At 45.1% G+C, this 71,941-nt stretch overlaps 1 protein-coding gene across 1 annotated transcript; it reads right to left on the bottom strand.

The window, feature by feature from the left end:
• Nucleotides 1–16,821: 16,821 nt before the first annotated feature.
• MARCO (macrophage receptor with collagenous structure) lies at nucleotides 16,822–67,715 on the bottom strand. The gene is made up of 17 exons (XM_003275186.2): nucleotides 67,487–67,715; nucleotides 43,461–43,562; nucleotides 42,389–42,613; nucleotides 41,191–41,226; nucleotides 37,160–37,267; nucleotides 37,035–37,079; nucleotides 33,733–33,777; nucleotides 33,312–33,419; nucleotides 29,754–29,852; nucleotides 29,609–29,644; nucleotides 29,009–29,107; nucleotides 28,853–28,915; nucleotides 20,808–20,852; nucleotides 19,611–19,709; nucleotides 19,012–19,056; nucleotides 18,193–18,369; nucleotides 16,822–17,095 (listed from the first exon to the last, which is right to left on the bottom strand). The coding sequence occupies exons 1-17, from the start codon at nucleotides 67,506–67,508 to the stop codon at nucleotides 16,962–16,964; spliced, it is 1,488 nt and encodes a 495-aa protein (XP_003275234.2). The 5' UTR covers nucleotides 67,509–67,715; the 3' UTR covers nucleotides 16,822–16,961.
• Nucleotides 67,716–71,941: the final 4,226 nt, after the last annotated feature.

The following is a 71,941-nucleotide window of genomic DNA, read 5'->3' as shown; positions in this document are numbered from 1 at the left end:
TGAAAGCTTGGAGGAAAAATTCTCATCTCAACTCATAATTAAAGAAATGTAATTCAAAACAACAATGAAACTTCGTTAGTCACATCTCAGATTGGCAAATATTAAAATGCAAATTATTACCAAAGGTGTGGGGAAATAGCCACCCTCTTATTGCTGCTGGAAGTCAATGAGCACAACCTTATTGAAAGACAATTTAGGAATATGTCAGCGTTTCAAGTGCATATACTATTTAATCCAGCAATTCCGCTGCAGCTGCCTCTGCAGAGATTCACCAAGAGGCACTGGGCAGGGTCTCCCGGCAGCACTGTTTGCGATAGCCCTGACTGCAAACAACTAACACCACCCACTGAGGACCACGCAAGTGAGTTATGCAGCATCTCTACTGTGGAATATGCCGTAGCCATAAGGAAGGATAAAAATCGGCTGGGCAGAGAACAGTGTGTTCAGCATCATGCTATTTGTGTTAATAAAATCCCTATATACTGTATATGGATTATAGTAAATTACTTTGAAGGGAGAATACATGTGAACTAATAACCACTTCTGGCTTGACACACTGTGTGAATGTTGCTCCATCAAGTGAGATAAGAAATGTAGGAGCAGATTCCTAAGAAAAAATGTGTAAAAAAAAAAAGAAAAGACATGCCCCTTTGGTGTAAACCATGAGTCTGACTTTTGACTATGGAGTTTAAATTACATCTGGGAGGAGAACTGAGTGGGGGTCGGTGTAGAAAGGAAGGCTAAGGCTGGTATTGTGTATTTTATGTTTTCAAGAACTGTTTTGGGAGGGGAACAACAAACACTGGGGCATGGCGGGAGGTGGGGTGTGAGGAGGGAGAGCAGAGCACTGGGAGAAATAGCTAATGCCTGCTGGTCTTAATATCTAGGTGATGGGTTGATAGGTGCAGCAAACCACCATGGCACACGTTTACCTGTGTAACATATCTGTACATCCTGCACATGTACCCTGAAACTTAAAATAAAAATAAAAATTAATTTAAAAAATTGAAAAACAGAAAAAATTTAAAAACTGTTTGAACTTTTTTTATTATTATTATTATTTTATTATTATACTTTAGGTTTTAGGGTACATGCACAACTGTTTGAACTTTCTAATCAGCTAAATATGTTGCTATTTTATCAGACATTTTAAATAAAATTACATACTAAGACAACAATTGAGTAGCTGGCCCACACAGGAGAAATGTCATTGAATTGCTCAGCGAACAGGGGCCAGGACAGGGAGTCTCTCTGACAATCCCTCTGACCACATTGTTTCTCTATTTTGTGAAGTCGTTTTGTCACTGCATCTTGTTCACTGAGGCCCTTAGGAAGATCTCCTTCAAAGTGTTTGAGATGTTTCCTACCACCAGCCCCTTCATCTGGCCCAAGACCCTCCCATAGCAGAAGTTTGTTCTGAGTAGTTTCCATTTCATTGTGATCTCAAAACGTTAAAGATTTGTGCTGCCCAAAGACAGAATCATTCGCTGATTTGAGCAACTCTGTGTGTGTATGTGTGTGTGTGTGTGTGTGTGTGTGTTCCAAGAAAAGTGGCACAGCCTCTTGAATGAATGAAGCCCTGAATTGGGAGCCAGGAGACCTGAGTTCTAATCCAGATCAGCAGTCAACCAGCTGTGTCCTGGGGCCAATCTTGTTGCCACCATAGGCCTCCATTGTCTCTAAATGAAGGACTTCAACTAAAGTCATGACGTTATTTATTTATGTATTTATTTATTTATTTTGAGACTAAGTCTCATTTGCTGCCCAGGCTGGAGTGCAGTGGTGTGATCTCAGCTCACTGCAACCTCCTCCTCCTGGGTTCAAGCGATTCTCCTGCCTCAGCCTCCCAAGTAGCTGGGATTACAGGCGTGTGCCACCATGTCTGGCTAATTTTTGTATTTTTAGTAGAGACGGGTTTCACCATGTTGGCCAGACTGGCCTCGAACCCCTGACCTCAAGTGATCCAACCCCCTTGGCCTCCCAAAGTGCTGGGATTACAGGCGTGAGCCACTGTGCCTGGCCGTCATGCCATTTAATAATCCTCCCACACTAGCATTCTGACTTTTCTACATTTTGTCCTAGGCCTTGGCTCAAGCCTTGGTTACGTATTCTTCCATTTCTCTACTTTACTATAGCGGCTCCCGTAGAGCGGAGCCTACAGAGGGCTGGAGTGCACGGCACTGTAGGATGGAGAGTTTGGGCCTTGGAGTCAGATACCCCTGCATTTGAACCTCTTTTCCTCTCCTCACCAGCAGTGTGGGCTAGAACAAGCCAGTTATCCTTTCTGAGGGTGGTTTCTCCCACTATAAATTGCCTTCTAAGTGGTGGCACAGATTAGAGATGCTTCATCTCAGGGACCTGGTAGATAGTAGATGCTCAATTAAAAAATTCATATGATTGCACCAGAAAGTATGATAGGGGAGCACAGCATGCCCTGCTTCCTCCCCTTCTACAAGTCTTCTCAAATGCCCTTCCTCTAGGCATTTATGTCACCATCCTGTGACTGTGTGTGTCATGCCCTGCTGGAATTGCCTGATGTCCACTAGACTGTGAAGTCCTGAGGGGCCTGGATCTGGACTTTCATCCCTGGATCCCCAGCACCTGGCACAATGCCTGGCCCAAAGAAGCTGCTCAATACACTTTTGTTAAGTAAGTGCATCCCTGTGGTTTCCTGCCACAGGTAGGCCTGAGAGGCCTGCAGGCTTTACAGGGTAATTTTCCTTCTGGTCTGCTGTATGCCTTAGCTCTGTAAGCTAACCCTCTATGGATGGGAGTGAAGAGGGCTCTCTGGGCATACTGATATAAGCAGTGACACCTTGGTCCCCTTGCCCCATGGGGATTTGGCCTTGGGCTGTCAGCTTCTCCAAGAGTCAAGTCCATTCATCCAGGAGATAAAGTGCCATCGGGTGCAGAGCTAGGAGCATCTGTAAATGCAGCCCACCTGGGGAGGAGGCTGATTTTTTAATTGCAGCCTCTTTTATCAACGACAGCAGGAGCCACAATCAGCATCACAGAGTCGCCTTTATTGTCTCTGAGAACTTTCCACACTTGGGGTGCCATGGGAGGGCCACCTCAGCAGGCCCAGGTAGCCCCAAAGGGTCCCTGCTGCCCATGCCAGTTGGACAGCTCTTCTCAGGTTCCACAGGGAAACCCAAGCCTATCTCTCCCTGACCTGCCTGTCTCCCGCATTCTCTGTTTTGGTGACACTCCTGGGCACCCCAGCTGGGAACCTGGAATCAGCTAGGACGCTGCCCTCTGTTCTGTGCATTGCAGGCCCTCCCATCCCATGCCCCTTGGCCTGTCCCTGGCCCATGCTGTCGTGGCTGGGCTGCTGGGCTGGCCTCCTCACTGGTCATGTTCCCTGAATGTCCAGCCCCCACCCTGGCTCATGCATCTCCCTCCTCCTGCAGTGTCTGCTTCTCCCCTTGTTGCCTTGTACTCATTTTCCAACTCAGGTGGGGCTCCCAGGGGAAGGCTCTCTGCCCTTCACCAGCCCAGGCGGGTTCCCATCCTCTTCTGTGTCCCTGCATCTCATATTAGATCATCTAGTTGTCTGTTGATGGTTCTGTCCCCCCACTGGGCTGAGCACCTTGAGGGTCTGGCTGGCCCAGGTCACATGCCCAGCACCTGCTGCAGGCCTGGCACTTAGAATGAGCCACCCAGGTAAGTTTGTTGAAACATAATTAAACCAGAAACACTCCCCAGGAAAAGAGCTGGAGGAGAGAGGCAGCTTCCAGCAGAGGGAAGGGAGGCTATCAAATGCCAGAGGGCATGAGACAGTAGGTGGCACTCACCGAGGCCATGGGTGAGTGCCCACTGGTGTGGGCCTGTGCTGCCCTGCCACCCAGGTGGGCCTGTGGCCGGGGCCACTCTTCAGGGGCTCTGGGCCTCTGGTATCCAGCAACCTCACTTCACAGATGGCACAGCCCCAAGATGAGTTGCGTGAAGTCCTCCTCCTGCCTCTCTTCTCTTCTCACTAACCAGCCCTGATCCAGGAGTCTTCCATGCACAAACTGTAGGAGATGGTGGTGGTGTTTAAATGACCCAGTCCCACTCTTCCTAGTCCAAAGGAGGAAACAGGACCTGGAGGAGAAAGACTTGGCTTGACGTCATAACCCACTATTTGGCAGACTAGGGACTAGAACTCAGGCCCCTTGACTACTTTGATGCTTTCCCACTGCAGAACTCCTAGTCTCCCCAAGCTCTTCAGAAGTCCCTCCAGCAAACCTGCTGGAGTAGCCACCTCCTCCTGCCCAAACTCTTTACCCTCTGGGGGTTGGCATGGGAAGATGGTGGCAGGTATAGGGGAAGACATGGCCTTCTGGGTCAACCTTGGGTTTGGACCACCAGTTCTGTTGCTTACTGGCTCGCTGTGTGGCCCTGGGCAAATAACCTAACCTCTCTGAGCTTGTTTTCTTCTTATTAAAATGGGCAGTATAGCGTGTCATGGGATTGTTCTGGGGAATTAATGTCTATAAAGAACCCCACAGGGTACCAGTTCACAGTCGGTGCTTAATACGTGGGAGTTTCCCTGCGTCCTCGGGGTGCTGGCCCCCTGCACGTAGCTTTTTGAATGCCATCTGTCCAGGGTCAGCAGTGGATTTGCTATTACTGGGGGTCGGGAGAGGGCGAGGAGGGAGTTTGGCGGAGCCTGGGGCCGGTACAGCTGAAGAGAGGCGTATGTCTTCCGAGGTGGGTGGGCTGGGTCCAGGAGGCGCCGGCCTCAGAAGCCTTAGCGGCGAGCCGCAGCCTCTCCCGGTCCCAGAGCCGCCAGCGAGCGCGGAGACGGGCCTGCTCCTGGAGGGCTGAGCACGGCCTGCAGCGACCCCGCGTGCCGGGAGAGAGAAAGCAACCTCCTGCAGCGCGGCTGGCCGCCACTGGACGAAGCCCCCCTTCTACACAGAAGGGACAGAGGGGTGGGGCAGCCCAGGTCATGTTTGTGGAACCCAGCGACCTGAAACTCACCCTTCCCCAGGCTGTTCCTCAGTCTCCAGCCCTGCCACTACCTGCAACAGCCAGTCATCCGCCCAGGGTTTGCCAAGTTCCTCGGGGGCCAAGCACCCGTGTGTACCAAGCACCTTCTGTGTGCCATGGAGCACCTGCTACGTTCTTCCCAAGCCTCGCCAAAAGGTGTGGAGATGTGGAGAAAAGCTCTCATCAGCTGATCCAAGCACTGCAATCAGAAAATCCAGGAAAATACTGTTTTAACATGCATTTGAACAGACCTGCAAATTTCGTGTTTTATCTTTAGTGTTATATTGAGGAGACAACATAAAGCAATTTTGTCCGTGTTCATTAAGGTTGTACTATATGGAGTTAGGGAGCGGGGTGCAGGAAGGAATCCCAATCTGGCCCTGGGCCTGGTAGGAGTTCATATCAGAGGCTCTGCTGGCCCTCACCGTCCTGGGCCACCCTAGCTCATCACTGTTTTGAAATCACACTTCCTCGTGGTTTTCTGTGGACCCTAGCCTTGGTGCAGGAACTGGGTCTCTCATCTTCCTATCAGCAGTGTTCAGCACAGTGCCTCATGGATAGCAGGCATGTGTCAATATCTGCTAAGTTGCAGTGGGGAAGATGCAAGCATGAGATAGGGAGGTTGGGGACAAGGTTGTGATCGGTACAAAGGAAAACAGAGGTGCGGCACAGGATGAAGCAGTGATGAACGCTTGGGTTAGGACATTAAACTATCAGCAGCCATCAATGTATTAGAGCTCCCAAATTTGCCATTCTCAGGAAATGGGACTTAACCAGGAGGCTAGCTGTGGCAAGACTTGGTGCCCAGCTGGGTAGGAAAGAGAGGGAGCACATGAAGGTGCTGCACAGATGTCTTCAGCAGGATGAGTGGAGGACCACTCATCTCTACACACACCTGGGTTCAAATCCTGCCTTGGCCTCCTACCGGCTGTATAACTGTGAACACACAGCTCCTCATCTGTAGATGGTCCTTGTGGTATCTACCTTGCAGGTTGCTCTACAGATTACATGAGAGAGCGTGTGCCTGGCACAGGGTGAGCCCTCAAACGATAGCCTCCTGATGATCCCTGACACTTCCAGGAAAGGCGGCAGCACACCCTCCCCACTCTAGAGTTGGATCCTTCTCCCTTGACAACAAGCCAGCACCTGTTCCTCCCCATCCGCTCAGCTGCTGACCTTGGCTCATGCCCTCTAAAAAAATAGAAGCAATTTTCAGATGAGAATTCCTTCATCCCTCATCTTCCCACCACCAGATCCACTGGTGACTGCATCTTTATTCATAGTTTTGCCTTCCTTACTGCTGTACTGGAAAAACTATACCTGTCCCCACCGATTGCTCAAGATCCTTTGCCCTCTCGTCCTCATAACAACTCTGCTCCTGAAATTATGCCGTTTCTTGAATTATTGATTTCTCCCTCTCTACTGGGTCATTCCCATCAGCATACAAACAGGATGTATTATATTTTGCTCTAAAACATCAGGTTCTCCCCCACATCCCATCTCTCTCTCCCCCCATCTTCAGTCCCATTTCTCTTCTCAGCCTGCCCAGCATCCATGTTCTCTGGACACTGTACCTCCTGTCCTGGAATGGGCCCGCCCACCAGTGACACACAGCAGACCCACAACGACCAAGACCGAAAGCCTGCGTTCAGGAGGAGGAGGAGGTTTCTGGGTTCTTTGATGATGCATATTGCACTTTTATTGTTTGCTTTAACCGGCAATTTTTTTCTGTTTATAAACTTACACTCATGGTAGACAACCCCCAAGCCATGGAAAAGTATAAAAAATAAAATTAAAGTCAATCATAATCCTTTTACCAAAGAGAAACATTTTGGTGTGTTGTCTTCCATTTCTTTGTAATTTTCCCCTCAGCGTGTACCTTTTTTAAACAATTCATTTATTAAATATATATATACACATTGTGTGCCATGCACCGCGCTCAACAATGGGGTTGTAGCCAGGTAGATACAGCCCCTGCCTCAGAGCAGAGAGAAACAGTGAGCAGTTCCAGACCTCGCTGAGTACCATCATGTTAGCAGAATCCAGGTGTTTGAGCCTCAGGACAAAAAGGGTGGAGGGAGAGATGAATGACCACAGGTGCTCTGAGTACTTAGACTAAGGTTGACCTCAGGCTGGAGAGTAGATTCTGGGTAGGTGGAAAGTGGTGATCTGAAAGCTGAGAGGTCATCAGGGCCAGATGACAGAGGACCTCTTACACTGTGGCTGGGAGTGGGGATTTTCTTGTAATGGCAGCAGGTGGTCCTGGAAGGGTTTTAAACAAGGGAAGTGACTAGATCTGAGGTCCTTCTGGCTGTTTTGGTCTAATGGATAGAAGGGAGAATGACCGAAGGGAGACAGACCAGTTCAGAGGCTATTGCAGTCTTCTAGGCCACAAACGGTGGTGTGGCTTGGGCATGGAAGGGGTAGGTGTGGAGTGGCTGGGGGTGGAACATAAGAGGACAGACCCAAGAAACAGCGAGGGAGACTCACAGGTCTTTGGTGCTGAATTGAATCTGGAGTGGAGACGGTGAGGTAGAAGGAGGAAACTGTTCTTATTTCATTGTAGTCCTTCTGTACATATTGTTTTACAACATTTTTCCTTAAATATATGGTGAATACTTCCCCATATTCCTAAGCATCCTCTGTAACATGGTTTATAATAGTTATGAGTCTGTAATTACATTTAATGTACTATCATTTAGTTAACCAAACCTCTACTGTGGGTCATTGGCTATTTCTAATTCTTCTCTAGAATAGAAGCAAATCTCAGCTCACACATATAGTCAAATAAAGTGAAATACCTTGGAAAACCTCTTAAGCCATCCATAAAGTACAGTATTCATTGTTTCATATACACACCATGTATAATAATGTATATGTGTAAAGATATAATGTGTAGCCTATAATAAAGAAGATACATATGAAATAGCACTTAAGGCTACTGTTTAAACGGCTGCTTTCTTTACATGTTTCTGAACACAGGTAGTAGAATTTACATAAGTTAAAGGCACATTTGTGTGACTCCACAGTGCTCTTCACAATACTCCAAAGAGCTCACATGTACTTCTGTGGTTGGCAGATTGTCTCATTAGCCTGGTTCTGCACCCCTCCTGTCCACTCCCTTTTCCATGTGGCTTTATCATCCTTGGACTCTAGGTGGAGTGAACGTCCCTGCTCTGACTTTGGGCTTGACCATGTGACTTGCTTTGACCAGGGAAATAGGCCACTTGTGAGCCCAGGCCTTAGGAGAAATCAATGTCTTCCTGCTTGGCTTTGTATCCACTACTTTCACCAGAAGAGCTCCAGAGAGAAGACAGATGGAGCAGACCTGAGCCTGAGCTACAGCAAGGAGCCAAGTCCAGCTGGTCCTGTGGCTTGAGGCAGAGCTGCTTAGTCGAGTCCAGCTTAGATAGCCAATCCCCAGCTGATCCAAAGATGTGTGGGTGAGCATAAATAATTGTTGTAACCTACCATCTGAGTTTGATTCATTACACAGCAATAGCTGACCAATACAGTGGGCATTTCAATTAGTTTTATTTGTTTGTTTCAAAAAGCTTGGGTTCCGTCTTGCCATATTGCCCCTTTCCCTCACTGAAAATCCATCTCTATTTCTAGTCCCAGTGGATACTGGGGCCTGTTTTCTTCCTGTCTCATCAACATCAAGGATTTTTTTAAATTGCCAATTTAACATGCAAATAAATGTTCTCTCTTTTTTGCATTTCTTTTATTATAAGTGAGGATAAACATTTAAAATATGTTTACTAGCCTATAGTCTCTCTTTTTGTGAGTTTTTGGTTGATATTCCTAGGACTTGGCCTTATTCACTTCTGATTACCCTGCCACAAAGGGGAACTGAAGAGTGTTTCAACAAATTCCTTGAAGTTGGCTTAATCACCTGGCTAATCCCACGGACTTAGAACAACCCCATCAGGTGAGTGCTATTTGTGTACAATTTTAATAACAAAGATTCCTATATACTTTCTGATTCATTTTGCAACAATGCATGTTTTCTGAATGCCTCTTGAATCTAGCATGGTGCAAGCAAAAATGTATTTAAAACTGAAAGACCAGAAGATGAGTTTTAAAGACCAAAGGAAAATCATTTTATTTCTCTCAGCCTCAGTTTTTACATTTGTGAAATGGAGATAATAATGGAATTTTTCACTCAATGTTGCTGAGAGGAATATAAACGATCATGGGTATTCAGTGCAAAAATACAATGCATCTAGCATCTAGCATACTACAAACCACATAGTAAGTAAGTCTTAGATTCTCACTGAACTTTCCTTCTTTACATGGGTGGGCTACGTGGATAAAGAGAAACGAAATACTTATCTGAAGTGAGAGCAATCAAACAGTTTTTCTAAAGGAGGCACAATTTGAACTGGGACTTAAAGGGTGGGGAGAATTCTGGAGTAGTGGAAGGAAGAAGGGAAGATATGCTGGGTGGAGACGTGGTAAGAATGAGGCTTGGTACCAGAAGCTATTCTAATCAAGCTACGGTTATCCAGTCCCCAGTATGTGCCAAGCGCACAGCAGTCACTCCAGATGGCAGTATTTTCATTATCATTATTCCCACCTTACAGATGAGAAACAGAAACTCAGAGAGGCTTTGTGGCATCCTCAAAGCCACACAGCAGGTCATTAGTGCTGGGATCTGAATCTGATCTCAACTCCCACTCTCTTTTCAGCAAACCACCCAGCAGCCAGGGATTCTCTGAATCTCTCTAGTGCTTCTGAATCTCTGGCCTCTGGAGAGACCCTGCCATCGGGCCACAGACAGCATGGGAGCCTCCAGCCCTGCAGCGGCACCTTCAGGACTCCCTTCCACTCCCTAGTCAAGGCTGTGCGTTTGGGGCAGCCCCTGGCCAGGGACTGAGCAGGGCAGGACAGGGCACTAGGATCTGCTACTCCTGCCCACCCAGGACCCCTCTGAGAGGCCAACCTTGCTCTGGGTCTCCTTGTCAATGTGGTCAAGTCGGGGGCATGTCTGCATTAAAGTCTGAGGCTCTCCTGCTCATCCCACTCCCTCCACATTTTCCCTTTCACAGACGCTACCCCCAGTACTTCTCTCGCACTCCTTACTCCATCTCTATTGGCTTCTGGAGGAGCCACAGACCCACTGTCCTAGACCTCCCAAGCCTGGTGCTGATGGGAGGGCCTGAGAAGACCCATCCACCATGTGCAGAGGGCTCAGTGGGGCCAATGTTGGGGTGGGGTGAGCTGGGAAGGGTCTTAAAGGATGACTACAACAAAGGCTGAGTGCCTACTGTGTGCCAGACACCATTTTAAATGCTAGCTTTTTGCTTATTATTTCAATGAATCCTCACAAGAACTCTACGAGGAAGAAGCTGTTACTATTTATTTTACAGGGAAGGAAACTGGGCCTGGAGAGGCTTGATGCCTTTCTTGTGCAGGTGACAGAGCCATTGCACAGCAGCACCAGGACCCTAACCTGGGCCATTGGAGTCCAGAACTTTTGTTCTCAGCCACACCACTATGATCCGCTGCTGGGAAGTGCCCTGTGGGGTGCCCTGCCAGGCGGGTAGTGGCAGGAGGGCTTGTGCACAAGCTTTTTTTTGAGAGGCCCACCATCTCTGTCCTGCCCAGCCAGTCTGCCCAGAGCTGCAGGCTGCAGCCAGGAACAGAGCATAGGAGGGAAGACACATTTCAAGTGGACAGTGCAGCCGCGTCTCCTGCCACAGAGTCATGTAGAGGCCATGCCTCATATTCAGTGGCCCCAGATGATGCTGTAGTGCTGATTTTACCCAGTTGCTCATCAGCCACAAAACCAGTGTCCTGACACACAGCAGCCATGTGCGTGCGGCAGCCCCTGTGGATCTGAAAGAGAAATCTCTTTAGCTTAGCACAGCCTGAGAGCTTATGGGAGGAGTCACCTGGCAGAGATGCCGGCAGTAGCAACCCTCCTTTCTCTCAATCTTATTGGTGCCAGACAGACCTGGGTTTGAATCCCAGCCCTGCCCTTCCTAGCTGTGTGTCCTCTGTAAACTAATTTTTATCAGTTCCTGCATAACAAGCCACCCCCAAACCTAGTGGTGGTAAGCCACAGCCATTTGTGATTTCTCAAGAGTTTGTGGGTTGGTTGGGCAGGTAGTTCTTCTGCTGTGGGCTGGGCTTGACCAGCTCGGCTGGGCTTACTAATGCAGCCGTGGTTAGCTGTGAGCCGGCTGATGAACAGTGACCTCAGCTGGGGCAACTGGGCCCCCTCCACCTGCTCACTCCCCTGCTAATGGGCCAGCCAGTCTTGTTTTCATAACACAGCTTGGATTCCAAGAGACAGCAAGCGAGTGCAGGGTCTCTTGAGGCCCAGGCTTGGAACTGCTTCCCAGCACTTCTGCCACTTTCTGTTAGCCAAAGCAAGTCTTGAAACCAGCCCAGAGTCAAGGTGTGGGAAGCAGACCTTGCTTCTGGGGAAAGGGGCTACAGTCACATTGTTAGTGCCATGAATATAAGCTGGGCAAAGTGCAGCCAGCATACCACATTGCTTCCCCACTCTGAGGCTGGGTTTGCTCATTTATAAAATGGGAATCATACTATTTATATTATGTGATGCCTTAGTGTAAGGGAAATGCCTGCACTTTAGTCAGGAATAGGCCGAGGCAGCCTGTTGGCACAGCATGACTCAGTGGGTTTGGAGTGCAGGCGCACAACTCCAAACATTATGTAACCATGCCATGTGAGGCACATTATGTAACCACTCACACGTGCTCATGTGAGGCTTGGAACCACTGTTGTCTGTAAAAAGTATAACTACCTTGCTGACGCTGTACATACAGCTTGTACTCATGGCTTGCTTGTGCCCATGGCTCACTTGTGCCCACAGCTGGCTTGTGTCCAGAGAGAGAATAAAGCCATGTCGAAACTCCCTATGATTCCTCAAGTGTTCTTCTAGCTACCTGCCACTCGCCCACTGACTTCCCTTGGACCTCAGTCAACACCTGACACCTGACGTGTGGAGCCAAGATGGCCAAATAGGAACAGCTCCAGTCTACAGCTCCCAGCGTGAGTGACGCAGAAGACAAATGATTTCTGCATTTCCAGCTGAGGTACCAGGTTCATCTCACTGGGGATTGTCAGACAGTGGGTGCAGGACAGTGGGTGCAGCAGCACACTGAGCGTGAGCCGAAGCAGGGCAAGGCATCGCCTCACCCAGGAAGTGCAAGGGGTCAGGGAGTTCCCTTTCCTAGCCAAGGAAAGGGGTGACAGATGGCACCTGGAAAATCGGGTCACTCCCACCCTAACACTGTGCTTTTCCAATGGTCTTAGCAAAACACACCAGGAGATTATATCCCGTGCCTGGCTCAGAGGGTCCTACGCCCACAGAGCCTCGCTTATTGCTAGCACAGCAGTCTAGCTGAGATCAAACTGCAAGGTGACAGTGAGTCTGGGGGAGGGGTGCCTGCCATTGCTGAGGCTGGAGTAGGTAAACAAAGTGGCTGAGAAGCTCGAACTGGGTGGAGCCCACTGCAGCTCAAGGAGGCCTGCCTGCCTCTGTAGACTCCACCTCTGGGGGCAGGGCATAGCCAAACAAAAGGCAGCAGAAACCTCTGCAGACTTAAATGTCCCTGTCTGACAGCTTTGAAGAGAGTAGTGCTTCTCCCAGCACACAGCTTGAGATCTGAGAACGGACAGACTGCCTCCTCAAGTTGGTCCCTGACCCCTGAGTAGCCTTACTGGGAGGCACCCCCCAGTAGGGGCAGACTGACACCTCACAAAACCGGATACTCCTCTGAGACAAAACTTCCAGAGGAACGATCAGGCAGCAACATTTGCTGTTCACCGATATCCGCTCTTCTGCAGCCTCCACTGCTGATACCCAGGCAAACAGGGTCTGGAGTGGACCTCTGGCAAATTCCAACAGACCTGCAGCTGAGGGTCCTGACTGTTAGAAGGAAAACTAACAAACAGAAAGGACATCTACACCAAAACCCCATCCGTATGTCACCATCATCAAAGACCAAAGGTAGATAAAACCACAAAGATGGGGAAAAAAACAGAGCAGAAAAACTGAAAATTTTAAAAATCAGAGCACCTCTCCTCCTCCAAAGGAATGCAGCTCCTCACCAGCAATGGAACAAAGCTGCACAGAGAATGACTTTGACGAGTTGAGAGAAGAAGGCTTCAGACGATCAAACTACTCTGAGCTAAAGGAGGAAGTTTGAACCAATGGCAAAGAAGTTAAAAACCTTGAAAAAAGATTAGATGAATGGCTAACTAGAATAATCAATGCAGAGAAGTCCTTAAAGGACCTGATGTGGCTGAAAACCATGGCACAAGAACTATATGATGAATGCACAGGCCTCAGTAGCCGTTCGATCAATTGGAAGGAAGGGTATCAGTGATGGAAGATCAAATGAATGAAATGAAGCAAGAAGAGAAGTTTAGAGAAAAAAGAATAAAAATAAATGAACAAGGCCTCCAAGAAATATGGGACTATGTGAAAAGACCAAACCTACATCTGATTGGTGTACCTGAAAGTGAAGGGGAGAATGGAACCAAGTTGGAAAACACTCTGCAGGATATTATCCAGGAGAACTTCCCCAATCTAGCAAGGCAGGCCAACATTCAAATTCAGGAAATACAGAGAACACCACAAAGATACTCCTCGAGAAGGATGACTCCAAGACACATAATTGTCAGATTCACCAAAGTTGAAATGAAGGAAAAAATGTTAAGGGCAGCCAGAGAGAAAGCTCGGGTTACCCACAAAGGGAAGCCCAGCAGACTAACAGCTGATCTCTCGGCAGAAACTCTACAAGCCAGAAGAGAGTGGGGGCCGATATTCAACATTCTTAAAGAAAAGAATTTTCAACCCAGAATTTCATATCCAGCCAAACTAAGCTTCATAAGTGAAGGAGAAATAAAATACTTTACAGACAAGCAAATGCTGAGAGATTTTCTCACCACCAGGCCTGCCCTAAAAGAGCTCCTGAAGGAAGCACTAAACATGGAGAGGAACAACCAGTACCAGCCACTGCAAAAACATGCCAAATTGTAAAGACCATCAAGGCTAGGAAGAAACTGCATCAACTAACGAGGAAAATAACCAGCTAACATCATAATGACAGGATCAAATTCACACATAACAATATTAACCTCAAATGTAAATGGGCTAAATGCTCCAATTAAAAGACACAGACTGGCAAATTGGATAAACAGTCAAGACCCATTAGTGCGCTGTATTCAGGAAACCCATCTCATGTGCAGAGACACACATAGGCTCAAAATAAAGGGATGGAGGAAGATCTACCAAGCAAATGTAAAATAAAAAAAAGGCAGGGGTTGCAATCCTAGTCTCTGATAAAACAGACTTTAAATGAACAAAGATCAAAAGAGACACAAATCATGAGTGAACTCCCATTCACAACTGCTTCAAAGAGAATAAAATACCTAGGAATCCAACTTACAAGGGATGTGAAGGACCTCTTCAAGGAGAACTACAAACCACTGCTCAATGAAATAAAAGAGGATACAAACAAATGGAAGAACATTCCATGCTCATGGGTAGGAAGAATCAATATCGTGAAAATGGCCATACTGGCCAAGGTAATTTATAGATTCAATGCCATCCCCATCAAGCTACCAATGACTTTCTTCACAGAGTTGGAAAAAACTACTTTAAAGTTCATATGGAACCAAAAAAGAGCCTGCATTGCCAAGTCAATCCTAAGCCAAAAGAACAAAGCTGGAGGCATCATGCTACCTGACTTCAAACTATACTACAAGTAACCAAATACTACAGTAACCAAAACAGCATGGTACTGGTACCAAAACAGAGATATAGAACAGTGGAACAGAATAGAGCCCTCAGAAATAATGCCGCATATCTACAACTATCTGATCTTTGACAAACCTGACAAAAACAAGCAATGGGGAAAGGATTCCCTATTTAATAAATGGTGCTGGGAAAACTGGCTAGCCATATGTAGAAAGCTGACACTGGATCCCTTCCTTACACCTTATACAAAAATTAATTCAAGATGGATTAAAGACTTAAATGTTAGACCTAAAACCATTAAAAACCCTAGAAGAAAACCTAGGCAATACCATTCAGGACATAGGCATGGGCAAGGACTTCATATCTAAAACACCAAAAGCAATGGCAACATAAGCCAAAATTGACAAATGGGATCTAATTAAACTAAAGAGCTTCTGCACAGCAAAAGAAACTACCATCAGAGTGAACTGGCAACCTAGAGAATGGGAGAAAATTTCTGCAATCTACTCATCTGACAAAGGGCTAATATCCAGAATGTACTATGAACTCAAACAAATTTACAAGAAAAAAAAAACCCATCAAAAAGTGGGCGAAGGATATGAACAGACACTTCTCAAAAGAAGACATTTATGCAGCCAAAAGACACATGAAAAAATGCTCATCATCAGTGGCCATCAGAGAAATGCAAATCAAAACCACAATGAGATACCATCTCACACCAGTTAGAATGGCGATCATTAAAAAGTCAGGAAACAACAGGTGCTGGAGAGGATGTGGAGAAATAGGAACACTTTTACACTGTTGGTGGGACTGTAAACTAGCTCAACCATTGTGGAAGTCAGTGTGGCGATTCCTCAGGGGTCTAGAACTAGAAATACCATTTGCCCCAGCAATCCCATTACTGGGTATATACCCAAAGGATTATAAATCATGCTGCTATAAAGACACACACACATGTATGTTTATTGCGGCACTATTCACAATAGCAAAGACTTGGAACCAACCTAAATGTCCAACAATGATAGACTGGATTAAGAAAATGTGGCACATATACACCATGGAATACTATGCAGCCATAAAAAAGGATGAGTTCATGTCCTTTGTGGGACGTGGATGAAGCTGGAAACCATCATTCTCAGCAAACTATTGCAAGGATAAAAAAACCAAACACTGCATGTTCTCACTCATAGGTGGGAATTGTACAATGAGAACACGTGGACACAGGAAGGGGAACATCACACACCGGGGCCTGTTGTTGGGTGGGGGGAGTGGGGAGGGATTGCATTAGGAGATATACCTAATGTTAAATGACGAGTTAATGGGTGCAGCACACCAACATGGCACATGTATACATATGTAACAACCCTCCACGTTGTGCACATGCACCCTAAAACTTAAAGCATTAAAAAAAAAAAACCTGACACCTGGTGTTCTTTGTTCTTTCAGTAGATGGTTAGTCAGTTGTTGCCACAAGAAGGGACACAGGACAGGCTCAGGAAAACAAAGTCTTTTATACCTATAGGTCCTAGAGTGACAGAGTCACTGCATGCCAAGAAGGGGTCACATCCTCCCCATCCTTTAAGGTCCAGTTCAAATTGTGCTTTCTTCAGAAAACTTTTTTGATTACTCTCACTCCAGATAAATATTTCCATTCTGTAAATCCCACACATGTATGGAAGGAAAGATCAATGAGACTCTAAGACTGATTTCAGGCTTACTCTGTGGTTTGCAACATGGAGACTGGGCTTAGCCCAGCAGGCAGGGTGCTGAGATAGAGCAAGGACCCACGGGGCAGGTGGAGTCAGGGTGGAGCACACAGCACAGGGCATGAAGAGAGTTCATGTGTGTGCTGCAATGTTACCAGGTCACGATCAGGGGAAGACAAAAAGGGGGAGAGAGAGCTCACCATGAGAGATGTTATGTCTGAATGACTGAAGAGATGGTCAAGACTAAGGTTGACCATAGGTGACCTTCACCTTCTGCATCACCACCTCCACCCTCTCTTTCCCCTGGCTATGGACATGAGAGAATTCAATGAAATGGTGTGGTGCATGGAGTGGGCACATCAATGGGGATGGGAGGTATGAACACACTGACACTTAGCCACAGCCAGTGATGTTGAGCTTTATTAATGGTCCCTCTTTAGAGGCTGCTCAGTTATCCCCAGGGAACTCCTCAGAGATCCTCTGCCTTCCCACATATGAGCCCGAGGACACCTCGGGAGCAGAGCAGTGCAAGTGTTTCCCGGTCAGATGCTGCACTCCACACCTGCGTCCTCCTCGTGGTTGCAGTTGTGATCGCCCCAGCTATTCTTGCTGCAGCTCCACAGGGTACTCTCCGTGCCCCGACACTCAACATTATCCAACCAGATCTGCCCAGTGCCTTGATAGAGAGAAAGCAGGAGAGAGAGCAAGAAGGGTAGGATTAGAGTCAAAGCAAAGCAGCCACGTGTGTGCCTGGGAGCTTCCATCTGGGGTAGACTGCCGACTTCTCACTCATTCTGGCCCATTCTGGCCCAATGTGCTGATGGCTGGCTTAGCCTGTTTTTGTTGTTAGTGTTTTTTTTTGTTGTTTTTTTTTTTTATAATGACTCTGCCTCTGTTCTATTCTCTGCCCTTTGACAAAAGTCTCATGCAAATATTTAATACTTAAACCCCACACTATTTGAAATATCTTCCTAGGTGGGTGTCCCAGCGTTTAGTTTCCTCCCTGCTAATTCACTCCTGCTGCATCCACCATCCTCACATGCCTTTGTAATCAAGCCATCACCCTGCTCTAAAGTGGGCATTTGCTTTGGGTTGGGGTAAGGACAGGGAGCACTTGGGGTTGGGAGCAAGGGAAACTGGCCTCATGTCCTGCTGGGCCAGCTCCTATGGCCAGAGAAAAGGGTTCTGCCTGGGGACTTAACTCCTTCACTCAAGGTTTGAACTTTTGGCTGAAAGATATAGGCTGAGTCTCCAGCATCCGAAGACATTTTCCCCAAATTTTAGTAAGTCCCTGCTCTGATTTGTTTTCTCTTCCCTTCCCATCTTCTCTTTAAAGATGATCACAGCCCAGACTGCTTGCTGGTCAATCTAGGCTGCTGGTTTGCAGACAGCTGGAGTGAACTTCTGCGTTTGCCTGCCCTGAATCTTCTCTGTGTTCTTCCAGTTGCATCAACTCAGCTGTCCTTTGGAGAGCCATCCCCGGCAAACACCCTCAGCCATGTGGCATTCTGACTCCAGGGCTGGATGGACCTTGACTGAAGCCAGGCCAGCCTTCACTGTCAGCGCTGGAGAAGACAGGCCATCTTTCTGCTGGGATTGCCAAGCTGGAAGGACGCAAACCTGGAGCCCTGCACTGCAGAGCTTTTTGGTTGCTTGGACCAATATTTTTCTTTTAAAGAAAACCACACTGAGTCAGTTGCCAACACCCCACCAGTGAGAGAAAGCCACATCCACACCTCTGGGGAAGAGGCCCCTGGCTGGTGACTCACTTACCAGCTCCCACGTTGTTCAGAGCCCTTCCTCTGGAGTAACCGAGCATGCGGCAGAAGACAGTGGCATCAGAATCTTGCCATTCATCATCGCAAATGGTCCCCCAGGTACCACTGTAGTAAACTTCAGCCCGGCCTCGGTTACTACTGCCGACAATCCTGACGGACACTGAGTTTTCACCTGGGTGAAGAAACACACATGGGAGAGGCAAGGAAGGCCCCTTGGGGCTTTGGGTAAGTACGGGCTCTTTCTTCTCATTTTGGAGTTCTACAGTTAAGGAAAAGAAATGCCCCTGCTTGACTGTCACCAGAGCCTGGAAGATCCCACTTTACAGTGCCAACCCAACCTGGCATGCAGCCTCCGTGCACCTGGGGCCTGCAGGCACAAGGCCAGGGGGTCAGGTGCCCCTGTGGCTGGTTTGCAAATCACATACACCACGTCTTGTCATGTGTTGTGGAGAGAAAAAAAGAAAAGCTGAGAAAAGAGAAGGAAGGAAGGAAAGAATGGAGGGAGAGAGGGAGGGAGAGAGGGAAAGGAAGGAGGGAGGGAGAGGAAAGAAAGAAGGAAAAGGGGAGGAAGGGAGGGAGGGAGAGAGAAAAGGAAAGGAAGAAGGAGAAAGGGGGAAGGAAGGGAGAGAGTGACTGGGGAGAGAAACTGCTGCTCTGTGCCGTGGGCAGGCTCATTCGAGGGACTAGACCCTCAACTCTTCCCCAAAATGAGAAATTTATTTGAGAACCAAGGTCTCTTCCCCCAACACACACAATTTTCAGGTACAGAGTTGACTTTAAAGCACACATTAAAGATAATATAAATAGTGATTACCTCTTTCACCTTTTTCTCCCTTTACTCCTTGCTCCCCAGAAGATCCTGTCATGAGGAGAAAACCCACACGGTTTGAAAGAAACCCAGGCAGGATGCCTTTGCCTGCATTTGCAGGAGTTGGGAGCGGGTGGAGGGGTGGCGGTGGTCAAACTCTCCCTGGGTCTTGCCTGTGGCCTGGCGTTATGGGGATGGGATGTCCTGTGGGTGCAATGACTGAGCAGGAAGAAATGGGCCTGAGCTACAGCAAGAGGGGTTGAAGTTAGATTGGTGAGGTACGCTTGGTCTGGTCAGAGATATGGAGTGGGATGGGCTCATCTCCTTCATGGAAACTGTCTAGGGTGTTGGATCGTGGGGCATAGCTCGAGTGCACATTCATGCCCCTGCCTCGGATGCTAGAGCTGTGCCTAACCCACTGCTGTGTGCTCCATGCCTAGGGCAAGCCCCAGCGCAAGACTTGTCAATCAAGGAAATAAACCTCTACCCTCCTGGGTTCTGAAAACCCCCAGAACTCTTAAAACAGGGCCTTTCCTATTTTAAGGTACAGAATTGGCTGTAAAGCATAGTCCTAAGAACCAAGGAATCAGATGCAGAGGCCTTACCTTTCACTCCCTGGTCTCCCTTCCGGCCAACTGGTCCAGGGGCTCCCTTGGGACCTGCCAGCCCTGGGCTCCCCTGTTCTCCCTTCACACCTGCAGGGCCTGGAAGGAGAGACACTGCCCTGGTCAGGTGCCCTGCTTTGCCTTCCCAAGAGAGACCCAAGGGCCTTGCTGTTTAATAAATGAGTTATCCTTAACTGCCAGACCTCTCCCATGGCTGGGCTATCCGAATGTTCAGCCTGTCTTTGGTCCATCTGGGGGCTGCACTGATCTCTCAACTCTTAGGTAAATGCTGTCGAGAACAGGCAGGCTAAAATAGCTGGTGGTATTCCACAGATTGTTGGTCCTTCTGGAATTACATAGTTATGTGGAAGTTCTAGCCATGCTGGGAGAATTTGCTAGAATGTTTCTAAGCCTCGTCGTCTCCTTTAGTGAATTGAAATAGTAACAGCGGCCGAGTACAGTGGCTTACTCCTGTAATCCCAATGCTTTGGGAGGCCAAGGTGGGAGGATCACTTGAGCCCAGGAGGCCAAGTCTGCAGTGAGCTATCCTGGCACCACTGCACTCAGCCCTGGGTGACACAGAGACTTTGCCTCTAAAAAAAATTGAAAAAAAAAAAAAAAAAAACGGTAATAGAATATCTAGCTTATTAGGAAGAAAAGTTGCTCAAGAAATGTGTCTGAAAAATCTCACTTTTGCACTCACAGGGGCAGGGCTGTTGAGAGGCCTAGAAACACCCTCCAGTGGTGCCAGCTCAGTACCCGACTGAAGCACAGGCTCTGGAGGTGAGGATTAGAATAAGAAAGCCCAGCGACAGGCAGCGGGAGGCAGAGAGGAGAAGCTTGGGGGCCAAGAAGAGACAAGTGGGCCACAGCTGAGGTGGGGAAGAAGCAGTCGTGGATGGAGCAGAAGGGGCACAGCTCCATGGCGGCTACACAGCCTGGCGCCTCCGCCTGCACCCCCAGCTCTCCTGACATTTTTCCACTTTGCCATCCTCAGCCCCTGCCCCATACACTACACCTCTCAGGATGCTGAGTTCCTGCTGTTCCCAGGTTTTGCAGCGGAGAAATCTGAGGCTTGAATGACAGAGCCCTGGAGTCTTAACCTCCACTTTGGGAGAAGGTCACGGCTGTGCGTTCAAAGTCAACAAGACCTGCCCTTCATCACTCCAATGGATCAAAATGCAGCCAGCCCTTTACCTGGAACTCCTGATTCTCCTTTTCTTCCTTGCTGTCCTTGAAGTCCTAAGATCAAAACAAAAAAGGAGGGGAGGAGATAATAAAACTTAGATATTAGACATTTTTAATCTTAGACAACCTCTATCTTTTGTCTGATTAATGCAGACGGAAGATACATTGGTTCTCCACGATTGTTTAAAGCCTCTTCAGCAGATCATAAAAAGAGACAGTCTGCAGATGAATGAGAACAGGTGTGTTGGGGGTGAAACAGCAAAGTACTGGATGAAAGCCGGGATTAGACAGACCCCAGATGCACCACTGGCCTTCCCTGCCCACCAGTAACCTGACCTGGCATCTAAATCCAATCCCATTCCCTGCTGTTGCATTTATATTGGAAGAGAATTGGGAGATATTTGGTAAATGAAGTTATCTTTATTGCCAAAAGACTGTGGAGGGGGCTCAGTGGCCACCAGGAGATTTGGAGGTCCTCACGCATAGTAGATGCTCTACAAGTATTTGTTGGTTGATTTCACCGTGGCCCCCAGTGGCTAAAGATTCATTTGGCTAAAGGGTCTAATGTCCAGAAAATGGAAAAATAATAACCACAATCATTGGTGATGATCCTATTGTAGTTAATGTTAAAGTTCCCCCTTTCTTCCTTCTTTCCAACCATTCATCCTTTTTTTCAGTAAACTTTCATGGAAGGCCCACTGTCCCCAGCACCCTGCTGCGTCACTGTGAGATAATAATTTGTTCATTTGGCAAGATCATATCCTCTTGATTTTAAGTGCCAATATTTATTTTATTTCAGAGAAATAGGATTCCTCAAGGCAGTTACATAAACTTGGGAAAATGCAAGCTCATTATTGACTATCAATAACAGTTACTAGAGGGTAATGAGGGGAATACCAACAGTGAGTCATAAGTATCTGTGCCCCCAGCCAAGCACGGAGTTCAGTCAACATCCTTACAGTTGCCTCGGGGAATTTTCTGCCTGCCCTGCCCTGCCTCTCACTTCAATCCCTGGATTTCCCAAGCACTTGCAGTGTGCTGGTCAGTGGAGGGAGAGGCAAAGGGCTGGCAGGCCTCTTCAGGGCCCCTTCTTGGAATAATGAGCAAGAGAAGTGATTACTCTGGGGGCATTTCAGATCCCACCTCCAGGCCTGGCGCTGCCTGGGGAGGAGGGCTGGAGAGCTAAGGGGCTGGGAGCTGCCACGGCAGAGCCAGGCAACATGAGAAGCAGGAAGCACCAGAAGATTCTGAGAGGGCAGCTACTTCTGTTCCTTGTGTTAGGGAAAGGGACAGAACTGAGGTTGGGATAGGTTTTTGTGAGAGCTGGAGGTGCCTTAGAGATCAGCCCCTGGCAGACAGGCCCCAGCTTACACAGGGCCATTTGTGCACACACCTGTCCCTCTGGATAGAATGCCTCACCCCTTTGGTTCACCTGGAGGACTCACATTTAGCTTGTAAACTCTGCAAAGATGTCAGATGTCACCACCTGTGAAACCTTCCCTCCCTCGCCCAAGACATGATATCCTTTCTCCCAAGGCAGTAAAGCAAAGTGGTTCCAAAGTCTGACAGCCTGGACTTGAGTCCACTTCTGTCTTATACTGACTTTGTGACCTTGAGCCAGGTGTCCCTGCTCTGAGCCTCAGTTTCCTTCTCTGAGTCTCCTTCTTGCCTCCGGAGGCAGTTGTGAGGCTGAAATGAAATCGTGTGTGTCAAGTGCTGAGCCCGGTGCCAGGCCAGTGCTGAATAAATGATGTCACAGGACCCACAGTGTCCTGTGTCCCCTCCAGGTGGGGAGCACCTCAGGCACTGAGGTTGAGTCCACATATGAGCACCAGGATTGCTGCACAGCTAGCACCCAGCAAATGTCTGCTATTGACCTGAAGGGCTTAGCTGAGATTGCCCAGGAGAAGTGACAGATGTTTCCCTTCTGCTTACCTGCATCTGAACAGCATACGTCAAGATGGGTTGGGTGAAAGATCACATTCTATATGTCTATGATGGTGATGAAGTACGAAACAGTCCACATCCAGGGAGGTCACAGTGTCTTGGGGTCCCTGAACCCGACCACTAGGGACACGCTCTTAAGGTAGAGATTTCTGCAACATGGCACCCTCTGGGATGCAGATAGAAGGGGCTAAGAGTCTGGATGTGGACTGTTCCCTGCTTCATCACCATCATAGACACATAGATTGCGGTCTTTCTCCCCACCAATCTTGACATACACTGTTCACATGCAGGTAAGCAGAAGGGGCCTCAAAACACCGTGACCTCCCTTTATTGTGACCACCCAAAGAGATGCACCCCTCCAACTGTCCCCTAAAGCACTGAGCAGCAAATGCCCTCTAAAGACAGGAATTATAGGAAAGCCCCTGTTCACCAGGTCCATAGCCTCAAGCCTGACCCTCCCTCTTCATTTCCCACACTCTCCCTTCCTAGCTCCTCACCTCTGGGGGACTCAGCATTTTCTGCTGCCTGCATCATGTCAGGCACTGTGCCAGGGGCTTTACATCCATTACCTTGTTTGATCTTTCAGCCACGCTCCAAGGCAGTGTGATTTCCCTCCTTTACAGAGGAGAAAGTACACACTCAGTGATGCTAGGTGAGTTATTCCAGGTCACACAGGAGTGAATGGGGGAAGTCGGGGCTGTCACCCAGACCCAGCCTCCCAATGTTCCCTGAAGGCACCTTTGTTCCACTAGCACTAGGCTCACTCCTCTCTGGAGTTTCACTTGGTCTATGCACTTGGTTCCCAAGACACCTCCAGCCTCCCTGAGGCCATTTCTTCCCCCTAAAAGAGGAGTAGTCAAACTAGAGAATATATCAGAATCATCTGGGTGCATCTTGTTAGTAAACAACTTGCTAGGTCCCACCAGAGTCACTGATTTAGTGGGACTGGAGTGGGAATCCAAGAATCTACAGCACTAACAAGTTCCTGGTGATGCTAATCCTGCAAGTCTTGGGACCACATTTTGAGTAGCACTGCCCTAAACAACTCTCACTCATTCTTGAGCGGCCAGCTCACAGCCACCTCTTACAAGCAGCCTTCCTTGTCTCTGTAGGAGCTCACAGCCCCTCTCACGTCTGAACCCTCCCAGACCCACAATTCATATGGCAGAGGTTGGACCTTGATGAAATGCCTTCTGATATGTGTTTAATGGGTATTGGAAATTAGAATTGAGGTTTGTATCATTTCTGTCCAAGCCTCGCTGGACTCTAAGAAAACACTGGCTGAGTGGTTGTTGACGGACTAATTGATGGAGGAACTAGTAATTACTTCACTATAAATCAAGGCAGCATCCTGATAGGATCAGCTCCTGCAGAGTACAGGAAGAAATGGCTAAAAAATAGGTTCTAGAGCTGCATGTTGTAAAACTACACTGGAGAGCAAATAAATGCTGGATTTTTCTTCTTAACCATAAGCAAGCTGGCTTTCCCCGAGTATCACAAGCTTATCAAGCTGAGAGGGCTCCAAATATTTACTTGCAAAGTGTTTTTACAGAAATAATATTCTCCCAAGAAATGTGTGTTGAGTTAGAAAACAAATGCCTTCCAGTTGTTTAGTGTTGAGCTGGTGTTCTGACTAAAGTCTTCAATTGTTCCTGCTCCCAGGGAAGCTGCCTATTTCAAACCCAGAGTGCTGTGAAACTGTTAGGGACCTGGTGTTCTTCTGTACTGCTTGCATGCCACAGAAAAGGAAACAGGCTCAGCAAAGTCAAGTAGCTGAGCCTGTGGTCACACAGCTAGTCAGGGGTAAGTACAAGTTAAGGCTCAGATCTCCTGATTCTGAATGAAGTGGGGAAATTTCTAATACGTTAAGAAAACTTTCTTTCCCTTTCTTTTCTTTTCTTTCTTTTCTTTTCTCTCTCTCTTTCTTCTTTCTTTCTTTCCTCTTTCTTTTCCTTCCTTCCTTCCTTCCTTCCTGTCTCTCTCTCTCTCTCTCTTTCTTTTTCTTTCTTTTTGACAGGGTCTCACTCTGTTGCACAGGCTGGAGTGCAGTGGTGCAATCATAGCTCACTGCAGCCTCAAATTCTTTGGCTCAAGTGATCCTCCTCCTCCTCCTTCAGCCACCTGAGTAGCTGAGACTACAGGTACATGCCACCATGCCCAGCTAATTTTTTTATGTTTTGTACAGAGGGGGCCATTGCTGTCTTGCCCAGTCTGGGGAAACTTTCCTAAATACCATGCCAACTTGGAAGCTAGGTGCAACCTGGCAAATTTAGGATTCAGCTAATAACTGACAAATCGACCTTGTGGTAAGAAGTGAGATGAAGGATAAGGGACTCAAAATTGAGGTATGTGTAGACTTCTGCAGAGCTCTCTAAGAAACTTAGAGAAAAATGAGGAAGTTTTATAAATGACAATTTAGTGATTTGACTTAGTAGAATTTCATAAATTATTGGACTATCTCAGTACTTAGATATGAGGCGTGGAATTAACTGAGAAATTATATTCATGATATAGGGCTCAATTGCTATTATGGATGATCTTTTTGGCTTATCTTTAAAGTAAAACACCTTCAAATACAGATGAGAAAATGGATTTTGAGTTATTTGCACTTCGGTTTTGCCCCAAGAGGAAAATAAAAGGGCATGGAAAATTCACATTGTTATAGTTTAGACATAAAGGCCATTGAGATAAAGAATTTCCTAACAGATTGGTGTTTTGGAGTTTAAATGTTTTGGCTGCTTCTAACATTATTTCATGAGGTGTAAACGGTAAAAAGAGAAATGTCATGATTACAAGCTGAAGTGGAGTCCTTCCTTATTTCTAAACAAATATTATTTCAAAATAGCTAAGACATGTAGAGCTAAAATTGGACTATTCTTCTGCAATCTTTGAAAGTGAAAATGTTAGAAATACTAAGTGATGGAGGCTGGACAGGGTCTATTTGTAGCAGGTTAAAAAAGTGACCCTGAGAGAAGGTTCTGCAAGGTATGATGTCTTGCTTAATAAAATGTGGAGGTTATCTTCCCACCAAATGGAAGGAATTTCCTCTTTGTCTTCTTTAATATGAGCTGGCTCCTCTCTCTCAAGAGGTGCAAACAAGAGGAAGCATTTCACCTGAATGGGGTAGAGTGTGGTCAGTGGCTGTGGAGGAGGAAGAAAGGCTTGGTGACCAAGCCAGGATTTACCCATTTATGGAGGAGTGGGAGGTGTGGCTGGGGTGGGGACAGGGTGAAGGTAACTGATTTCTTTCAAATCATACACTCTACGTTCTTCCATAAAACTGAATCTGGAAAAGCACAGCTCTGGAATCAGACTTTGGGATTCACTTCTGAATTCAGTTCTTGCTACCTGTGACACTGTGAGCAAAGGGTTTACTCTCTCTGAGCCTTTGCTTCCCCGTTTGTAAAGTAGGAATGGTAAGTTCAGTGTGATCATGGGAGTCAAGACCCAGGCACAGTGCCTGGCCCAGAGGCACTGATAATAATGAACAGACCGCTCATCTTTTTAAAATAATTAATGTGCAGTAATGAAACCTAGCTGTCACCTAGGTCAAGCCAACACTCTGTAATTTTTCTGTTTTCATCTAAAGTGGCTAGATATTCTCTTGAGAGATTAATGATTTTATTTACAAAATGGGAAATACATCAGTTTGGAAACCTAGCTTGATATATCAACACTGGCCAAGGACCGCAGTGGCTTTAATTTGGGGAATACCAACATCCTGACATTGACAAGTATACACTGTCCTCCATGATGGGGAGATTGGGCTCCCACTCTCCGCCTGCCCCTCCTTCTCCCACTTCGGAAGTTTTCAAATCTAATCTATCCGGAAGTTTATTAGCCTATGACTCCAGGATGATCTACAGACCCAGCTAGATTAGTCAGATTATGGTCTTATTGGAATTCCCCTCTGAGATGTCCATGTGGACTGTCAGCTGCTTAATCAAGGTAAACATTTGGATTCGGGTGGGCAACCTGCGCAGTTTTAGATAAATGGTAATTATCAAAAAACCCAAATTGAAATGCAATTCCTCATGCTTACTTGGTCAGCCAGAACTAAGGGGTAGCCCCTAGAATTTGCTGGCTGGTACTCACCAGGAGGCCTAATTATTGGAGAACTCCATAAGGGTGCTCAACAGATATACAAGGTCTCGATGATGATGAAATTAAAACGATCCCTAAGCTATGGGCCAAAAGTCTTTTGCTAAAATGGGTAAATAACTAAGAACCATGATAGGGCCTGAAAGCTTCATGTTTCCTCCCAGGAATGGAACAAGCTGCTACCTTCTGCTCCGATCCTTTCTGAACTGGGATGAAGGGAGGAGGTGTCACTCATCAGCACGCCCTGATGGTGGGGCTGGGGAGGGAGACCTCATGATAGACTGTACTAATAAGACCCCAAGCTTTGTCTTGTACTGGCCTAGATTTGAACCTGGCTGCATCTCTTAATGGCTGTTTGACTGTAAAGTTGCACTACGAAGAGTGCTTGCCCCACTGGGTGTCAAGAAGATGCTCATTAGCAGGAGCTGCTTTTGTTCTGCAAATCCTCCCAGGATGCAAAGGGCAGGGCAGGATTCCCTACTCTCAGACTGTGGAAGACACAGGTTTGGGGCTTGGGGAGTGAGCACAATGCTCCTGTGCGTAAAATCATGTTTTACCTCCAATACTCTTGGTTAGTTGAGAACCGTTAGTCTGGCAGTGGGGGTGGGGGCAGAGGGTGACTACCATTTCCAACCGAGACATGAAAGCAATCATCTCCATGAAACCACTCAGAAGGTTCAGGGGCAAGAGAGCATCAGGTCTTATAGTCAGATGGACTCTGAGACTGGGGACCAGAGAAGATGGAATTATAAGATCAGAATGGGCAGTGAACAAGTCAGGAACGTCTGACGACTATACCCAGATGGAACCTTTCCCATGGTGAGACCCTGCTGGTGTCCTTCAGGTGGCATCCACATGGGATCAGGTAGCAGGGATCCTCCCAAACTGACACACCATCCATAAAAACACAATTGTTCTGGGGCTGGACAGATTACAAGGACAGAGAGGGTGTAAAAGCTGCCCTTGCCATGGCTCCCGACAGCTTTCAAAAAAACCCAAAAGCTCAAGCCCAGAGTCCAAGGTTTGCCAGGAGGTGGTGATGAATGAATCAGTCAGTTGATTAGAACTGTGGAGGAACAGGTCCCAGTGTGGGTCTCTAGTACAGCACGGGGGTAAGGGCATCCAGGTTGTCTGACACAAGCATGACCTTCTTCTCAGGCAGAGGACAGGGGTGGAGGCAGACTGTCTACAGATGTCCTTGGCAGACATGCAGCTTTACATCAAAACCCTGCCTTCCCCATAGCCCCTCCTGCCTGCTCCTGGTTTTCCAGTGTATGCAACAGTTCTCCATAGAAATACCCAATCAGAGTGTGCCCACACCATCTGGCAACAGTCTCTATTCACTGCAATACTCTGCATGTCTGAGGGCGGGAAGGCAGGAATTGGTCTTATGCACTGTGATAGTGGTCTGGACTTTCTAGACCAAGCGAGCACACTGTGACTGGACCAGAATGGCTTATAAAGTAGACTATATCGGTACAATGGTTTACGACCTAGGCTAAATAGACATGATGGTATATAACCTAGACTCTGTTGGCGATATGGTACAAACTAGTCTTTGGCTAGTGTGGGTCAGTGCTCCCAGGCTGCCCCCCTAGGAAAATGTGGAAGAAGAGTTTTCTGGACCCTCCAGCCTGAATCTAGACTCCTGGACCCCCTCTTGGGGGTCCCAGTGAAGGGTTAGCAGGAGACAGCAGAAACATACAGCTGGGAAGCAGACCAGGGAGATGGTATGGGCAAGGTGTTTGCTCTCCTCCCTGATGCTGGAGGTTTGGTCATGGCATTCAAGGCCTTTCATGAGCCCTGAGAAGAGAAAGAACAGCCCTAGGCCCTTGGGCTTAAGGGGTCCTGGCAGGGGCAACTGCCCTCCATAACCAGGAACCTCAGAGGCCAAGGCACAGAAGACCCTCTGCCTCCTCCGTGGGCCTAACAGGAGGCAGTTTTTCCTCTCCATCCATCCTGCCACCCAGCAAGCCCACCTACTCACCCACCGCACCCTCTGTTACCTGTGTCCCCTTTGCTTCCTTTCAGGCCTGCAGCTCCTGGACTCCCGGGGCTCCCTGGAAGTCCTGGACAACAGACACCACAGAGGGCATAAGGGCTGGACTAGGCAGGTTTTCACACATCACTCCCTGTGCCCGCCACAGGACCCAGGACCTCACCTGCTGACCCAGGGGAGCCAGCACTGCCAGGCTCACCCTTGGCACCCGGGTGTCCCACTGCACCAGGAGGGCCTGGAACACCCTGCAGTCCAGGTTGTCCTGAAAGGAAAGTAGTGACTGCCAGGCTTTGGTGGTTGGCAGAGGGCCCGGTTACCCCAACCCCCGGTGCTTCTGTTCTCAGCAGTGAGACATGTACCTCTTAACACCTTACAGTCCTCTTGGCAGCTTTAACCCCACTCTTTAGAAGCCGTGAGCTAGCCCTCTTAGTAGGAGGAAAATTATTCTCAGCAACTTACTAATCTTTTCCATCTGCAGGGTCTGGGACTTATGGACTTACTAGGAGCTCTGGGTGTGACTGTCCAACTCCACCCCCTGGGTGGCAAAGTGGGGTAAAGTCTAGAGAGAAACATCAGTGAAGCCTGTCCCCCCCTCCCCCCACTGGCTGCTCTGTTCCTCTTAGCCAGGGCCAGATTTCAAAAAACCCCAGGTGCTCTAGGTAAATACTACGATGAAGCAAAAGACGGTGGAGCCAGGTCCCCAACTTCACTCTGCCAGGGACAGTGGTAGCTGGGATGATGCCCAGATTCCTGTAGTTCTCACCTTGATCTCCTTTAGCTCCAGGAAAACCAGCCAAACCTAAGATGAAAAAGAACTTTTAGGAATTTTTTTTCCATTTGGCTCAGCCAGCCAGAAAAAAAAAAGGAAACACCTAGAGGTCAGTGGATGTGACCGCGCACCCTCTTACCTGGTGGGCCTGGACTCCCGGAGTCACCTTTACTCCCCTGGGCTCCAGGAGGCCCCATGACCCCTGCATCTCCTTTCATGCCCCTGTCCCCTTTGCTTCCTGAAAAACCAAAAAGTCTCGGTCAGGTGTGGGAGAAACTCCAATCAGGCCACCACGTCCTCCTCTGACACTTCCCACTCCACTGAAATCCCAAACCCTAAACTCCTTCAGCTCCTACTTGGTGCCCACGAATGGAAGATATGACCGCTGCCCTCAAGGAGCACACCGCTTTGCCCCAGAGACAAGAAAGAAACTCATGAAAATTTGGTGAGGTGACCTGGTATGGCTGACAGTCAACAGAAAGCCCTGGTCCCCTTGGGAGGGAAAATAGCCCAGGCTCAACCAGCACTGTCTGGCTTGTTTTAGTGTCTTCATTTTGGCAATTATTTGAATTCACTTCAAAAATTGAAACCTGAGTATTCCAAAAAGCAGATCCCAAATGCTGAGAATAGCAACTTTGAGGCATCAGTAGAGAGAAAAACACTGCAGCAGCTCATGTTTCTGCCAGCACATCAGACATGGGCTTTCCTGGTAACCAAGATTTCAAATTTTCCACTTATCATCAGAATTCAGAGCTCATCCTAGCCTGTCCCCTTCTGAGTCCTCTGTCGCTCCCTCCTTTCTTGCTGGTGCCTGGTGCATATCAATTGACAGAGGCTCCTCATTGGAGTAGGGTTCTGTGACTGCTTTGGTTTAGGGGTGGACTGCCTGGACCTTGTCAGCCACGCAATGCAGGGTACTACTGGTAGGCTGCCGAAGTCCCACCATCAGCGGGGTGTCCATGCTCAACTCCACTCCCCTGGGGGTGGGGAGAGTGGGACAAAGGTCTAAAGAGGAATATCTCACCTCAACATAACTTTTTAGGCTTTCGAAAAGGCTTATTGGGAGGCAATTTTGTTAAAAGGCATTTATTGCTCCATTCTATGATTTTGATAATTCTGAAGCTGGGGAGGACTCAGGCATGACACCAGCCTTCTCTCCAGTGAATTAGAAAAGGGGAGAGAGAGCTCTGAAGAGGTGAGGAAGAAGGGAGAGCCCTAGGTCTTAGCATTGAATGCTGTGAATTTACGAGGTGTGAGGCTCATGAATCAGACCCCTTGAGATGGCTGAATACTTGAAGGGTGGCTGCTCCTTGAGGAAGACAAAGCAATCCCAAGGAACTTTGTTATGGCTGAGGCATCCTATAACAGCTGTAGGTGCAAAAAGCAGAGGAAGCTGTTCTTGGCCGTTCAGAGTGTCCACTCTGGAGAAGGGGCCAATGGCACCTGTTAGAAGGCACTAAGAACTGTTTCCCTGGAGGAATCTGTTGGTGCCTTTTTTGCTGTGGGCCAGGACCATCAAGTTACAGCATTGCTGGGCCACATGAAGTTTCTTCAGAATGGTCTGGACCTGCATCTGTGTTGCCATAACTTCCACTCCCCAGCAAAGGGAATGACTTTGGGAAGAGGGGAGTACACATCAGTCAGAGGACCACACTCTGGCTCTAGCCAAGGAAGCACAGCTGCCTGACTTCAGAACCTTCCAACTGTAGCTAAGCAGTAGAGTGAGGAAAATAGGCTTATCCCCTGGGACTTCAAGTTGGTGGCTTATCTGTCTACTAGCAGGAAGAGAATAGGTAAAATCTCAGCACTACTGGGGTCAGGTCTCCCTTGGTTTTCACAGCCCAGCCACTGGCAGTGGATTGAGCAAGCCATAGGTAAGAGAGATCTCATGATCTTAGGAGAGGAAATTTGGGAAGAGGAGGGGTGGGCCGTGGTCCTGATTTTTGAAGAACTCAAACTGCTGCCTTTCCCTTCGCCGACCACAGCGTTTCCAGGCCTGAGTCTGGGTGTGGATTCTATGCTTGCCTTTGTGACAGTGTGGTTGGGAAGCTGCATAACTCAGACTCAGTGGGCAAAGACCTGGATGTGACCCCTTCTCTGGGGCTGGCAGGACCACCTTGAGAAAGTCTGGGTCTCCCTTTCCCATCTATAGAGAGAACTGTGTTGTTCCAGCTTCGGAAGGATTCTCAGAGGTCAACCGCCCAAGCATCTTCCTGGTGCCAGTATCCCCTAACAGCCCAGCCTAGGAGAATTCTGCAGCCCCTCCTCCCCTCCCAGCAGTCAGCTTCCCACTAAGAGGTCAGCCCCAGGTTCTGAATCATTCTTCCTCCCTTCCTTAGCACAATTGGTCCTCCTGAAACCTTAGTCCATTGGTCCTTATTCTTCTGCTGGGCACCACCCTGGGCAAGACCATTTTCTTTCCCACAAATGCCCTTTGAATATTTGAGGATGGCTGACACATCCCTACTAAGGGCTGTCTTCTTGAGGGCAAACCTTCCCAGTTTTTTGTAAGGAATTCCCATGTGCCAGGTACAGTGGTACACATCTCATACGTCTTATACTCCTGCAGTAATTCAACCTTATTAAAGGTTTGTATTATTATTAGCTCCCTTTTCTAGGAGAGTAAATTGAGGCTAAGAGAGGTTAAGTCATTTGCCGAACGTCACACAGTTAGTGAGCCATATCAGAACCCAGGTCTGTCTGATCTTGAAACTGAAGTCGTTCCCTTTCTACCTTACAGGATAACTATTACTATTACTATTACTATTACTATTACTATTACTATTACTATTACTAGCTATCACATATTTGATGCCTATTACTAGTTATCACGTATTTAATGCCTATCATGTGGCAGACAGCTTGAAAACATGGTCTCTAACCCTTATTACTGTCTTGTAAAATACGTCTAATTTAATTATTATTTTAATTTAATTACCATTCTTTTCTAAAATGAGAACATTAAAGCTCAGAAGGTGAAGTATTGCATTAGTCACACAGCGGAGCAGGTGCAGAGCAGGGATGGGAACCAAGCCTACCTGGCCCCGCAATCCTCACTCTCTGCCATTCACTGCAGAGCCTCCCCGATGACTGCAAGAGGCTGAGAGGTGGAGAGCGTGTCATGCTCAGTCAAGTCCAGAGCCCCTAAGCCAGTGTTTCTCCGAGTATGGTGCACAGACCTTCAAGGTCAGAACCGTCCAGGGCATTTGAAACAGACCCTCAAGCCCTCCCTGCATTTTAAGCAAGCACCCAAACGGCTCTTACAATATTGGCCTGTGGCTTGAGGAACACTGTTCTAGAGATAGTACCCTCAGTCAGTGGGGTATTCTGGCTGCCTGGAGCCTCCCTCCCTCCTTGAATCAATCCCCTTGCCCTTGCCAGCAGTCAGTCTGCCCTGCTTCCCAAGGCCCAGTACAGGCCCACCCTCCTCACCCCCTTGGCTTCCTCTCTGAGCTCCTAGCACTGCCTGTGCCCCAGCTTGCCATAGTCATGCCTGGAATGACATTGTTCTCCCTCTCACATTGCATCTCTTTGCTCACCTGGAAAGAAGAGACCATGTGTGGTGCTCCAGAGATTCCCATAGACAGAGCACTGCCCTGCCCTCAGTGGGCACTGAATAGACCCAATGGCACAGAGGTCAGGCCCCAATTCCCTCAGGCCTCTTGGCAAGCACTGACACCCCCAATACGGCCCTCACCTGGGAGGCCCAGGTCTCCTTTGTCTCCCTTAGTTCCAGTTTCCCCTTTTGGGCCAATGAGACCCCCATCGCCTTTGCTGCCCTTCTCTCCTTGGGGTCCTGGGGTGCCTGCAAAGAGAATGGCTGGTGAGGTGGGCTCCCACTATCCTTTGGGGGACAGGCTACTAGAGGCAAAGGGGCAGGAAGCATTTGGGAGAAAAGGGAATGGGACTCCCAGGTTTCCTCTGGGGGATGTGCTAGCTCATTTCTTGGGTGGTCTTGAAGAGGTGTGACAGGACTCAAGAGAAGAGGACTGTAGGGTGGGCAGTAACTGTCAGGGGCTGGGGTGGGGCTGTGGAGAGAGGATTGGGGGTGAGGGGAGAACTGCCTCAGTGCCTCAGGCAATGCATCATTTGTCCCTAGCAGAGCAAGCACAAGTTACCAGTGGCTCCTTGCTTCCCTGGAGCACCCTGGGGTCCTTGGAGGCCTGTGAGGAAGGAAAAAAGAGCTCAGTTGCTGTAGCCTGAGAATGTCTAAAATGTCTTTAATCAGCTGACATTCTAGATTCCCTTAGTTGGGCAAGGTGCCCAGAAGGAGATCTTTCTCTCTCTCTCTTGCTCTTACTCTCTCTCTCTCTCTCTCACACACACATACACACACACACACACAATCACACACACACAATTGCACAAACACAACCAGCAGAGTCCCTGGCAGTTCCAGGTAGTGTTTGCTCTTGCTGTAGTTTGAAAGTGTCCCTCAAAAGTTCATGTACTGGGGCCGGGCACGGTGGCTCACGCCTGTAATCCCAGCACTTTGGGACGCCGAGGCGGGGGGATCACGAGGTCAGGAGATCGAGACCATCCTGGCTAACACAGTGAAACCCAGTCTCTACTAAAAATACAAAAAAAAAAATTAGCTGGGCGTGGTGGTGGGTGCCTGTAGTCCTAGCTACTCGGGAGGCTGAGGCAGGAGAATGGCATGAACCTGGGAGGCGGAGCTTGCAGTGAGCCGAGATTGCGCCACTGCACTCCAGCCTGGGCGACAGAGCGAGACTCCATCTCAAAAGAAAACAAAAAAAAAAAGCTCATGTATTGAAGGCTGGTCTTTAATGCACAGGTCCTAGTGGGGAGGTGTTTGGGTCACAAAGGCAGATCCCTTATGAAGAGATTAATCCCATCTGGCAAGATGGAGTGAGTTCTTGCTCTTGTGAGACTAGATTAGTTACCAAGAGAGCTAGTTCCGTTTCTCCACCATGTTTTGACTCAACACAAGGCCCTCACCAGAAGCTGCCAGAGATAGCTGCCCAATCTTGAACTTCCCAGCCTGCAGAATCATGAGCTAAGTAAACCTCTATTCTGTGTAAATTACCCAGCCTCAGGTATTCTGTAGTAGCAACACAAAACAGGCTAAGATAGCTCTCTTCCCAAAGGTCCAGAACAGCACCTAGAAATATGTCCTGCATGGCAGTGCAGGAAAGGCTTTAGAGTCAGGCAAGTGTGTTTGAATTGTAGCTCTGTCACTCCCCAGACTGATGACTTTGGAAAAGTCACTTAAGTATTCTGCATCTCAATTTTCTCATCTGTAAAATGGGGCTGTTAATGACTACCTGGTCCTCAGCAGATGCATAATTAGTGCTCTAAGACAAAATTGGAATTGAGAAATGGTGATTCCCACCCACGTGGCCCAGGTATCCAAGGCTAGCATGTGGAGTACAGAATGGAGGTGCTGGGTGTTCCTAGGGCAGGGGCATGGGCAGGGAGGGATATGTTGGGGAGAGAAACAGTGAGAGTATGAGGGGAAATTGAGGGATCCAGGAGGCAAAGTGGAAAAGGATGGGAAGGAGAGTAGTGTGAGGAGGTGGGTGTATATAGAGAGGCTCTAAGTGAGTTGCTGAATTACACAAGCTTTTCCTGAGGATGCCAGTGGGGCCCAAGCAGAAAGTGCAGATGGGCTCTGGACTCCACACTCTCTATGGAACTACAGCAGCCTACTTTGTGGATCTGTTTCATGTATGTGGGTTCCAGAGGATTTGGGCTGAAGAAGGGGTTGTCTGGTTTTAGTGCTAGTGATTGCACAGTCCTGCTCTGAGCCCTCTGTCAGGGCTGTGTGATGTGCCTACCTGTCAGAGTCCTAAAGAGAAGGGGAGGCCCCAGCTCTATTCCTTCTTGAAGGAAATGACTGAGCTCCTCAGGCTTCTGGCTTTTCCCTTCAAGCCAGCCTCAGTGGCTCCACTCTGGTGAGTTTCAGGCACCTAGCCCGAGTCCCTCTCTCTTGGAGGAAAGAGGATGGAGGGACACCCACTCCCCTCTGAGTGAGCCTGCTCTGCTCAAGCCCCCACAGGCTGAGTGTGAGTGTGTGTGCATGGGGGGTGCGAATGTCTGCAAATGTGTGTGAGCATATGCATATGTGCACAAGTGTGATTGTACTTGTGCAAGTGTAAGAATGCAAATATGTACATAGATGTGTGCTCAGACATGGGTGTGCATGAGTATATGCATGTATATGAGTGCATGTGTGTGCATGAGTATATGCGTGTATGTGAGTGCATATATGTGCATGAGTATATGCGTGTATGTGAGTGCATGTGTGTGCATGAATGTGATTATGTTTGTGCGTGAGTGTAAGAATGCGAGTAGGTGCACTGATGTGCCCTCAGACATGAGTGTGTGTGTGGTGTGAATGCATGTGTACACCTCTGACTGCACCATAAACCTTCCTTCTTATGGTCTGCCTATCCTCCCCACTTCAACCCTCCTCAGAAAACCCCCTGCTGGACGCAGATCAATAGGCTCTTTTGGGTCCCTTCTATTAAATTCCTTCCCAAAATCAATTTCTGGAGGATTCTCCCTCCTAACAAGTTTCCTTTCTTGTAACTGGTGGTGTTTTCTTTCTGCCTCAGCAGCCTGGCGGCTTAGAGACCTGCTTTGTTTACTCCCCACTCCCTTGTAAATCCTTTCATCTGCCCTTTGTCTAGTAAGGGTCTTAATGTCTTTGCATCTTCACATCCCAGCAGCCTCAACCCCTTGGGGAATTTGCAAATTGGAGGTTCTAAATGAAGGATGGGGGTGGATGGGAGCAGAGTGGAATGGAAAACCGATGTTTGGGTTTGTCCCTGGGGAGGGACAGCTCTGGGCCCCCCATTCTCTGACTGGGCCCCGTGAACCGATTTATATTAATAAGATGGCTGGGCAGAATTAGGCAACAGACTAAAAAAAATGGAAACTAATACTTTCCAAGCAACGATCATGAGCTTTGGGTCATTGTCTCTAATCCCCCCGGCAGCCCTCTGCAGCCCTCTCATCCCCAATCACAGAAAAAGAAACTGAGGCTCAGTTTCTTTGGGAACATCAGGAAACATGCCCAAGGGCACAGAGCTATTCCAAGGTGGAGGGGCATGTGCCTGACACCAGAGTCCTTGTTGGACCAAGGAGGCCAACTTTCGGAAGTGGCACTGGTAGACTTACATTCTCACACAGAGGAGCGGGTAGGAGTCACACTCACCAGCCCCGCCCAGGATGAAGGCCATCTAGCCATACCTGCCCCTGAGGGCTGCTGCCCAGCCCTACTCTGGCCACCAGAAAGGGTGCTTCCCAGCCTGTCTGGGGTCTCCCACCAGGCCTCCGTTCACCTAGATACCCCTCGGAGGTCCAGACGCTGGAGGGAGGCTGTGTCTGCAACCCGCGGCAGTCACTCTGAGAAGCTTGCTGTGTATTTCTGGGTACATACCCAGCACCTACTCACCTGCCTCTCCCTTGACTCCCGGTGGGCCTTGGGGTCCCGGAGGACCTGGAAGGGAAAGGGAATTCAGAGTGAAGCCAAAGAAGGAGGAGGAAAATGATTAAGGGTCAGGAGACAAAGACCTGTACCTATTGCTCCATCTCGTCCCGCAGCCCCCTTGGCTCCCTTCTCAGCAGGTGGCCCTGGTGGGCCAGGGGCACCAGGCATGCCCATGGCCCCCTTGTGACCTTGAAGACCTGAGGAAGAGGAACAGAGACACTAATGAGTCAGCCAACAGGATGGGGCAAGAACGCCATGCAATCACTCACATGGTGATTCATTCAACAAACGTCCACTGAACATGGGGATGAGCCAACTGTGTGGAAAGAAGGAAAGAAGACAGAGCTCCTCCTGCAAGAAACCCATGGCCTAGAAAGCAAAAAACAGACACTGAGTCACAGTCCTAGGTGCAGGGGTTAGCCCTGCCCCTTTAGCTGGGTGACCTTGTGCAAGTTACATCATCATTTTGAGCCTCAGCTCCCTCATCAGTAAGATGGAATTAGTGTACTAATTACACAGGGATGTCCTGAGGTTACCACGTGGGGACCATCATGGAAAACACACAAGGCAAGCTCTGGATAAATGGAGCCTATAATTTCTACAGCTCACATGATTCTCTACCATTTCCAAGGACCACTTTGCAGATGGAGTTTCACTGGAATCTCGCAACAACCAGAGGGGGCACACAGGGCTCCTCGTCCCCATCGCCAAGGAGGGCAGTGATGTTCTGAGATGCCCAGGTCTTGCCTGAGGTCTCACCTTTAGAGTGTGGCCACAGATTCCAGGTCTCTCAAGGGCAAAGCTTGCACCATTGCCAAAGCACTGTGGCAGTGAAGCCTGTGATGTGCTTTCTATTTCAAAGTAGAATCCCATCCAGTGTGGGATCCATATGTCCTATCATTTTATATATGCAAGGCTGGAAGGATGGAGATCCAACTGGGGACTAGAACCTCTCACTTCAGCATGGGATCCCTTTTGGATGAGTCTCTGGAGAGAGAATTGTTTCAGGGTTTGACATCTGCTACCACTGATGAGCAGCGTGACCTGGATAAGGGTCTTCACTTGGCCTAGCCCTGGTTTCTTGCTCTGTACATGAGAATAGCATATCCACCCTACAGGGTCTTCGAGAGGACTGCAGAGACCATGGCGCATGGAAGAAACCCAGTGAAAGGGGGTGAAAGGGGCTCTTACTGTTGGCCAAAGGGAAGGGACAAGAACCTCAGAGACCCCACGATGCCAGAGATAAGACCCCTCCCCTGCAGAGCTGTCCCTCCTCCTGGGTGATCAAAGCTGGAGGTTTCTGCCTCTGGCACTTCTGAGGGAAAGTGCCCCACCATTCCCAGGCTAGAAGGGGATTTTCAGGGTAAGTCCCTAGGATCCTGTGCCCATTAGTGTCAGAATCTGTGCCATCCCGTCTCAGGCAGAGCAGTGCAAGCTGTTCCGGCTCCACTGTGGTGGCCTGGTCCCCTGGGGACAGGGATAGGGATAGGGCTCAGGCTCAGGACTCTAATTCAGCTTCTCCAAACCTGCCTGCACCATCTTAAGTGAGTTGATGTCCCTCTGAACCCCAACAGCTGCTTGGGGTTAGTGTGAGCAGTCAACAAAGCATAAAGCAAAGTGTCTTGTGCTTATCTAGGGGCGTCCTCAGGGCCTGCCTCATCCTTGCCCCTCCATAGCCTCATCTCCCAGCACCATCCCCTTGCTCTTGTGCTTCAGACACATGAACCTTCTTTCTCTGTGGTCTTTGACTCACCAAGCTCCCTCCTGACCCAAGGGCCTTTGCACACATGGTTCTCTCTGCCTTGCCTGCAGACTGCTCAGGCCAGCTCTCTGCCTTCTTACCCAGGGAACTGCCCCATCCTTTCAGAGCAGTGGCAAGGGCTGTGACTGCATCAGGCTCCAAATAGGTTGCCTCCTAAACAGGAAGGCTCATGAGGGCAGGGCCTTATCTGTCTTCTTCATGTCTGGATCCCCAATGCCTATGCGACTTCTCATCCTCATGGAACTTTCAATAGATATTTGTTGGGAGGAAGGAAAGAAGTCCAGGATAGATAGGGGAGAGAAACAGGGAGGCAAGCGGGTTTTGCAATCCCCTTCCCTGAAGCTTGGCTGAGGAGCAGTTCCCCTGACTGCGTTCCAGGCAGCCTGCGTGGGAAGGCAGTTCCACAGGCAGGCTGCCTCTAGGAGACCATGACTTCTGGGTTCCACACCCAGCCCTCCTCCCCCACCCACCTATTTGTCTCTGGAGCCTTTTCAGCAAAGGAACCTCTGGGAAGTCCTGACCAAGCAAGGCAAGCCATGGGGAAGGGGAGAGAACACAGCCTCCCTGGGTGGGAAAGGGCGATGGGCGGGGAATCTGGAGAGGCAAGTGGTGCCCGAGGAGGAGCGGAGACTTCTATAGCCCCAGCTGCTGGAAGAAGTTCTGGGCACAAAAAGAAAGAGTGGGAAGAGAGAGAGAGGGAGAGAAGTCAGAGACAGAGAGAGACTGAGAAAGACATGGAGAGTGAGAGTTGGAGATTTTCTCTATGTACATACCTCTATATTCAGAGAGAGGGAGAGAGAGAGGGAGACATGGAGAGAGAGTTGGAGTTTTTCTTTATGTACATACATCTATATTCAGAGAGACAGAGAGAGACATGGAGAGAGAGAGTTGAATTTTTTCTCTATGTACACACATCTATATTCATACAGAGAGAGGGAGAGAGAGCCAGAGAGAGCCATGTTCTGTGCTCTGGGGTGAGGTGGGCAGCACTGTGCCTAGGGCAGGTGACAGGCAGATTTTGAAGGTTGTACTGAACCCATTGGGTTGAGAAGAAGTTTAAGCATTGATTCTGTCAGCAAAAGCAATTGAAATTGTTGAAACTGCCCCTCCTTGAGGGAGAGGAGCCAGCATTCATCAGGCTGGAGGCTCTCCTAGCATTAGCATTTAGTTTTCTCAAGAATAACAGAATAACAACCATAATAACAGTAGCAAATAATAGTCATAATAATAACGAAGACAAGAACGTCATTGAGTACTTGCTCTCTGCTGGACACTGGACTAAGAGGTTTACATTTATTGTTTTATCCTGACACCAATCCTAGGAGGTCCTACCATTATCTCCATCTTACGGGGGAGGACATAGAGCTCAGAAACGTTAGGTGATTTGCTCAAGTCCACCCAGTTTACAGGGGCAGATCCAGGGTTTTCTGTAGGTCCACCAGTCTCCCAAGTCCCTGCTTCCATCACTTTGCAAGGCTGCCTCAAAACCCTCCCTGGCCAATGGTGTGATCTGGGCCGTCCTTGAAATATTATGGGACCAAAAGATTCTGTCCCAGAAATGGCATGTATATTTATCCTCAGGGGGAAATTTCAACCACTCAGCTGATGAAGTGGAACAGGGCTGTGAGTGAAGCGTGTGTGTAGCACAACACATGTGGGTTGAGGAAGAAAGAAAAGGCAAACAAGCCATAGCCTTGTCCTCAGAGAGCACGTGCCATTGTCAGACAGCTTTTGCGCTCCCTTGAGTCCTACAGCAACTCCGTGAGGCGTGTCAGATTATCTCCACTGCTTCCTACACAGGTGAGTGGCTGAGGCTCCAGAAAACTTCAGTAACTGACCCAGAGTCACACAGCCAGTAAGCCCCAGACCCAGGATTAGAACTCAGATCAGCCTGACCGCACAGCCTGCACCTCCATGACACCTGCCTCCCATCATTACTGCCCTGTAGGAGAGAGGAGTCAGACACCGTGGAAATGAGCACAGCGCCTCTGGTGGGAAGTGCTATGTACGTGGTAGGTAAGAGTCACCTGGAAGGAGTGCTTACGGGAGACCAGGAGAGAGGCTGCCCTGGCAGCCGGGATGATGCCTGGCCAGGCCTGGGAAGGTAGCTAGATTTGGATGCGGGGGTGGAGAGAGGAAGCCTCTTTAGGTAAGGAGAGGGATGACAGCCCAGGGTCTGGGAGTCCAATTAAGGTCTGGGAACAGAGAGGAGACCCAACTGAAGACAAAGGAGGCTGTGGGGACAGGCGAAGGTAAGCTGGGGTCAGATGTCCAGACCCAGAATGGCACAGGCCAAGGGGCCCTTTTGGGGAGGTTTTGGGGAAATAGCAGGGTGGGTCTGAGTGGAAATGAACCTACCTGGGGCGCCTTTTTCACCTTTGATTCCAAACATCCCTGCAAGGGAAGGAGAGTGAGCTGCAGCTGAGCTGTGGGGTACCCTTGGCCCTAGCCCCAACTGAGAGTGCCCAGGCTCTGCAGTGGGAGGGTAAGCCCTCCCGTGTGGCGCTCCCATCAGACTGTGGGGGTTTGGACAACAGGAGCCAAACGCCTGGCTGTTTTTTGGGAAAGAGTCCTTGGAAAGAGCCAGATGCTTAGCTGCAACTAGCGGATTGTACCCCGAGACCTGTAGATCCCTGGGAGCCTTGGAGGTGGGGAAAGGAGGTTGCTTCAAACCAGCCTGAGGAGGTAGAACCCCTTCGTATTGGTCAAAATGAGCTCCTTCACATTTCAAGGAAGGAAGAGACACTCCCACGGTGTCTGAGTGTCTGAACCTGGACTCCATCCACCTGCCCACAGCTATTGCCCTTCCTCACACCCCCACTCAGCCTTCATCTTTTCTCCCTGGGGAGGCCACAGCCTCTGGAGGGATTTGCCTCCTGGGTCCTGTGCTGGGTGTACCCCTTGGTCACAGGACCCAGCCATGGGATCACCCTCCTAAGCCTCAGCTCATACGGGGCCCAGAGCAAGGAACCCTGCTGGGGCTGGAGCTCTGTGTCACAGGGTAAACCCTACAACAGTTGGGCCACACCTAGCAGCTGGTTTTGCTGAAACTGTCTGAGGGCGAGGCTCTTCCCATTTTGGGGCAGCCTGAGAGAGGAGAGGGTGCAGCTGCAAGGCCCTGAGAGCACCGAGGGAAGGGGCACCCCTGGGGTTTTCACCCTTGGCTCAGTTTTCCCCAGCCTGCAGCCCTACCACTCAAGTCCCCACATTTCCCCCAGCAGGTCCGGGTGTCCTCCTCCCCACAAAGTCCCCACATTGTCTGAACTAGTTTGGTGCCTTCAGGTGCTCTCTCCCCAACCTCATGTCAGTGTAAGTCAGCTGTGGGGGAGTGGTCCAGGGAACCGCCCCAGGCTCTGTGTTTTACCCTCCCTCCCAGACATTCTGGATCCATGTGGGGACTCTGGGTTCAGACTTGGCATTGAGCTGGTTGCTCTAAGTCCCTGGCTCTTGGAGGTCACACTTTGCTTGGACAGGGCCCTTAATTTCCTGGTTCCTGATCCCGCTGTCTCCCAGACCTCTGTTGAGAAGTCCCAACCCAGAGGGGAGGAGGCCAAACCTGGGTTCTGAGTGAAGTTGTCTACCCGCTGCAGCAAGTGCTCGTGGCTGACACGGACCCAGGCGAGTTGGGCCTGCAGGACTTGCAGCCTCGATGCACCCTGAGCCAGGTGTTCTCCAGGGTGTGTTGGCTGCAGCAAGGAGAAGGACAGGCTGTCCTCAGCCGCCAGAGTGTCATTGAGGAAATACATCTCCAGGACCCGGAGCCGCGCCTGCAGATTCAGAACTGGGCCCCACCCCACAGCATTCTTTTAGGGACTGAGGCATTTGAGCATATCCCTGACATTCTTGTGTCATGTGTGCATAACTTCTATGGGCCCTGAATTTGTAAACACAAATTCCACACACTGTCAGGACCCAGCGTGAGCACACAGCCTTTTCTACATCTTGACCATGTGTGCCCCACACTCAGGCATGATATTGCACATCCACGAAACATTTCTGCATGGCCTAAAGCTGTGCCTACTGCATCCACAATCAATCTCCAACCTTCAGGCAGTTAAGATCTTCCTGCATGCTCTGGGTGTAGATGCATGACAGCTAACATGCTGGTCTGACCTAAATATGTGCAAGCAGCATTCGTGTGTGATCTTAATACACACGACGTGTTTATGACAACTGCTCATTCAGCGTTCTTGAGTGATTTCAGTGTCTGCTCATGGAATGACTTCATGACTTTAACCTTTAGATTGGGAATACTTCAAAAGTAAAATCATGTTCAAATGGACACTTGGATCAGCAAAGCCCTTCCCACTCAGAGGCTGGGAGTCTTAGATGTCAGATGTGTGTGTCATACCCTGTGTGAAATTATTGTGTCTTTCACTGCTTAGACACATAGGCTCACAAGTGCATTCTCAATGTCTCTCTGTCCCTCTCTCATGCACACATACACACAACATACACTGCCTTCTTCATTCTTCTCATCACTGTGGCTGCCAGGGGCTGAGACCCTCTCCCAGCAGATGGGAGCAGTGGCCCAAGGCTCTCCATCAACCTGTGCCCTTCATCTGAGGGGCCCAACTGGGTCACCCCACTCCCCCAGGAGGGACTACACAGGATCAAGCCTACTTTACCTTGGACCACCAGCAGCCCAGCACCAGCAGTGAGCAGGATCAGGTAGATGACCACCACAGCCAGGGAAAAGTTCACCCCATTTCTCCTCTTGGGCTTTGGATCTGAAACACAAGCCAGGAGGAAGGTGGCTGCTGCAGAGAACACAGCACAGGGAGTCCCCACCTGCTCCAGGCCCTACTCCATGTGAGCAGGGGGCACCCTGTGAGGTCAGCTGGGAAAGACACCAAAAGCTCGTGACCCCCAAATCATCCCCCGATCCTCCTTCTTGCCACAAAGCAAAAATTGCCACTGTTGGTCACTCATCTGTGTGGCTGGGCAAATAAACATCTGTGCCATATATCATTTGCTGGAAAAGGTGTCTTGTCAACCTTGTTCACCGGTGAAGCACCAGCATGGTGCCTGGCTCTGCTGGGTTCTCAATCTATGGTTGTGGAATAAATTATGAATTAATGTGTTTAAATTTCAAAACTCTGGGAGGAGGAGGGTTGTTCCCATTTTTTTTTTTTTTTTTGAGAGCTCCCATTTAGCAAACAAGTAGTGAGGCTTGGAGAAATTAAATAACTTATTAGGTTATAAGAAGCAGATCTGGAATTCATGTCTAGGTCTTTTTTTTTTTTCTTAAGATTTGTAAATTATAAAAGTAAAACATGCTTGATATATTTTATCAAATAATGTACAGGACACGACAAGGATTAATAATCGTCCCTCAACCCCCTAAGGTCCTAACCCAATGAGATAAGCTCTATTAGCACTCTGGGGTGTGGTCTTCCTCCCATCCCTCCTGCCCAGAAATCCTACAAACCCATATAGTCTGAGAAAGCCTTTATTTCTTTTAATCTTACAAGCGATATCATAGTACATAAAATACCACACATTGCTTTTTACAATGAAAGATTTTCGTGGACATTTTCCTAGTTTTCTTTGTAGAGAGAGATTGGCTGCCTAATATTCCTTAGAGACAAAAGCCACAGTTCATGCTAACATTTCCCTTTTGATGAGCTGTTTCCAGTTTGTGACATTACAAAAGAGGCTGTAATATTTCTTGCCTGGAAGTCCTGACTCTAATCTTTCGTCAGCTGTTACTCTGTCTTGTTTAGGGGTATTAAAGGGAGGGCCCCAGACTGCAGAAGGCCCTGCAGTTCCTTCCGTTCACATTAAATGAGCACCTATTCCACACAAGGCATTTACCAACATCATCTCTAACCATTGCAGCAACCCTGCAAGGTCGGCATGGTTACGCTCCTTTACAGAGGAGAGAGCTGGGGTTAAACAGTTAAGGTGGCAGGTGACACAGCAGGCATGTGACCCCAGGTTGGTCTAGCTTCAAGGCCTGAGCTTGCCTCACTAGCCTGCACTGACCACTGCCCTTAGGAAAGATCCAGTTGAAATGGGCCCCAAGGGCACATCTGAAAGAGAAACAGGTAATAATGAAGCAGCCTAAGGGAATGTGTGCCCAACCATGTTTGCTTTTGTGATGGGGCAGGTGGGTTTTAACTACTGTGACAGATGCACTTAAACCCCAGATCTTTTCCTATCACCTGCAGCTCCTGTGTTTACCCTGCTGATATTCCTTCCAACCCCTGCACAGCAGGAACCCCTGCTTGAGAATTGCCCAGATGAACAATGGTCTAGGGGTAGCTCTGGCAGCACAGAGAGGAGTGGTTTTGTTGGTGGGTTGGTTGTTTAGCTAGTGGTACTCGATTATACTCAGTTTAGCATGGAGTGCCCCATCTGCTCTGCACCCTACCCCCCAGCATCCAGGCTCACATAGCAACCTGAGTAAGCCCCACAACACATAACCTGGCCAAGTCATTCCCTGCTCTCAGCCCTTCAGTGGGGGGCTCACTGCTCCCAACCTGGCACCTGAAGCCCCTCTGGCCAGCTCTCCTGTGGCTGCACTTCCATGTCACACCTTAACATGGATCCTGACCAACGGCCAGGCCAGATGACAATTGGTGGCATTCTTCTGACTTGGGGCAATGTATGTCCCCTGAATACTGGCTCTCCTCCTTCCCTTTCACAAGACTAATTTCTGCTCATCCTTTGGAAGTTCAATAGAGCCCTTCCTGCTTCAGGACACCTTCTCTGGTTCCTCTCGGCTGGGTGGAACCCCCCTTGGCTCTCCCACATCACTCTTTCTCTCTGCCATAGCACTGATTACCCTAGATTGTGTATATTCACGTCTCTCTCTCCCCAAATGGCCTGGAAGCTCTTTGAGCTGTATTCCAGCACCAACATGGTATCTGGCAAACAATATGCTGGGAAGATGATGACTGAATAGATGAAAGAATGAGTGGCTGCAGAGGTTTGGATGCTGAACATGTATGGAGTTTAGAAGCGTTGAAAGAACATCAGGAATGCAACTCAGGGCCTCGAGATACATGCAACCTTAATGATGAAGATGATTAACACACAAGGGGAGCCTCACATTTAACACAAGGTGGTGGATGGCAAATTGGCAAATACAGTGTCAGGGACAGCACTGTTTTTGGACAGTGCTAAATTTTATGAAATATAACATCATGGAAATGGAAAGGTAAATTGTGCTTCAGAGACACAGGTATTCCGGAGGTCAGAGGTTGGAGCAAGCATGGAAAATGCAGATATTTTAAAACCATATGGTCAGAGCATGGTGGAAGGCATGTGAGTAAGGATACAATGAGGAAAAATAAGGTGTGGTAATACTGTGACAATAGTTCATGGATAGCCATCCAGGCCCAGAATACTTTTTAAATTCAGAGCTACCACCTGGCATAGAGGCAAAGTATTTTAGAAACTGGGAATGTTGAGCCTGTAGGCCTATATAACTCACTCTGTACAAAATGGAGGGTCTGATGAAGTCTTTGGCCTCTACACTGTTCATTTCATCTCTTAGAGGATAGAAGAAACTATAAAGAAAACATCTATTCTGGATCAGGTTTGACCAAAGAGGAAGAGCTGCTTGACATGAGAGGATAAAAACAGCTGCTAGTCAATAAAAATGGGCTTCCCTGGAGTAAACCTTGGTGAGTATGGGCAAGGATTTTAGGCATGCAGGTTTCAGAAATTTGACAGCTCTATTGTCTGACCCACAGTGAAAACATGGCTCCAGAGGGAAATAAAAATAATGTTTCAAGTCTGTAAAAGATCCCAATGAAGAAAAAAAGCCTGCACACAAGTTCTAGTCTTTCCAGGTCTGCCACCTGCTGGGGTGGCAGGTAGTGCTGGTAGGGTGTCCTCCTCCCATGCTATAACACTAGTGGACATTGAGCAGAAGTCCCCACTCTACCCTAGCATTGGGCTGCCTGGTGAGCAGACCCAGAGAAGTGACGTCTTCCCTTTGGGCCTGATGTATCTCACTTCCTACCTGACAGCACCAGGCAGTACTGGAATGTGCCTTCTGCCCTGCAGGAAAGACCAGCAGGGGACCAGCAAGAACACTAATGGCACCAGGTAAACAAAGTGGACCAAAATAACACAGACAGGGCTCTGCAAACTAAACTGTCATTGTACCATAGCCCACACAAGTAGGCCAGAACCTACATAATAAACCTAAACTGTGTGACTGTGTGACTGTCTACTGAAATAGAAGTTTTAAATAGGACCCAGAATCTCCTAACATACTATACAAAACGTCTATTATATAATGGAAAATCACTCATCATACCCAGAATAGAGAAAATCACAACTCAGATGAGAGAAGACAATCAAGAGATACCAGCATTGAGATGACGCAGATGTTAAAACTATTCCACAAGAATGTTAAAGCAGCTGTAACAAAATGCCTTAGTGAGCAATTAAAACTATTCTTGAGACAAATTTTTTAAAAGCTCACCAAAAAAGTATAACATATAAAAAAAGAAGCAAATGGAAACTATTGAACTAAAAAATACCAATTAAAGAAAAAAGACTCAGTAGATGAGCTGAATAGTGTAATAGATGTAACAGAGGAAAGAATCAGTTAACTCAGTGATAGAACAATAGAAATTACATATCTTAAAAATAGAAAATCAGCTGGGAAAACAAACAAACAAACATGAACAGAGCCTCAGAGACCTGTGGGCCAGTAACAAAACACCTACAATTCATATCATTTAATTCCTAGAAAAAGTGTGAGGCTTAAAAAATATTCAAAGAAATAATGGCTAAATTCCCCGAATTTTGTGGAAGATCTAAACCTGCAGATTAAAGAAACTGTCAAAATCCCAAACATGATAAGCTCAAAGAAATCCATATCAAGACACTTCATAACTAAAAAGTTGAAAACATAAAAAGGCAGAGAAAATTAAACATCTGAAGACAAAGGAAAAATCTAGAAAGCAGCCAGAGACAAATGGCACATTACTTATAAAGGAATATATATTTTTTTGAGATGGTGTCTCACTCTGTCGCCCAGGCTGGAGTGTACTGGCATGATCTCTGCTCACTTCAACCTCCATCTCCTGGGTTCAAGTGATTCTTGTGCCTCAGCCTCCCAAGTAGTTGTGATTACAGGTGCACACCACCACACCCGGCTAATTTTTATATTTTTAGTAGAGACAGGGTTTCACTATGATGTCCAGGCTGGTCTTGAATTCCTGACCTCAAGAGATCCACCCACCTCAGCCTCCCAAAATGCTGAGATTACAGGCATGAGCCACTGTGCCTGGCCAGGAATACCAATCTGAATGACAGAAAATTTCTCATCAGAAACTATGGAGACCAGATGTAAGTGGTACAGCTTATTTTGTGTTCTGAAAAAGAAGAATTGTCAACCAGGAATTATATTGCCAATAAAAATACACTACAGGAATGGACAAGAAATAAAGACACTCTCAGAGGAAGAGAAAGGAAGAGAATCTTTTGCTGGCAGAACTAACTTTAAAGAATGACTAGAGGAAGTTCCCCTAACAGAAAGGAAATGATATAGTAAACTAGAATTTCAAAAAAGAAAGAATAATAGAACAAGTAAAAATAGGGATATATACTACAACATCCTTCTCCTCATGAGTTTTAAAAATCACATTTGATTTTTAACCCAAAAATTATACCATCTGATGTGGTGTTCAGTGAATGTAATGGAAATATGACAATTATATTTAAAAAGTGGAGAAGGCTAAAGAACATAAATGAAAGTGAGATTTCTACACTTGACTCAAAATGGTAAAATGTTGATATGTTCTGTATATATATTGCAATAGCCAGGCTATGATAAGTTCCATATATATATTGCAATAAGTAGAGAAACACTATAAATAAATCAAAATAGAATTCTAAAAATTGTTCGAATAATCCACAGGAAGGCAAGAAAAGAGAAATACGTGAATGGGAAACAAAGAAAAAACAGAAAACACACAATAAGATGGCTGATTTAAGCCCTGACATATCAATAATTAGTTTTGGTATAAATGGTCTAAATCAGAGGACAGATACTGCCAAACTATATTAAAAAACATAATCCAACTATGGGCTATAAATAAGAAATCAAACAATAGAACTTCAAAATACATGAAGCAAAAATTGACTTAGCTGAAAAAAGAAATAGACAATACATAATTATAATTAAGACTTTAACACCTACTTTCAGCAATTGATAGAAACTCTGCAAAGTTACAGAAGAACTAAACACTACCACGACTGACTGATAGTATCTAATGAACACACAGAATACTCCAGGTAGCAACAGCAGAATGTACATCCTTTTCAAGGACTCATGGAACATTCACCAAAATAGACCATATCCTAGGTCATAAAACAAATTTCAACAAAATGAAAAAAAACCAAGGTCATACAGAATGTGTTATTTGCTGATAATGCAATAAAAATAAAAATCAACAATGGATAGGCAACAGGAAAATCTCCAAACATTTGGAACATTTAAAAAAGGACTTCTATATAATGCATGGGTCATTAAGAAAGTATCAAAAAAAATTTAAAAATAGAAATGAAAGGAAATGAAAATACAATATATTAAAATTTATGGGATAAAACAAAAGCAGCTCTGAAAAGACAATTTATAGCACGAACTGCTTACACCAAAAATAAAAAAGGCCTCCAATCAGCACACTAAGTTTTTTCCTCAAGAAATTAGAAAAGAACAAAATAATTCCTAATCACCAGAAAAGGAAATAATTAAGATAAGAATATAAATAAATAAAATTTAAAATAGGAATATAGAGAAAAATCAATGAAACAAAAGCTAGCTCTTTGAACAAAGTCAATAAAATTGACAAATCTCTAGCAAGACTGACAAAAATAAAAATGAAAGAAGACACAGATAGCCAATGTCAGAAATGAAACAGGTGCTATTACTACAGATCCTGCAGCCATTAAAAAGAAAATAAGAAAATACTATCACTAACTTTATGCTCACAATTTAAAGGAAATGGGCTAGTTCCTGAAAAGCCACAAACTACCAAAACTCAGCAAAGGTGAAATAGATAATCTGAATATCTATAATCATTAAATAAATCTAAATTTTAATTTAAAAGCTCCCAGAAAAGAAATATTCAGGCCCAGATAGTTTTACTAGCATATCCTAATAAACATTTAAAGAACAGTTGGCATCAATTTTACACAACCTCTTATAGAAAAGGAAGAAACACTTTCTAACTCATTTTATGAGGTCAGAATGATCCTAATACAAAAATCAAAGATAGTCCAATAAAAACAAACAAACAAACAAAACTATCTGATGAACTTTGACATAAAAATCTTCAGTAAAAGGCAAGCAGAGAACAAAATCGTGAATGGACTTCCATTCACAATTGCTACAAAGAGAATAAAATACCTAGGAATAGAGGACGTGAAGGACCTCTTCAAGGAGAACTACAAACTGCTGCTCAAGGAAATCAGAGAGGACATGAACAAATGGAAAAATATTTCATACTCATAAATAGGAAGAATCAATATCATGAAAATGACCATACTGCCCAAAGTAATTTATAGATTCAATGCATTTCCCATTAAACTACCATTGAAATTCTTCACAGAATTAGAAGAAACTATCTTAAAATTATACGGAACTAAAAAAGAGCTTGTATATCCAAGAAAATCCTAAGAAAAAAGAACAGAGCTGGAGGCATCACACTATCAGACTTCAAACTACTCTACAAGTCTACAGTAAACAAAACAGCTTAGTACTGGTACAAAAACAGACACATAGACTAATGGAACAGAATAGAGAACTCAGAAATAAGACCACACATCTACAACCATCTGATCTTCAACAAACCTGACAAAAACAAGCAATGGGGAAAGGATCTCCTATTCAATAAATGGTGCTGGGAAAACTGGCTAGCCATATGCAGAAAACTGAAACTGGATCCCTTTCTTACACCTTATACAAAAATTAACTCAAGATGGATTAAAGACTTAAATGTAAAACCCAAAACTATAAAAAGCCTAGAAGAAAATCTAGGCAATACCATTCAGGAGATAGGTATGGGCAAAGATTTCATGAGGAAATTGCCAAAAGCAACTGCAATGAAAGCAAAAATTGACAAATGGGATCTAATTAAACTAAAGAACTTTTGCACAGCAAAAGAAACTATCATCAGAGTGAACAGGCAACCTACAGAGTGGGAGAAAATTTTTGCAATCTATCCATCTGACAAAGGTCTAATATTCAGAATCTACAAGGAACTTGAACAAATTTACAAGAAAAAAAAACCTCATTAAAAAGTGAATAAGGGACATGAACTGACACTTCTCAAAAGAAGACATTCATGTAGCCAACATATATAAGAAAAGAAAATTTAACATCACTGATAATTAGAGAAATGAAAATCAAAACCACAATGAGATACCATCTCACATCAGTCAGAATGGGGATTATTAAAAAGTCAAGAAACAACAGATGCTGATGAGGTTCCAGAGAAATAGGAACACTTTTACACTGTTGGTGGGAATGTAAATTAGTTCAACCATTGTGGAAGATAGTGTGGTGCTTCCTCAAAGATCTAGAACCAGAAATACCATTTGACCCAGCAATCCCATTACAAACCATTCTATTATAAAGATATATGGCACATGTATGTTCATTGCAGCACCCTTCACAATAACAAAAACATGGAATCAACCCAAATGTCCATCAATGATAGACTGGATAAAGAAAATGTGGTATATTTACTCCATGGAATACTATGCAGCCATAAAAAGGAAGGAGATCATGTCCTTTGCAGGGACATGGATGGAGCTGGAAGCCATTATCCTCAGAAAACTAATGCAGGAACAGAAAACCAAACACTGCATGTTCTCGCTTATAAGTGGGAGCTGAACAATGAGAACATGTGGACACAAGGAGGGGAATAACACACACTGGGGCCAGTCAGGGTGTGGGGGTATAGGGAGAGCATTAGGAATAATAGTTCATGCATTCTGAGCTTAATATCTAGGTGATGGGTTGATGGGTGCAGCAAACCACCATGGCATACATTTACCCATGTAACAAACCTGCACATTCTGCACGTGTACCCTGGAACTTAAAATAGAAATAAAAATTTCAGGCAGGGTGCGGTGGCTCAAGCCTGTAATCCCAGCACTTTGGGAGGCTGAGGCAGGTGGATCACGAGATCAGGAGATCGAGACCATCCTGGCTAATACGGTGAAACCCTGTCTCTACTAAAAATACCAAAAATTAGCCGGGTGTGGTGGGGGGGCGCCTGTAGTCCCAGCTACTCAGGAGGCTGAGGCAGGAGAATGGTGTGAACCTGGGAGGTGGAGCTTGCAGTGAGCCGAGATTGCGCCACTGCACTCCAGCCTGGGCGACAGAGCGAGACTCCATCTCAAAGAAAAGAAAAAAGAAAAGAAATAAAAATTTCAAAAAAAACTTCCATAAAAAAATTAGTAAATAATATCAAGCAATATATTTAAAAAATTATATGCCACAACAAAGTGGGATTTATTCCAGATATGCAAGGATGTTTCGATATTTTAAAATTAATCAATATATTCCACCAGATCAGCAAGCTAGAAGAAAAATCATAAAATTTATGCAGAAAAAGCACTTGCCAATATTCAATTCATAGTAAAACTCTCATCATTATAATTCATAATGACTCATAACAAATAATAAACTCACAATAAAAATTCTCAGCAAACTAGAAATAGAGGAGAACTTCCTCAACTTAAAAAATTGCATCTACAAAATATCTAAAGCTAACATCATACTTAATGGTGAAAGACAGGACACTTTTCCCTTAAGATTTGAAACAAGGCAAGGATATCTGTTCTTGCCTTCTTATTCAACATAGTACTGGAAAGTTCTATCCAGTGCAATAAGGCAAGAAAAAGAAATAAAAGGCATACAGTTTGGAAAGAAAGAAATTAAAATGTTCTTATTTGTAGAGTACATGACTATCTATATAGACAATTCCACAAAATCTACACAAAAAACTTTTATTTTTATTTATTTATTTTTATTATTATTATTTTATTTTATTTTTCCATAAGTTATTGGGGTATAGGTGGTATTTGGTTACATGAGGAAGTTCTTTAGTGGTGATATGTGAGATTTTGGTGCACCCATCACCCAAACAGTATACATTGCACTGTATTTGTAGTCTTTTATCCTTCACCACCCTCCCACTCTTCCCTCCAAGCCCCCAAAGTCCACTGTATCATTCTTATGCCTTCATGGCTTAGCTCTGTCATATCAGTGATAATACATGATGTTTGGTTTTCCATTCCTGAGTTACTTCACTTAGAATAATAGTCTCCAATCTCATCCAGGTCACTGAAAATGCTGTTAATTCATTCCTTTTTATGGCTGAGTAGTATTCCATCATATATACACCACAGTTTCTTTATCCACTTGTTGGGGTTCCACGATTTTGCAATTGTGAATTGTGCTGCTATAAACATGCATGTGAAAGTATCTTTTTCAAATAGTGACTTATTTTCCTCTGGGTAGATACCCAGTAGTAGGATTGCTGGATCAAATGGTATTTCTACTTTTACTTCTTTAAGGAATCTCCATGCTGTTTTCCATAGCAGCTGTCCTAGTTTACATTCCTACCAGCAGTGTAGAAGTGTTCCCTGATCACCACATCCATGCCAACATCTACAGTTTTTGATTTTTTGATTACGACCATTCTTGCAGGAGTAAGGTAATATCACACTGTGGTTTTGATTTGCATTTCCCTTATCATTAGTGATGTTGAGCATCACTTGTCCTTGGCCATTTGTACATCTTCTTTTGAGAATTGTTTTTTCATATCCTTAGCCCACTTTTTGATGGAATTTTTTTTCTTACTGATTTGAGTTTGTTGTAGATTCTGGACATTAGTCCTTTGTCAGATGTATAGATTGTGAAGATTTTCTCCTACTCTGTGGGTTATCCGGTTACTCTGGTGACTGTTCCTTTTGCTGTGCAAAAGCTCTTCAGTTTAATTAGGTCCCAGCTATTTATCTTTGTTTTTATTGCATTTACTTTTGGGTTCTTGGTCATGAAATCTTTGCTTAAGCCAATGTCTAGAAGGGTTTTCCCAATGTTATCTTCTATAATGTTTACAGTTTCAGGTTTTTGGTTTAAGTCCTTAATCCATCTTGAGTTGACTTTTTTATAAGGTGAGAGATGAGGATCAAGTTTCATTCTCCTACATGTGGTTAGCCAATTATCACAGCACCATTTGTTGAAAAGGGTGTCTTTTCCCCACTTTATATTTTTGTTTGCTTTAAGTATTTGGGTTTATTTCTGGGTTCTCTGTTCTGTTCCATTGGTCTATGTGCCTGTTTTTTATACCAGTACCATGCTGTTTTGGTGACTATGGCCTTATAGTATAGTTTGAAATCAGATAGTGTGATGCCTCCAGATTTGTTCTTTTTGCTTAGTCTTGTTTTGGCTATGCATGCTCTTTTTTGGTTCCACACGAATTTTAGAATTGTTTTTTTCTAACTCTGTGAAGAATGATGGTGGTATTTTGATGGGGATTGCATTGAATTTGTAGATTGCTTTTGGCAGTATGGTTATTTTCACAATATTGTTTCTACCCATCCATGAGCAAAAGATGTGTTTCCATTTGTTTATGTCATCTATAATTTCTTTCAGCAGTGTTTTGTAATTTTCCTTGAAGAGGTCTTTTGACTCCTTTGTCAGGTATATTCCTAAGTATTGTATTTTTTTTTTTTTTTTGCAGCTATTGCAAATGTGGTTGAGTTCTTGATTTGATTCTCTAATTGGTCACTGTTGGTGTAAGGAAGAGCTATTGATTTGTGTACATTAATCTTGTATCTGGAAACTTTGCTGAATTCTTTTATCAGTTCTAGGAGCTTTCTGGAGGAGCCATTAGGATTTTCAAGGTAAACAGTCATATCATCAGCAAAAAGGGACAGTTCGATTTCCTCTTTACTGATTTGGATGCCCCTCCCCTTTTTTTTATCTTGTCTGATTGCTCTGGCTAGGACTTCCAGTACTGTGTTGAAGAGGAGTGGTGAGAGTGAGCATCCTTGTTTTGTTCCCGTTCTCAGAGGGAATGCTTTCAATTTTTCCCCATTCAGTATTATGTTGTCTGTGAGTTTGTCATAGATGGCCTCTATTACATTAAGTTATGTCCCTTGTATGCTGATTTTACTGAGTGTTTTAATTATAAAGGGATGCTGGATTTTGTCAAATGCTTTTTCTGCATCTATTGAGATGATCATGGGATTTTTGTCTTTAATTTTGTTTATGTGTTGTATCACATTTATTGACCTGGGAATGTTAAACCATCCCTGCATCCCTGGTATGAAACCCACTCGATCCATGGTGGATTATCTTTTTGATATCCACCATAACTAGTATTTTGTTAAGGATTTTCACATCTATGTTCATTAAGGATATTGGTCTGTAGTTTTCTTTCTTGGTTGTGTCCTTTCCTGGTTTTGGTTTTAGAGTAATGAAGGCTTCATAGAATGAATTAGGGAGCATTCCTTCTTTCTCTATCTTGTGGAATAGTGTTAAAAGGATTGGTACCAATTCTTCTTTTAATGTCTGATATAATTCTGCTGTGAATCTGTCTGGTCCTGGACTGTTTGTTTGTTTGTTTGTTTGTTTTGGGGGGTAATTTTTAAATTACTGAACAATCTTGCTGCTTGTTATTGGTCTGTTCAGGGTATCTAATTCTTCCTGATTTAAGCTAGAAAGGTTGTATTTTTCCAGGAATTTATCCATCTCTTCTAGGTTTTCTAGTTTATGTGAGTGAAAGTGTTCATAGTAGCCTTGAATGATCTTTTGTATTTCAGTGGTGTCAGTTGTAATATATCCTGTTTTGTTTCTTAGTGAGGTTATTTGGTTTTTCTCTCTTCTTTTCTTGGTTTATCTTGTTAATGGTCTATCAATTTTGTTTATATTTTAAAGAACCAACTTTTTTTTCACTTATCTTTTGTATTTTTTGTTTCAATTTTATTTAGTTCTGCTCTGATCTTGGTTACTTCCTTTCTTCTGCTGGGTTTGCATTTGGTTTGTTCTTGTTTCCCTAATTCCTTGAGGTGTGACCTTAGATTGTCTGTGCTCTTTCAGACTTTTTGATGTAGGTCTTTAGGAGTATGAACTTTCCTCTTAGCAACACCTTAGCTGTATCCCAGAGGTTTTGGTAGGTTTTGTCATTATTGTCATTCAGTTCAAATAATTTTTAAATTTCCATCTTGATTTCAGTTTTGACTCAATCCTCATTCAGGAGCAGGTTATTTAATTTCCATTTATTTGCATGGTTTTGAAGGTTCCTTTTGGAGTTGATTTCCAGTTTTATTCCACTGTGGTCTGAGAGAATGCTTGATATAATTTCAATTTTCTTAAATTTATTGAGGCTCATTTTATGGCCTATCCTATGGTCTATGTTGGAGAAAGTTCCATGCACTGTTGAATAGAATGTGTATTATTTGGTTGTTGGATGAAATGTTCTGTATATATCTGCTAAGTCCATTTGTTCCAAGTATAGTTTAAATCCATTGTTTCTTTGTTTACTTTCTGTCTTGATGACCTCTCCTGTGCTGTCAGTGGAGTATTGAAGTACCTCGCTAACTATTATTGTGTTGCTGTCTATCTCATTTCTTAGGTCTATTAGCAATTGTTTTATAAATTTGGGAGCTCCAGTATTAGGTGCATAAATGTTTGGGATTGTGATATCTTCCTGTTTGACAAGGATTTTTACCATTATATAATGTCCTTTTTTGTCTCTTTTAACCTCTGTTGCTTTAAAGATTGTTTTGTCTGATATAAGAATAGCTACTGCTGCTCACTTTTGGTGTCCATTTGCATGAAATGCCTTTTTCCACCCCTTTATTTTAAGTTTATGTGAGTCCTTATGTGTTAGGTGAGTCTCCTGAAGGCAGCAGATAGTTTGTTGGTGAGTTCTTATCCATTCTGCAGTTCTGTATCTTTTAGGTGGAGAATTTAGGCCATTTATATTTAATGTTAGTATTGAAATGTGAGGTACCATTGCATTCATCATGCTCTTTGTTGCCTGTACTTTGTTTCATTTTTGTTTTTTGATTTTGCTTTTTAACTTACATTTTTGTTTTATAGGTCCTGTGTGATTTATGCCTTAGGTTCTGTTTTGATGTGTTTCTGGGATTTGTTTCAAGATTTAAACAGATTTAAGCAGTTCAAGTTTTTAGAAGTTCTTGTTGTGGTGGCTTGGCAATGGCGAACTGTCTCAGATTTGCTTGCCTGAAAATGACTGTGTCTTTCCTTGGTCATGAAATTCTGGAGGGCTAAATGTGCATGTGCGTGAATGATCACAGAGAACTCTGCTTACGGTGTTGTTTGTGTGGATGGTGACAAGTCCTACTGCTGGATGGAGTGAGTGGGTCCTCTCTGTGGTTCTGTAGCTACCTCATATGGCCTAGGGCGGATCCTGCCATGGGATTTATACCTGCATGCCAACACTAAAAGGAGCCTAATTCTCCCTTGGGGGAGTGGCCAGAGAGGACAACACAAGTGGGAAGTGTGCAAGGGACCTTCAGAGAGGGAAAGGGAGAAACCAGGTCAACCTCCCAGGGCAGGCAAAGCAAGACACCCCCTGGTTTGAGGAGTGGAGCCTTCCAGGACAGGTAAGCAAGACATCCCTGGTTTGAGGGGTTGAGCCTTCCACAAATTTCAGGTGGTTGAACCTCACACAAACCTCCAATAGTAAGAAAAATATTCAGAACTCCCCTTTCCCTTCTTTTCAGGGGTAAGAAAGAGGCTAAGCTCCACTCCTGCTGGTTGCTCCCCTAGAGGAAGGGGAAGGAGAAGGGAGAACAGCAGCATAAGTGGCTGGCAGAGACAGGGAAAGACCAGCAGAGAGGAAAGAGAAACTGGGAGAGGAAGTAAGGGGAAGAAAGAGAAAGAGACAGAGAGACAAAGAGGGAGTCAAAGAGAGAGACAGAGAATCAGAGAGAGAGAGAGACAGAGAGATAAAGAGGGAGTGAGAGAGAGAGAGACAGAGTCAAAGAGAGAGAGAGAGAGAGACAGAAGTAGTAAAGAGAAAACAGTGTACCCTGTTCATTTAAAAGCCAGGGTAAATTTAAAACCTATAATTGATAATTGAAGGTCTTCTCCATGACCCTATAACACTCCAATACCACCTTGTTGTCAGTGTAAACAAGGGCGTAGCCCGAAAGCACTGAGGCCACTGACAAACCCGTAGCTTTTCTAATCAAAAATCCTTAACCCAGTAACCCACAGATGGCCCAAATGTATTCAATCTGTAGCAGCAACTGCTTTGCTAACAGAACAAAGTAGAAAAATAACTTTTAGAGGAAACCTCATTGTGAGCACACCTCACCAGGTCAGAAATATCCCAAGTCAAAACAAACAAACAAACAAAAAACCCCAAAAGCTAAAAGGTAGTTCACTGACTCAAGAACCTTCAGGTATGAGGCTATTCTGTTAGAAAAAGATGATTTAACATTAGCCACTGAAAATTCCCTTAACTCAGTAGGTTTCCTAACAGGGGATCTAAATCTTAGTTACCATACAAACGTCCCACCAGACTAGGAGGAACTCCCTTCAGGACAGGATGATTGATGGCTCCTCCTGGGTGACAGGATGATAGATGGTTCCTCCCGGGTGATTGAGGGAAGAAGACACAATGGGTATTCAGTAAGTGATAAGGAAACTCTTGTAGAAGCAGAGTTAGGAAAATTGCCTAATAATTGGTCTGCTCAAAGGTGGGAGTTGTTTGCACTCAGCCAAGCCTTAAAATACTTACAGATTCAGGAAGGAGTCATCTATAGCAATTCTAAGTTAAATTTGGACTAAACGAGGTCTTATTAATAGCAAAGGATAATTGAAATCCCAAACTTACAAGGTTTTCAACAAAAGTAAAGTTTGCTAAATGTTAACAGTGTCATATGTATTATCCTAACTTCTAATCTTGTGGCCTTAAACAGTCTAGTCCACCGACATGAAGGAAGCTTGCTTTGGAAAAGAATGGCTATCATCTTTGAGAAAAAAAAAAGGAGGAAGGGAGAATTTATGTAAAAAGGAATGTTATTTGGTAAATTTTTGTCCTAAAATAAATTAACTGGTTGTTTAAAGAAAACGATGTTAGGAACAACTCAGAAAGTTGAGGCATGTTGAAGAATTGTCTGTGAAAGTTGTGAAAAACAAAATTATAAAAGGGAATTTATGCAAGAAATGTTGTATAATTTAAAAGTAATTAGGCCTCCTGAATGTAAAACTATTGAATAAACAGTTTATATGCAAGGTATGTAAGGAAAATAAAATAAACTTTTAGTAAAAGGATTACAAGGAGGCATAAGAATGTGGCTTTCTACCTACATTAAAAGGTTAAAAAAAATTTTGTTTTGAAGGTTTAAGCAAGTTTTGAAACTTTAATTGTAAAGAAAATTCTGTGTGTAAACATATTGGCTAAAGTTAAAGGGGTGTCATCCAGTTTTTCTGTGAACCGGGTATGAAAATAAAAGCACAAAAGGTTTTTCTTAAAGCACTAACCTGCTCTTTAACAAAAAATTATAAAAGGTTAAAAACAGTCTATAAAAATCTTACCTTACGGTCAGACATGAAAATTGGATAAATATGTCAACAAGGTTTTATTAAAATTAAGTTTAACATTAATAACACTAATATAAAGGTAAAACTTAGCTTATCTAGTATAAAATCATACATGAAGCATTGTCAAATATAAAATGGTGTTTGGCTTTCTTTGGTCTGAAAACTAATAAAAATAGGTGCTAAAGAAAATTTCTCAGCAAGAAGACGCCAAGGACTATAAAGTCCACTGTTGATGTCCCCACATTTAAAACAAAAGATCAATTTCTTAGAAATTATATACTTGGTTTATACTCCACCTTCTCTTCCCTTAAAACAAAAGGTCTTTTAGCACAGGTTCTGCCCTTGGAGTTTCCAGTACACCAGCACCAGCCTGGGGATCACATTCTCATCAAAGGATGGAAAGAAGGGAAACTCGGGCCAGCCTGGGAAGGACCGTACCTTGTGCTGCTAATCACCGAGACTGCTGTTCGTACAGCAGAAAGGAATGGACACATCACACCCGAGTCAAGGAAGCGCCATTATCCTCAGAATCATGGGCCATTGTTCCTGGATCAAACCCTACCAAATTAAAGCTAGGGAAAGCTTAGTCTATCTATCTTTTCCTTTCCTTTCCTTACCCAGTGCTTATATCCATTACTATTCCTACCACCAGCAACTCTAACCCCACTGTAGGGCGCTTCTGTGGTTTAGGAGCAGAGGTCACTGGAAGGGATCCTATAGGCTTCTTTAAGGTGCACTTTGTTCTCCCTCCTCCACCTCCTACAGCTGCCCCTTTCCCAAACCTACAAAATCAAACTATGACTCGCCTCATGCCAAATGACAAAAGCAAGGTCTCAGTAGTAGAAATAGGAGACCTATGGCAAACCATAGCCATTGAAACAGGGTATAAAGATGTAAATGCCTGGTTAAAATGGATTAAATATTCTGTTTGCACTTTAAACAAAAGTGACTGTTACGCTTGTGCGCACGGTAGGCCAGAGGCTCACGTTATTGCCTTTCCACTAGTATAGTCCTCAAATCCAGCGGACATGGAGTGCCTGGTAGCTCCTTTTCAAGATTCCACCCCCTAGAATAAAGAATTGTGCCAAGCTCTTTTTCTGTTATTTCCTGAAGTTCAACACCCTGCAGGTCAGCCCCCGAGGGCCATCCAGCCTCCATCTTCCAAAACCAATTTTACCTCGTATCTCCAATGACAAGGGGAAAAATCTGGCATTCCTTGGAGACTTAACAGGATGCAGTGAAGTCAGGCACTTCCAAGAGCTGACTCATCAGTTCGTCCTTATTCATACATCCACCTTGAGTGGATGTATGGTGGTATTATGGAGGACCATTACTGGACACTCAACCAAATAATTGGAGCAATAGTTTTGCTCTAGTTCAACTGCCTATCCCTTTTACTCTGGTATTTCATCAACCAGAAAACAAACAAACAAACAAAAAAACATAGCTTCAATTCTTACCTCTTTAATAACTATAATAAGTATACTCCTTCTTCTTAGGTATTATGTTGTACCATACATCCAGGAGTTAATCAAAACAACCAAGCCAGGACATGTTAAGCAAGTTTGAAGAGGAAAACTAAAAAGTAAAAGAGGAGGGATTGTAGAAGGTAAAAATTTCCTCTTCAAAGTTTTCCTTCTTGTTGAAGAATAAATTGTGAGTATTGGAAATGATGGTTTCTTTTGAGGACTAACTTTCTTCAAGCCCCTTGCTTTGTGTTAATAACTCTTTGTTAAGCCCTATCCTATGTAACTGTTGAACATGCTCACAGGCACATTCCAGCTCACACCCTATGCCTCTTCCTTATTTGGAAATGTTATTCCTTCCTTAAACCTTTTGTAAGCAACTTCTTTGTCCTTCCCTGTACTTAACTATTAGGAAAGTTGTAGGCTATTAGCAAATCAGGTATCAGTTTAAGATTGTGAGGTCCTGCTCCAGCCAATAGATGCAGGACACAGCAGTAAGGATGACCCAAATGTGTAAGGGATAAATATGTCTGCTTTTCTTTTGTTCAAGTGTGCTCTCGCCATTGTTCCATCTGCGATTGAGCACCCTTTCTGCAGAAAGTAAAGATGGCCTTGCTGAGAGATCTTTTGTCTCTGTGCTGACTTTTCTTCCTGGCACCAATTATCTATTTCTAACAATTTTGGTATTTCTTTTTTTTTTTTTTTGAGACGGATTTGCTCTTTCACCAGCTGGATGCAGTGGCGATCTCGCTCACTGCAACCTCCACCCCCGGTTCACCCATCTCCTGCCCAGCCTCCGATACTGGACACAGCGCCCGCCACCCCCGGCTAATTTTTTTTGTATTTTTAGTAGAGACGGGTTCACCGTGTCTCGATCTCCTGACCTCGTGATCCCCGCCCGCCTCCCAAATGCTGGATACAGCGTACCACCGCCCGCCATTATTTCTAACACCAAAGAAAATGAAATATTTAGATATAAATCTAACAAAACATATACAGGATCTGTATGCTGAAATTTTTTTAAAAATTTGGTTAAAAGAACCAAAGACCTAAGTAAATGGAGAGATGTGCATGGATCGTAAGTCTGCATATAATAAAGATATCAATTTTCTCTACATTTATCTATAGGTGTAACACAATGCCTATCAAAATTTCAGCAAGATCTTTTTGTAACCGTAGACAAGCTGACACTTAAATTTATACGGAAAGGCAAAAACCCTAGAATAGCTAAAGCAGTTTTGAAAAGAAGACTAAAATTTGAGGAATAACTCTATCTGATAATAACGCTTACAATATAACTATAGTAATCAAAGCACTGTGGTATTGTTAGAGGGATTGTCACATAGATCACTGGAAAAGAATAAAGAATGCAGAATGAGATGCACACAAATTTACCCAAGTTGTTTTTGACAAAGGTGTAAAAGCAATTCAACAGGGAAAGGATAGCCTTTCAACAAATGGTGCTGGAATGACTACATATCCATGGTCAACAAAATGAAACATATGAAAACCTTGGCCTAAACATCATACCTTATATGAAAATCAATTCAAAATGGATCACGGGCTAGGCATGGTGGTATGAGCCTGTAGTCCCAGCTACTTGGGAGGCTGAAGTGGGAAGATTACATGAGCCCATGAGTTTGAGGCTGCAATGCACTATGATTACACCTGTGAATAGCGACTGCACACTCCAACTTGGGCAACATAGTGAGATCTTGTCTCTAACATATAAAAATAAAATAGAGCACATACTTAACTGTAAAATGTAAAACTACAAAAATTTTAGAATAAGATAGAGAAGAAAATCTTCACCACCAAGGGCTAAAGAACTCTTAGACTTGACACCAAAAGCATAATACATAGATGGAAAAATTGTTAGGTTGGACCTTATCAGAATTAAAAACTTTTGCGCTGTAAAAGATGCTGATATGAACATAACAATACAAGTTACAGACTGGGAGAAAACGTTTGCAAGCCACATATCTAGCAAAGGACTTATATATAGAATATATAAAGAACTCTTAAAACCAAACAGTAAAAAATAAAAGATCCAATTAAAACATGGGCAAAAGACACACACAATTCACTGAAGAGGCTATACATATGGTATTTAAGCACATGAGAAGATAGTCAACATTACCAGCCATTAGGAAAATGTAAATTAAATCTACAATGAAATATCACTATACACCTATGAGAATGGCTACAATTAAAAATAGTGATAATGTCAAATGTTGACAAGGTTGCAGAAAACTGGATCAGTTCTACATTGCTGCTGGGAATGTAAAATGGTATAGTCACATTGGAAAATACGTCGACTGCTTCTTGTAAAACCAAACATATACTTAGAATCCAGCAATTACACTTTTGGACATTTACCTTGGAGAAATGAGAACTTAAAGTCACACAAAAGCATTTACAGAAATGGTCATGGCAACTTTATTTGTAATAGCCCCCAAACTGTAAACAACCCAAATGTCCTTCAGTGGGTGAATGTTAAACAATCTTTGATACATTCATATCAAGGAATGCCACTCAACAAGAAGAGCCAACTATGGATGGATACAACTTGGATGGGTTTCAAAGGAATTATACCATGTGAAAAAAAAATCAATCTTGAAGAAGTCACATACTGTGTAATTTCTTTATGTAACATTCCCAAAATCGCAAAATTATAGAGATGGGAAGCTAATTAGTGGTTGCCAGGGGTTGATGATTGCTGGTGGGGGAGTGAGGAGTATGTGGGGTTATTTAAGCATAGAATTGGTACAACTATATACATACACAGAGATGATTGCATGTAAAACTAATGAATAAGCTCTATGGATTGCACCAATATCAGTTTCCTGGTTGTAATTTTGTATTAATGCAGTGTAAGATGTTACCACTGGGGGAGAATGAGTCAAGAGTCAGAAAAGCTTCTCTGTACATTTTTTGCAACTTTCTCTGACTCTATAACTATTTCACCATAAAAAGTTAAGACAAAACTCTGCAATAAAACCAGATATTTAAAAGATGTTGAGAAATATTGGCATGATGAAGAGCAAAGTCAGAACAACGACATGAAATAATAGCAGTCGTGTCGCAAGACTGAGCCTGAATGGACTTGAGGGTTTGGGTTTGTTGAAGGTCCCTCTAGAGTACGTTAAGGGCGGGAAGAAAGGATGGTTAGGCTCACTACTGAGAGACAATAGTTAGTGTTAATTAAAACAAACAACAATAAAAACCTTAACTTTTCTACTTGTATTTTGTTTCAATCTTCTCTCTCAAGAAAAATGTTCTTCAGACTGAAGTTGGTGGGAAGCCTGAAGTAGTTGAGAAGTTGGAGTACGAGGCCCCAACAGGGCCAGGTGGGTGGCTCATGCCTGTAATTACAGCACTTTGGGAGGCCGAGGGGGGCGGATCACTTGAGGTCAGGAGTTGGACACCAGCTTGGCCGACATGGTGAAACCCTGTCTCTATTAAAAATATAAAAGTTAGCCGGGCATGGTGGTGGGCACCTGTAATCCCAGCTACTAGGGAGACTGAGGCAGGAGAATCACTTGAACCCGGGAGATGGAGGTTGCAGTGAGCTGAGATCACCCCACTGCACTCCAGCCTGGGTGCATCCCAAAAAAAAAAAAAAAAACAAAAAAACAAAAGAGGTTCCGACAGATCACATTGCACAGCCCAACAAGTGCTTGTCTTATTAGGCTGTGGTAACAGTAGTCTTCCTTGAGAAACCAGATGGCCAGGAGTGTGACAGGAAGCCTAAAGCCAGACACAGATTGCTAATTTTCAAAAAGGTAGAAACAGACACATCCCAGAAAGATATTGTCAACAGGTAAATCCTTTCGTTCAAGCCCAAATGTTCCATTGTTGAGGAGGATGATGGGGCAAAAGAGCAGTTTCTATGGCTCTGAGGAGAGACCTGGGATTCTGTGGGACCCTGAGGGCCACAGAAGCCAACCCTACGTCAAGTCCCCTCAGGAAACTAAAGCAGTCTTTGTGGTGGTCATTCGCCCATGGATACGTATATCAAATCATCAAGCGTACATCATAAATATATATAGTTTGTATTGTTAATCACACTTCTAAAAAGCTAGAATAAAAAATAAAGAAAAGTACCTTAATTCTAGTGCAGATAATGGAATGAAGGAGGCTTGTTCTAATGAGGGAGGCTGGAGGTGATGGCAGGAAAGAGGGATGCAAGGTGCACTGTGCTTCTAGAGGGTATACTGTGAAATTTACACTCCTCGTCATTTTTTTAGATTAATTTTAGAAAAAATGAAGGTTATATTCCAAAAGTTTCCCAAACTCACTTCTAAAATTTTCTTCAGCATGTGGTGAAAACTTTCCTAGTCCAGTATCCTTGGGTAATAATAACAATAAAAAAAACTAGTTTAATACTTTATAATCAGGGAAAAACAGCATTTTATATTTCAATACTAACAATAGAGAAAAATAAATGAGGAAAATGACATTAGAAATGTTTTTCAGTGCTGTTTTTCATGAACCATATGTGGGAAGTTTAAGATAATGTATTTTCAAAAGAAAATAAAACTATATATGGCCTAAATGAATAAATCTTCAGCAGACAAAAAATAAGTAAGGTGCAGAGCTGGCCCTGAGGGGTCACTGTGTTAACAGAGCCTCACAGAGATTACCTGCATAATGGTACTCTTCTAGAAAGTTTCATATGTTCCACAATCTTTGTATTAGAAGGCAGGATGTTGTGAATGCATTTAAGAAAATGTTTCTTTCATCCAAATTGGAGTAGTTTTGGTTTTTTGGTAAGATACTTTAAAAATTTTATTTATTTATTTATTGGTGGAGATAGGGTCTCACTATGTTGCCCAGGCTGGTCTCAAATTCCTGGGCTCAAGGAATCCTCCTGCACTGGCTTGGTTACATTTTTAATTGGTGACACACACAACCCAGGTCAGAAATCTAGGGTTCACTATCAACTCCTGCGTCTTCCTCCCCAGCCCTGTCCTGCCATTGCAGTCCAATTGATCTGATTTCCAGTGTTTCTCCAGAGCATTCCTTTATTTTCCTGCCTTCCATCCACTGCCCCTCATCACTTCTTGCTGCCAAGTTCCTCTCTGTTCTCCTCCAGCCATCCCTATGTAGGACAAAGAGCAATCTCACATGCACATTAGTGCCTTTCAGCCCCACATCAGCCCCTTCCTGCTTCCCCACTGACCTCAAGATGAAGTCAAATTTTTTGGTTCCAGCCTCAGTCCCCACTGGTCTTTCCCTCCCAATTTTGGCCAAACAGTATGGAGTTATTTATATTTCTCCGAATATTTCTTGTGAATACAATACAAACATGTGGTGCCCACCCCTGCCCCAGGCACTAACTTCTTTCTCTAATGGACCCCCTTTAAACTTTGGAAGAGGTGTCAGCTCTGCCCTCCAGGGCTCTACACCCAGCTAGATCTGTCCATCATGTCCTGTGGAAGTCTCAGTCACAACACGGAAATTGTCAGTTCATAGGCAGCTCACCCTGTCCCCTGTCCCCTCCTGCCTGAAGCCAGAGGCCAGAGGCTATGTTTATTCAAGCCTGTTTCCTCAGTGCTGAGTGCAGTGCCCTGCTGGAAATAGGTGCTGAGTATGCTTGATCAGCTGACTTTGCTTGAACATCCTCAGTCTCTTAAACAGTCATGTATCCAGAATGTTGCATTCTGAGAAGTTCTAAATAGCCAATGATTATTATAGTCATTAGCACTCATGCCTTTCTCTGTTATTACACTGTAAATTCCTAGAGACAGAGCCCCAAATGCTTCATCTTTGTACGCCTAAAAATTCCAGGCAGGGACCTGGACAGACAGGTGTGGGATGAGAAGGACACTCTGGCCAGGAGATAGAGCCACCAATTTTCCTGCATAGACAACTTCCAGCAAAGCCTGGGAGTGGAAATGACTGATCAACTTGGAAGATGATCCCAAGAGAATGTTCTAGACTAGGAAATCAGAGATCATTTGTGGAATGCAAGCCCACCCATGACTTCAAATGCTACAAATTCTAGAAGATTTTAAAAATGCATCACCTGTTGAACGTTGAGTGAGAAAATAAAGACAACAGAGTTGACTGAATATTACAGACCTGAGTTTAACCTAAGACAAACTAATTATGAAGCTATGAACATATTTCAGTCAACATGAAATACAGAATATGTTTCCTGACCAGCACATCAGTTATAACAGAAATCCCCTTAAAGAATTTTAAAGAGCTGTATTTTGAAAACTGTCACGCTTGGCTTCAGTTTTGTGGTCCCCTTTCAGTGCCCCTGTTTTGCGTTTTCATTGTATCACCCAACCTGTGTGTCAGAATAAGACACTCATTTAAAAAGGGGGACATTCAATAAGCACTGGCATTTTTTCAAGGGAAAATATTTAAATATGATTAAAACAATAGTGAAGCTAAGAAAAACCTGACTATATGCTAAAAATACAGCATCTATTATTAGCATTCCAGAAATTCCAAATTGAAGCACTCCAGACACGTATTAGTGATGGTTACATGCAAAATGCAGCAATAAGCCAAACCTAGACTTTCTATTGACATGTCTATTTTCGTATCTCGCTAGCAGAAAGACTACATTTCTGGTCAATTCCATTATTGGGGAATCGTACTTTACCATTGATTTCGAAAGGCTCCATTGCAATTTGGTGAAAAGCCGCTTGTTGGGTCTCACTCAAGAGCTCGTCCTCCTTGAGAATTTTCTTATTTCTCAATGCCAAGCTTTATAGATGGCCAAAGTCCTGGAGCCAGCAGAAATGCTCCCCTCAAGAGGAACCACTCGGAGAAAGATCCTTCCCATCGAACCACTACAGCTGGTTGTAAACCTCGCAGCACTTCCCTTTGGCTCTGATTTCAGAATTTGCATGATGTTTCCTGACATGATCAGGATTGGACATTTCTCAAACACGGGTTATTCACGTGTGGATCTCCTACACAGTGCTGCTGCTTGTAAAGGGGGATCGAGGAGGCTTTGGGGCACAAGTTACGGGCCTCTGAAAGCATCCCCTCGCTCCCAGGTCCCTGAGACCCAAAAGCTGGATGGCTCCAGAGAGGGCCAACCAAGCCCTGCCATGGGCCCAGACTCAGCTCACTGTCCCAGGACCTCTCCAGCCCACCGTGAAATCTCCCTTCTCTGACTTGCTTCAACCTTTAGAGTTCATCCTTGCTGCTCAAAGTGTGGTCCATGGACCAGCAGTATCAGTATCACCTGAGAACTTGTTAGAAATGCAAGTTCACTTGTTTTAACAATGAGTCTCTGGTCCCACCCCATCAGATCGAATCCAAATCTACAGTTTAACTAGATCCCCAGGTGATTTACATACACATTACAGTTTGAGAAGCACTGCTCTGAACTACACATTTTAGCACTTAGTGTTTCTTCTTGTAGTTTTCCCATGTTCTCTTTCTGTGTGTGTACACCTGTGTGCACATGTGTACATGTGTTACAGGTGTCCTTGTCCAGGCCCCAGTGAGATCTGAGCTCCTTAAGGAAAGTAGCTTCTTCCCTCTCTTCCTCCTGTCAAGCATCTCTACCAGGGATGCTGTATAGCATGGTGGTTAAGACACAGACAGTAAGAGCTAGAATGCCTGGCTTCAAATTCCACCTCTTCCACATAGCAGCTGTCTGGCAGTAGGCAAGTCACTTGAGCTTTGAGCATCTCACTATTCTGTTTGTATAAATAAGGAAGATATGAATTTTGTGAGCCTTAAATGAATTAAATCATAGAAGGTGGCTGGGATGGAAGTATTAGGTAATAAACACTATGGTCATGTTGTTATTATTATCACTAGTGACATTGTGAGCCTGCTGGGTGCCAAGGAGATGAAGAAAGGCCTTTTTTTCATGAAAGATATTCACAGTCTAGCATGCAAGATGGTTGCAGCTACAACTAGATTCCAGAAAACTGCTGTGAAGTGCGTCAAAGTTTGATGTCCCTGAGAAGACAGAAGTGCCTGGAGGCAGGGGAGACAGGGCAGAAATATGACAAATAGCTTTATCATCTGAATCAAGAGATACCAGAGCTGGGCTTAAAGGGATAATGGGGGACTGATCCAGATCAAGATGAGGCAAAGGCCCTCCAGGCAGGCAGGAGGGCAGGCGCAGCCTCTCAGAGGTGGGACAGCCAGGAACAGGGGAGCCGTAGACTTTTGGCCTATTTGAAATGTAAGAGGTGAGGAAGACAGGTGGCAGGAAGTGAAGCTGTGCCAGGTGAAGTCCCTTTCTGTGGTCCGTGGTGTGTCAGAAAGTGAAAGGGGATGAAACTCAGGAAAGTGAGTTCCTAGCAGTACCCTGAAAAGCAGAGGTCCCCCGTGGTGCCCACAATTTCAACATTCAGGAAGTCACTGGTTCCGCCAGAGGACAAGCAGCAGAAGCCAGGACAGAAAAATTTAAAGAGGAGAATTGGAAATGAGGAAGTGATGGCTCCAGCTAGAGTCTAGGGGGTTAGATAGAACCAGATAATTGAGGAGACAGGGGATTTACCCACTGGAGGGCAATCCCCCAGGCAAAGGAACCTGCTCACTTAGCCTGGCAGAGGTCCCTGCTCTGCCTCTGCCTCTGCTTGGTCAGCTCATCTTTGATTCTCATGGGCGTGGGGAGGGGACTTATTAGAAGACGTCATGGGCTAATTATTGAGGATCCCTGTTCTTAGAGGAAGCACTTAGTGGATGTCAAGTGTAGTCACTTCACCTCTGGCTATGGGGCCAGAGAGACTTGGGTCCCAAATTCATCTCTTTCATTAACTTCCTGTGTGACCTTGGTTGACGTACTTTTGAACTTCCACACAAAGTAATGGCTTGTGCAAGCATTAATTCTTATCCAGGATTTACTGTTATGCCAGACACTGTGCTAAATATTTGCATACATTGCTCAACACTCATAACTTGCAACTTGCCTCAAATTGTGTGGTTATAAAGAGCTATACCAGAATTTGAATCCAGACTCTCTGCCTCAATCTATAGACTGATTTAATTCTGGTTTAATCCAAGGGTTCCAATCCAGAGGTTTGCAGTAGAGGAATGCCAGTTTCCCATCCCAAGCCTGAGGCTCTGGTTTTAATAAAAATTTCAGAAGGAGCTCTAATGTGCACCAGGCTTAGGACCACTGAGTGGTATAATTGAGGCACTCATGTGCAGTGTGGCCTCCTGACTCCATCCTAGGAGGATCCATTAGGTTGAATCATATGGAATGACTGATATTCATCTGTTTTTCATATGCAATAAATGGATACTTTATATGATTCAAGCTAATCCATTCACCTTGCAGGGCCTGAGACTCAGGGATTAGGATGAAGCAAATAATTCACTAGCCTTGAGTACAAAAGATTCAATAATCAAGATAAATAATATTTTAGTGCAATATATTTAAAAAATCAAAGTTAATGCAAAAATTCTGTGATGAACAAAATATCAACATTTTAAAGAAGACAGAATCCCACTTTGCACGTACAATGACTCTCCTCATTTGCTTACCCTAGTCCTGGCCCTCCCATTAGCTCTGTGTTTCAGCATCCCATTACAAAATGGGATACCCAGAGTTGCCCTGTTTGCCTGTAGAGTGGATGTGTGGATCAAATAAAATAATAAATGAGTAAGTACATTTGTAAACAAAAGTTCTATATGCAGAATAGCATTTTATATCAAAAGAGCATGTCATACGAAACTCCTGCATTGTCAATGAATCGGTTAAAAGTCCTTTAAATCTTCTATAAATACAAAACACACAATTTAGGAAATATGGTGCAGTCTCTTCTGAAGTCTTACTCAGACACTTTTATCTCCAGGAACACAGATCCAGCAGTTTCTTCCCAGGTGAAGTGGCATTTGGAGACCAAGTTGTCCAAGAAATGCAGGGTCTGGCTTTATTTGTCTAGCGGCATGCATATAATTGGATTGAAGTATTTAAATGTGCATTTGGAGACGGCTCAATGCCCAGTGTAGTTACATCAAGTTCTGATATTCTCTGAAGTGATGGTCAAGTGGCTCCCAATGCTTTATCACACAGGAGTGGTGGGGCTGGAGTCCCAGGCAAGTGTGGCCACTCTTGATGGTCTCCATGGTGCCTGATTTCCTATCAGCTGGTGGGTTCCAAATTAGTTCAGTCAGTGGGCTGCCTGGCAGATCATCAAGAAGAACACTTGAGCAACCCAATTCCAGCTAAAAACGGGGGCAACCAAGTTAACGCATGGTATAAAAATTACCGGCACAAATCCATGTGTACGAAACCAACCAACCAATCCACAGCAGACAGGCGAACTGAGCCTTGGGGACCGCTCTGGAGTCCCTTCCACACATCTGCTCAGTCATCTGCCTATGCCCACCAGCAGAAGGGATGGAGAGCCTGGACTGAAGGGAATGTATAAGAGAGATACATTCTATCTATTAAAAGTTCTATCTATTGACTTCATATTTCTTGCCAGTTGTGAGTGCCCAGGCTTACCTAAGCTCCTGGTAGTTAATAAAGCTCAAGAAGTGTTGATCATTTAAAAATTAGAGAAAATTAACAACACAAATGACCATGAACAGGCGAATGAATTGTGTCCTATCTATGCAACGGAATACTAGTCTGAAGTAAGATGAAATACGCCACATGAATGAATCTCAGAACCCATTATGCTGAGCAAAAAGAAGCTAGACTTCAGACAGGACATATGGTATGATCCCATTTATACAGGCTTCGAGAACAAGCAAAACTCATTCAAAGGGTCAGCAAACAGAGCCATTGGGTCCTGGGGTGGGAGTAAGGGGGACTCTACCACAGTGGAGCACAAAGGAAACTTCTAGGGAGATGAAAGTGTTCTGTATCTTGTTTGGGGTGTTAGTTACAAAAGTCACTAAACTTTACACTTGAAGTATGTGCATTTTATGGTATGTAAATCATGCCTCAATAAAGTTAATTAAAACAGATGTTAAAGGACAAAAAAGAATTATTGTTGTTGGACCTTGGCCCAACTCACAGAGGTTTGTCTTTTGAGAGCCACTGGAACGAGAAGGTGACAGTACCAGCCTCCCAATGACAGGTGTGGACTGGCCACCCACACCCTCTCTTGCCTAATGAGGATCCTTACGCACA

This window comes from Nomascus leucogenys, chromosome 20, assembly GCF_006542625.1.
Source record: "Nomascus leucogenys isolate Asia chromosome 20, Asia_NLE_v1, whole genome shotgun sequence".
NCBI lineage: Eukaryota > Metazoa > Chordata > Mammalia > Primates > Hylobatidae > Nomascus > Nomascus leucogenys.
This window is presented reverse-complemented; position numbering and strand designations above follow the sequence as displayed.

Bases quoted from the DNA above. Each gene is read 5' to 3' on its own strand.
- MARCO (XM_003275186.2), bottom strand. From the start codon at position 67,508: ATGGAGCCTTTCGAAATCAATG. The intron at 19,710-20,807 runs GTAAAGGGCTGG...CTCTCCTTCCAG, and splicing joins AGGAGAATCAGGAGTTCCAG to GCCCTGCAGGTGTGAAGGGA. The intron at 18,370-19,011 runs GTAATCACTATT...TTCTTCACCCAG, and splicing joins GGGAGAAAAAGGTGAAAGAG to GTGAAAACTCAGTGTCCGTC.